The 72,089-nt window shown below is 43.1% G+C and overlaps 1 protein-coding gene across 1 annotated transcript; it reads left to right on the forward strand.

The window, feature by feature from the left end:
• Positions 1-11,783: 11,783 nt before the first annotated feature.
• TSKU (tsukushi, small leucine rich proteoglycan) lies at positions 11,784-36,657 on the forward strand. Its single transcript, XM_043995676.1, has 2 exons — positions 11,784-11,917; positions 34,616-36,657. The coding sequence occupies exon 2, from the start codon at positions 34,624-34,626 to the stop codon at positions 35,683-35,685; it is 1,062 nt and encodes a 353-aa protein (XP_043851611.1). The 5' UTR covers positions 11,784-11,917; positions 34,616-34,623; the 3' UTR covers positions 35,686-36,657.
• The last annotated feature ends 35,432 nt before the right edge of the window (positions 36,658-72,089 follow it).

Consider the following 72,089-nt stretch of genomic DNA (forward strand, 5'->3'; position numbering starts at 1 on the left):
AACAAGAACACTATGAACTGATGCAAAGTGAAATAAACAAAACTAAGAACACAACATAGATAATAACTACAACAATTTCCCTTTTGAATGCTGTGATTTAATGATCGAACTTAAATCCAGAGGAAGAATTAGAAAACTGGACCTCCCATCTTCTACTACAGAGATAGAGGACTATGCATGTAGAATATTACCCATATCAAGAGGGGTTGAGGTGATAGTTGTCTTTGTTTAAACCTTTCTTTTTTTCATTTTTAATGTTTGTTACAAGGGAGCCTTGGCTGGGTAGTAGTGGGAGGGAGGAGAAATTCAGAAATAAATGTTTTTATAAGTAAACAAAAATTTTAAAAATAAAAATGAAATGAAATCATTTTTTTCTTGCCTTCCCAGCAATTTGGGACTTCTTACCACGAATACAAAGAATACTTTGGATGATGAAGTTTGAGAACCAAAGTTCTAGAAAGGAAATAGGTAAGAAAAAAACACTGGAGAATAGTGATAAGTGCCCCAGAAATCACAATCAGACAATCTGGTTTCAACAGGAGCTTTGGTCTCCTCATCTAGAAAATGAAAATCATTTAAGAACCTTTGTACCTACCAGAATTGTGACATAGGTCAGATAAGATAATGCAGGTAACACAGTTGGCAAATATTAAAGCTAAACATTGGTGTCAGCTATGTATTGTGGTTTTGGTCTCATGACCTAGGTCACAGCCCTGGCACACCTAAGAAAATAGAGCCAGGCTGAAAGGGTGCTGTGGAAGACACCGCCACGCTGGACCTCATGACACAGAATCATCATTGCCCAGCTCTCAGGTATAGATACTTCTCAACTCTGAATCCCAGGGTTAAAGCACAGCTCAGCCAGTTGTCAACTTGTTTTCTAACCGCCAATCTCTTACCTCCTTGTAGGAAGGAAGGAAACAAGCATTTATTGAGCCACTTACTATGTGTCAGGTATTAGGCTAAGTACTTGACAAAAAATTATTTAATTTAATTTTCTCTTTCTTTTATTTTTGGTGGGGCAATGAGGGTTAGTTAAGTGACTTGCCCAGGGTCACACAGCTAGTAAGTATCAAGTGTCTGAGACCAGATTTGAACTCAGGTCCTCCTGGTGCTTTATCTACTGTGCCACTTAGCTGTCCCTATTTCATTTAATTTTCAATTTAAAAAAAAATTTTTTTTTAGTGAGGCAATTGGGGTTAAGTGACTTGCCCAGGGTCACATAGCTAGTAAGTGTTAAGTGTCTGAGGCCAGATTTGAACTCAGGTACTCCTGACTCCAGGGCCGGTGCTCTACCTAGCTGCTTCCTTGTACTCTAGTTGGAAGGTACCCCACTAGCCATCTGGTCCAACTCATACTGAAAAGGATTCCCTGCTATAACATACTTGACAAGTGATCATCTAGTTTCTGCTTAAAAAACCCTCAGTGAGAAGGAACCCTCTACCTCCTGAGGTATCCCATTTCATTTATGGGCCACTCTAATCGTTACCACATGTTTCCTGACATCGAGCTGACATTGTCCATTTCCTGGTTCTGCTCTCTGGGGCTCCATGGAACAAGCTCAATCCATCTTCCACAAGACAGCCCTTCAGGCATGCTTCGAAAGTTCCAACAGATTGAGAGCCAAAAGAGACTTTTAATTTGAGGACATCTAGTCCAACCCTCCCATTTTCCAGATGAGGAAACTGAGGCCCAAAGAGAATGACATGACTTGCCCAAAGTCACACAGTCAATATGACAGAATTAGGATTCTAGGTCTTCCAACTTCAAATCCAGTGTCTTATCCACTGTTCCACAGCTGCTGACAGATGTAGATGCTTCTTTGAAAGAATGGATGGATGGATGAGTGAATGAATGGAAAAAGCATTTATTAAGTGCTTACTATGTGCAGAGTGCTATGATGTAAATGGAATTTGTAGTACTGCTCTCCAGGAACTCACATTCCGGTGGGGAAGATAACACATAATTGATGTAAATCAATCTCAAGGGAAGAAAAGGATCTATCAACCTCCTCAGCCAACACCTATGGAAAGTTTCAGCTGCAAATCCAGTGAAAAGGTCCCATGATCCTTAGGGTGCAGCAACAAAGGAGGTAGCAATGCCTCTTCTTTAAGGTCATTTCCAACTGATCAAATGATATCTGAATGATAGCCAATGTTGAACTAAATGACAATGCCAAAGACTTTGGTGGCAAGAACATTCTTTTCTGAGTTATTAGTAGCTATAGAGCCTGCAGGAGCAATTGCAAGGCTACATCTTCACAGGGATTGCTTCGCAGAATGATGGTTGAAGGCACTGGGCTGGCAGCAGGACTGGGTTGGGGGGTGGTGGACTGCCACTCCCAGAGCTCCTGTGCTTATCTGACTATTGCTGGCAATTGCCCAGCAGTTGTTGCTGGTGGTGGTGAGGAAGTTGGACTGCCTCTCCACAATTTCTCCCCTCAGTGATAGTGCTAATGTCGTGATGAACATTCATCCACCTTTGGTGTCCACCTGTCACCCAATTCTCACCTGTGGGTCCAAGAAGCTGTAGCATGCACAGAAGCCAAACACCAATAAAACCATCTCAGCAGATGGGCTAAAACCAGGTTGAAGGTAACCAACAGGCCTCAAACCATCAGTGAGTTGGGGGTGTCTACCCCAAGCATGTGAAGACTTCCCCTGGCAGAATGGGCAGATGAAGACAATTTGTTCCAACAACCGTGAAGGCAGCAGAAGCATGTGCTGTGGAATGCTTAGAGCTTAGTCAGGCATGGAAGACATCAAGGTTGTCCACTTCGTCTTGGGCCATCTCCAGTCCTTCTGCCTTTTGTCTTGTCATTGCACAACTTTGTGCAATTTTGCTTCACTTAAATCCACAATGTCATTAGTCATCTTTGAAAATGCAGGATGAACGTTGAAACAATGTTGTGATGTTGTGCTAATTTATGTGATGCTTTAAGATTGGCAAAACATTTTACATACATTGTTTAATCTGATCCTTACAACAACCCTTTGAAGCAGGCACAAGAATTTTTCCATTTTACAAATGAGGAAACTGAGAGATTAAATTATTTGCCCATGATTATACAGGTTGTAGGCATTGAGGGCAAAATTTAAATCTACTTGTTCCTTGCTCTAAGACCAATATTATATCCACAATGCCAGGCTATCTCTCGGCTAACAATAATTATAGTAAATCTTGTATCCTCAGTACCTTTCTTTCAATGGTGTGACTATAAAAATGTGGTCTGCCAGAGGGGATCATTTGTGAATGCCTCCTTGTATTCTCATCAGGGAAAGTAGGCAAATGGATCATTAGTTATTGATTTTCTATCACCTTTTATCTGTAATAACGTTTGAGATTTTTTTCCTCAACATTTTGTTGCCTCCTGTCTTACAGATATAAGGGAAATCAATCCCTCTGTGCCCTCAAAAATTTCATTCCCTCCAGCACATATCTCTTCTATGCATACTTAGTCTAAACCAGCTGCTTTTCCCATCTTTGTTTAATGCCATCTCTGCTTCCTCATATAACTCATCAAAGCTGTGATATAGTAGCTCCACTGTCAATGATGGGGGAAAAAGTGTTTGTTATAGAAATTTTGACAGATTTCCATTTTTCATCTTTTTTTTTTGTCTTGCTCCAGTTTTCTCCTAAAAAGGTCTCATGAAGATCTGGCTTAATTTGGTCTCATAAAATTCTCTTTACATTTGTTGTCCCCTAGATTGCTTTTATTCCTGCAGTAGTGTCCATAAGTTTTCACCATCCTTCTCTGTAACATTTTGTAAATTAGTTTAAATTTTAAACCACTACTGACTTTGACTGCCACGGCTCACCACCTCATCAGGATATCATATATTTGTTGATTTAGGAGGTTTGTAGACTCCTCTTTTTTCCCTCTCTGAAACTGATTTACATTAGTTAAACCTCTTTAAGAAATGGTGATAGCCTTTGTCAGTATCTAGTTTGTTAGTTTTTTCTTTAAAAAAAAAATCCAATTCCCATTTTTCAGAGTCAGCAATTTGCTTAAATAGGTCAGGTCAAAGTTAACTCAAATGCATATCATATCTTCTTAATCAACAGCTTCCCCTCTTATCTTAGTTGAATTGATTTTTGTTAGTGCAAAAGCTTTTTAATTCCATGTAATCAAAATTATCTTCTTTTGTGACTGCGTCTAGATTCCTAACCTGGTTCTCTCTTTTTTTTTTTTGCCAGTTTCTTTTAAGTTTTATTTACTTTTAAATTTTTTTTATTTTATCCTAATTACATGTAAAAATACTTTTTGAGTTCCAAATTTTTCTCCCACCCTCCCTTCCTGCCCCACCCCCTCCTGAGGCCAGCAAGCAATTTTATATAGGTTATATGTTACAATCATGTTAAACATATTTCCATATTAGTCATGTCATAAGGGAATCCAAAAAAAGGGGAAAATGCAAGAAAGAATAAACAAGAACAAGAACAAAAAAGCAACAACAAAAGTGAAAATAGTATGCTTCAATCTGCATTCAGACTCCATAGTTCTTTTTCTGAATGTGGAGAGCATTTTCCGCCATAAGTCTTTTGGCATTGTCTTGGACCATCATATTGCTGAGAAGAGTTAAGTCTATCACGGTTCATCATCACACAATATTGTTGATACTGTGTACAGTGTTCTCCTGGTTCTACTTATTTCACTCAGCATCAGTTCATGTAAGTCTTTCCAGGTTTTTCTGAAATCCTCTTGCTCATCATTTCTTACAGCACAGTAGTATTCCATCACAATCACACACCACAACCTGTCTAGCCACTCCCCAATTGATGGGCATCCCCTCAATTTCCAATTCTTTGCTACCACAAGAAGAGCAGCTATGAATATTTTCGTACATGTGGGTATGATCTCTTTGGGATATAGACCTAGTATTAGTATAACCTGGTTCAAATCTAATTTTTTCTAATGTATTCAGGTTGGACATCCACTTTGAGCTTATTGTGCTGTGTGGTGTAAGCTGCTATTTTAAATCTAATATCTGCCAAATTGCTTTTCAATTTTCCCATCAGTTCCTATAAGATAGGGAGTTCTTCTCCAGGTTATATTAAATTAACTCTTTTCTGATTCTTTCTTATCTAATCTACTCTACTGATCTACTTTATTTTTTTAACTATTCCCAAATTGTTTCAATAATTTCTGCTTTATAGGATAATTTGAGGTGCTATTCTTCCTCCAATCCTGCTTCCCACCCCCACCATTATTTCCCTTGAGGTTCTATACTTGTTATTCTTCCAAATCAATTTTGTTACTATTTTGTCTAGCTCTATAAAATTTCTCCTTGGTAATTTGGTTGGCATAGCACCAAATCTGTATATTAACTTAGTTAGAATTATCATTTTAATTATATTTGTACAGCCAGAAAACAAACATTGAATATCCCTCCAATTGTCAGAATTGTTCTTTATTTCTTTAAAGCATATTTATTATATTTAGATAATTCTTATAATTTGTTATTAATTTTTCTCTTTACTGTAATAAGTCAGTGGTCTGACTGTACATAGACAACTGATTTGGAAGTGACTCCACTATCAGTAGCCAAAGATTCCCTTTCTGTTAGAATATAATCAGTTTTCTAGGGGTTTTGTGATTTTATTTAGTATTTGCCATGTGCTGTGCCTTCTGACTCTTCTTAAGGCATGTATTCACACACAGTTATGAAACTTCTGTATAATTTACAACCTTGTGGACTTTCTCATTTCTTACTTCTGAACCATGTTTTCCAAATTTCCCCCATCTTCCCCTATTCCCATCTTTGCAATGTAGTCATTTAGTATCAAAATATATGTTTGTTTAATTTGGAGGGTCTCATCAAATTCTTCAAAGAATTTCTCTATCTCCTCTTCCTCTACGAAAGATCCTATCATATAAGCTACAATTATCTTCATGGTGGTCTTTTTGCAAATGCTTATTATGAACAACACAAAACAAAGTAACCAAGTGTCTCATTAAATGGAGTGTCTTTTTTTGTCTTTAGGCATGATAAAAAACCAATTCTCCTTTATTTGCTTTTATTTGCCTTTATTTGTAAGCTGCCTCATTTGCCTTTCCAAATGGAACTTGTAAGTCATTCTTCACTTTAGTTTCAACTTCGTAATTTTTTTGTTACCTTTCATTTTTTATATCCCAGTTGTTTCCCAATCAACTTCCTCCTCCACTGACCCTTCCCTTTTAACTAAGAAAAACTGATAAGCAAAGTGGCCTGAAAAAAAAATCAATCACATCTAAAACTAGAATAAATGGATGAAAGTTGCAGAGGTGGGTTTCTGCTTGATGTAAAGAAAAACTTCCTAATAACTTCCAAAAAGTGAAATGAACTGCCACATGAGATAGTGACTTTCTTGTCAGTGCAGGTCTTCAAGCAGATGCTTGGTTGGCCATTTGTCAGAGATGTCATTGAGAGATTTCCTGTTCTGGTATGGTTTGAATTGTGTGCCCTCTGAATTTCCTTACATCTCAGATATTTCATGGTCCTATGAAAGCAAAAAGAATTACGACAAGAGATGAACCCCCTACTCCTGCGTTGTTTTGCCTTTTTTCCACCTTGTTCCTTAATGCAAAACCAACCTTTTTCATTTGCTGGAAAACACAGATCTTTACAATCACAAACTGATTTATACAAATGCGCTTTTATTTGATCATATTTAACCCACCAGGGGCACTACTAGCCCCTAGTCTGATTGTGCTCCACAACAACAATCTGGCTCTCTATGGTCCCGTGTTCTGTCAGGTGGTTCTGTGCCCCAACAAGCAGCAGGGGAATTGTTAAGCCCTCAATTATTCTCAGAGAGCCTTGAGAATCTCCATACCCCAGCTCTATCTCTCTTGTGAATATCAGTGTTCATTTCCTTAGTCTACGGGTTGTAGTCTATGTGGATTTATCAAATTAAGCTCTTGGCTTGAGCCCATACACTCCAGGAAAACGCTAACATTCTCCCCTTCATACTGTGTTTCAATAGATTCAAACCCCATGAGAATGGCATAATTGAGTCAAACACAGAAGAATGGTTTAACTGTGTTCAGTCTTAACTCATTATCAAAGAAATAAAATGAAAGATATAAAATCAGATATATATTAAAAAGAATTCCCCTATGGATTCTTTTTGACCTAGGTCAGCTCTAACATATAACTATAACTATAGTTCTAATCCAGGTCAAACTATAGTTATAACCCAGTCTGAAGTGTAGTCCAAACCCAGGAGTTCCTGACTACAGTTCATTGTGGCTCATTCCTATCAGAAGAAAGTCAATATCCACATTGCTGGATTAGCAATATCCCCATGTATCCCCATATCCCCATGTACTTTTCCATTCTGGGTATCCTGAAGAGTCAAGGTCCAATAGCATGTAACTTCAATTTCATTTTTGTCTTTGTTGAATAGGAACTCCTTCATGACTGGGACCATTTTCAATTTTATCTGTGTATTCTTTGTATCTTGTGCCCAGCAGAGAGCTTGGCATATAGTAGGCATTTAATAAATGCTTGTTGGGGCACCTAGGTGGTGCAGTGGATAGAACACTGGCCCTGGAGTCAGGAGGACCTGAGTTCAAGTCCGGGCTCAGACTCTTAACACTTACTAGCTGTGTGACCCTGGACAAGTCACTTAAACCCAATCGCCTCACAAAATAAATAAATAAATGCTTGTTGACTAGACAAGTGAATGAATAAATGAAAGCTCTACTAAGACCTGGGGAACTTGGGAATTGGGATTCACTCGAGATAATGCTCCTTTTCCACTTGAAGTTCTATTGTAGGAAGCAACTGGGACTTCTCTGTAAGGCTGGTTCATCATATGGGCAACATGAGGCTGTTGGATACTTTCTTCTTGTTCAACACTAGTAGAATAGTGGAGTCAGAGGCAAGTTAGGTACAGGGAGAAAATGCTACGGATACAGTCTTCCTTCTCCCACTTAAACTACATTCCTGGAATGGTTGCCTGTGGCTGGCATGTCATATCATTCCCAGCCCCAAGTTAGTCTGTAGGCATGGTCTCTGCTTTCTGTTCAGGGCCTACCCGGGCTTGGATTCAGGAAGGCCCAAATTCAAATCCTGCCTTGGACATCTACTAGGTGCAAGACCTTAAACAAGTCACTTAATTTCTGTCAGTCTGTTTCCTCATCTGTAAAATAAGAGTATTCAATGATCCAAGACCATTCTGAAGGACTTAAGAAAAATGCAATCCATCTACAGAGAAAGGACTGATGGTATCTGAATACAGATTGAAGCATAATTTTTTTGTTCCTTTTTCTAAAGTTTTTTGTCTGTTTTCTTTCATAACCTAACTACTGTGGAAATGTTTTGTATAACTACACATATATAACTTATGTTGAATTACTTGAGCTCTTAAGGGGGTGGGGAGGGAGGAAGAGAATGTGGAATACAAAATTTTTAAATCGATGTTAAAATATATTTTTACATGTAATTTGGGAAAAATGCTAAATCAATTTTGTTTTGGTTTGGTTTTTTGTTTTTTTAGTGAGGCAGTTGGGGTTAAGTGACTTGCCCAGGGTCACACAGCTAGTAAGTGTTAAGTGTCTGAGGCCGGATTTGAACTCAGGTCCTCCTGACTCCAGGGCCGGTGCTCTATCCACTGTGCCACCTAGCTGCCCCTAAATCAATTTTTTTGAAAAATAAGTTTAAAAAAAATGAGAATATTGGGGGCAGCTAGGTGGCGAAGTGGATAGAGCACCGGCCCTGGAGTCAGGAGGACCTGAGTTCAAATCCGGCCTCAGACACTTAACACTTACTAGCTGTGTGACCCTGGGCAAGTCACTTAACCCCAATTGCCTCACACACAAAAAAATGAGAATATTGTACTCAGTGGCCTCTAAGATCCCTTCCATCTCTAAATCTATGATGCTATAAAATATGGGCCAACAATGGTTCTTCAGATAAGGAAGGGAACAAGTATTTATATAGTGCTTACTATGTCCCAGGCACTATGCTAAGGGCTAAGGCAAAATAAAAAATTGTTAAGTGACTTGCCCAGGGTCACATAGCTATTAAGTGTCTGAGGCCAGATTTGAACTCAGAAAGATGAGTCTTCATGCCTAGCACTATATCCACTTTGTTGTCCCTGTAAATGTTAGCTATTTTTAATACTGGAATATTCCTATTCCTTTGGGCTCTATTTTTTCCCCCTATACATGTGTCTCTAGGCCTTCATCAGCATTAGCCTCATTATCAATATCATGACCACTATTGAACACCTAGGATCATAGATTTCAAAGCTGGAAGAAAATTGGCTAGCTCCAAACCCTTCATTTTACAGAGGAGAGAATTGATGCTCAGAAAGGAAAAGGAATTTGCAAAGGGCCACACAAGTAGTATCTAAGCATCTACCTTGTGTAGGACCCCGTGTTGTCACTCAAGACAGCAAGAAAAGGCCTGGGGGGGGGCAGCTAGATGGCGAAGTGGTTAAAGCACCGGCCCTGGATTCAGGAGTACCTGAGTTCAAATCCGGCCTCAGACACTTGACACTTACTAGCTGTGTGACCCTGGGCAAGTCACTTAACCCCCATTGCCTAAAAAAAGAAAAGAAAAGGCCTAGGGTACAATTTCAAAAACAGAAGAAAGACGAATGATATTTAAATGAAAAAATAGAAAGGAGATGAGATATGAGAGGGGAAAGAGGAAGATGAAAAAGAGGGAGACAGAGAAATAGGAAGGGATAAACTGAAATTGAGAGAAAGTGAGGGAGATGACTAGAGATGGAGACAGAGAGCAAGTGATAATGAAAGAGGGAGGAGGAAGGAGAGAGAATAAAAGAAAACAAATCCAGAAAAAAAAAGAGGAAAGATGATAGGGAGAAATAAAGGGAGTGCCCAAGAGAAAGAAATGAGACAGAGAGGAAGAGCTCATTTCTAATCAAACAAAATAGGTTCCCCTTGCCCTTTCCCACAGACTCACAAAGAAGGAGGAGGAGGAGGAGGAGCAGCAGCAGCAGCAGCAGCAACAGCAGCAGGAGCAGTAATAGTAGCAGTAGTGATGGTGGTGGCGTTGGTAGTAGTAGTAGTAGTTGTTGTCGTCCAAGACTCAGATTCTCCTGAGCTTAGTGAATGCTTCTCAGTTCCAAGCCCCTCATCAGGGCTGGCTAAGGAAACTACCTTCTTTGTTTTCTGTGGAGCGAATTCATTTTTTTTTCTGCTCTGAGTAGTGATTGTATATTTTTCTAGTCTCTTCATGTCCTTCCCCAACGTGCATTCTCTCTCTCTCTCTCTCTCTCTCTCTCTCTCTCTCTCTCTCTCTCTCTCTCACACACACACACACACACACACACACACACACACACACCAGACTGACAAAGATATAAAACAAACAAACAACAACAAAAACCCCTTAACATTTTAAGAGTGAGACTAGAGAAAGACCAAAGACCTGTAGGGCAGGCTCTCATATACATCCTCTAAACGCTAGACACTCTAAAAGGGTGTCTCAATCCAACGAGGACGCAACTTTTTTTTTTTAATTAGTGAGGCAATTGGGGTTAAGTGACTTGCCCAGGGTCACACAGCTAGTAAATGTTGTGTCTGAAGCCGGATTTGAACTCAAGTACTCCTGACCCCAGGGCCGGTGTTCTATCCACTGCGCTACCTAGCTACCCCGGACGCAACTTCTTTAGCCCTAAATCTTTCTCGATTTTTTAAAAAGAGTATTTCTGTCTTTCTTTTTTTACACCTCGAACAGTTCCCTAAATGCTCCCCCGCCCCGCCCCCTTGCTCCTCTGATTGCCTACCAGCATTCCAGCTCCAAAAGAGTGGAGGGGTTTGGGAGTCGAGAGACCCGGGATGAGTCTTGCTTCCTACACTTCCTAGTTAAAGGTGCATGGGGAAAGTCCCTACATGTAAGTTTCCCGTTTTCTGTGGGGGAGATGATTCTTGCCCTACCTGGAGTACGAGGTAGCTGTCAAGAAAGCTTGCCGGGAAGAACGGGGATCTCCACAAGGCTGTTCTAAGGAACATAGTCAGGCTGTAAACTCGGGTATTCAGGTTTTCATTGATACTAGCAAGCACTCTTTCTAGGAGGGTCGGGGGCTCCTTTAGACGTGGAGTAAAAAAAAAAAAAAAAGTTTAGACATCTTAAACATTGTATTTCCGATTCCAAAAATTGTATTTCTGCCTAGAAGGGTGTGTGTGTGTCCGTGTCCATGTTTGTGTGTGTCTGTATCTATGTCTGTGTCTGTGTGTGTATGAGGCTTGAGGGTGGAGATCTGAAGTAAGTGAAATGAAACTGGAGCCCACCCAATACTTTCTCTTTCTCTCTCTCTCTCTCTCTCTCTCTCTCTCTCTCTCTCTCTCTCTCTCTCTCTCTCTCTCAGCAAATTGCCTTCAACCGCCAGATGTTTCCAAAGCTCGTAACCATCTGTTGAGATTTCTCCACTAGCCCAGGATGGGGTGGGGGGAGCAGGACTCGAGGGGAGAGGGGGAGGCAGGGTGCAGAGGGCGGGACGACAGAGGAAAGCTTGGATAAAAGGGAGGAGATAGATGGTCTTAGGACCAAACGGGCTGGACCGGAGGGGAGAAGGAGCTGAGCACTTTTGAGACGCTCCCTAGGGTGGTAGAAGCCGGGCTGCCGGGCGGAAAGAGGCGGGACCGGGGCGGGCCTGGAGGGGAGGCGGAGCGAGCCCCAGCTCTGGCCCTTTCGCGACGCTCCCTGGAGCTCCTGGGCAGCTGTTCCGCGGTGCCTGCGGGAAGGAGGGAGGTGGCAGCAGCAGCCGCCGCCGAAGGAGAAGAAGGAGGAGGACACAGGCACGCACTGAGGAGATGAGAGCCCCGCGCTCGGGCTAGGCGGCGGCCGTAGGATGAGCAGGGGCAGGCTGGAGAAGGGGCCGGCGGCCCAGGCGAAGGACTGAGCATCGCGGAGAGGGCGAGCGCCGCAGCAGCCGGCAGACTAGACGGGAGCGCTGAAAGGTGTGTGCGCGGCGGGGCCGGGGCAGCAGCAGAAGGACGAGGGAGGTCTTGCATTCATTCTCCCGGTGCATCCGATTGGCATTGGTGGGGCAACTGCTGCCTCCTGGGCGTGCAGGCGCCCGGCACCGAAGCCCTCCCTCTCTTCTTCCCTTCCTCCTTCCTTCCTTCCCTCCCTCCCTGTCGGGGCCCCAGCTCCCAGCCTTTCCCTCCTCGCCCTCCCCCCAGGAGCCCGCCCGCTGCTGGCTCTCCCCCTGGCTCATTCAAAGCTCCAAGCTCCCTCCTAAGGCTCGCTTTGCCTGCAAAGTGGTTTCTTCTTTGTAGCCCCGGCCGGGAGGCTGAAAACCCGGGCTCCGCTCCCGTCCCCTCTCCTATTGCAGCCTCCTCTCTCGGCCGCGAGGATGGTCAACCTTGCACTGCCTGCGGTCAGGGCTGCGGGCGAGAAAGCGCTCAAGGCATTCCGCCTGCTTCTAGAAATGGGAGCTACTAGTATCCCTATATTTTACAGAGAGGGAAACTGAGGCTCGGAGAGCAGGAAGGCGATTTTACCCGCAAGTCACCCGGGCTGATCAGTAGCAGACCGAGCAGGGTCAAGACTGGGTCTGCCTACGTTCTCTGTCCAGATCCAGGCTCTGTCCACCGCACCACGCGGCCTCCCGAACTTTTCTTCAACTTCGAGCCCACCCCCCCTCCCGATTTCCAGCCCCTAGACTGGGTTCGAGAGGGTGTGTGGGATTATCCGGGAGGCTTGGGGGCCAGGACTTGAGGTCTTTCTGGGCCAACCTCAACTTTCCCGTTTCCCCCAGGCTAGTGGCTGCACCTTTTGGCTGGGGGGCTCCGGGAGTGGCGTCTTGGCTTCTAGTTTGGATTTAGCCGGGAAAGCGGGGTGGGGATGGGGTTGGGGTGGGGATGGGGGGACTACGGGAGGAAGAGAAATGTGGATTCCGAGGCTCACATAAGCTTTGGAAGACAAAGGCCAGTGAGGGGTTGATTTGAAAAGAGGTGGTCTCGGCTTCACCTTACTGCTGCTGGTCGAAGAGGGAGGGGAAGGTGTGTGTGTGTGTGTGTGTATGTGTGTGTGTGTGTGTGTGTGTGCGTGCGTGCGTGCCTGTCTGTCTGTCTGTCTGTCTGTCTGTCTATCTGTAGAGGTACCGGGATTTGGAAGCAGGGGGCCTGGGTTCCGATCTGTGTTCTCTTACTAACTAACTAGCTGTGTGACCTTGGCCAAGTCATTTATGCCTTTCTGGGCCTTAGTTTCCTCCTCTATAAAAGGGGAAGGGAGGGGGGCAGGGATAGATTTGTAGTTTCTCAGATTCATCGCCACTCCAAACCCTATGAATCTCTGTGTGTGCTTTGTGTATGTTTGGGGTACATTTTCACCCTTCCCACCAGCCTCCCTTTCCCAGGATGGGAAGGGGTGTTGTGAGTCCACAAATGCATCCCTCTCCACTCCACATTCAGAAGTTGAAATCCCTAGAACGAAACTCTATACCCTTTGGGGAGGAGGGGTAGGAATCAACCCCCTTCCCACGAGAGAGAGAAACTAAGTCCCCCGTGAAAGATCTAGGGGAGCCCCTGTAAGGGAAGGGGTCCTCGATTTACTAGAATTGAGGTCTTGGCTGTGAGAGGCAGAAGATCCTCCGGAAAATAGGAGACCAGAGCCCTCTGCCAGGGCACTTACATCCTGGCTAGCTCGTCTCCTCCCTGAATGTCTTTGCACTTTGGGGGGGGGGGGGAGTGCGGGGGGGGGGGATGGCAGAAGGACCGACCGCCTTGCCACGGCTGCAAGTCCAGCAGCCCCAGCGGCTAGGAAGGCTCTGGTCCCCGCCCCGACAACCCCACACTTCGGAGTTGGCTCCGCCTTCCCCCATTTGGTCGGGCGCTCCCTCCCTCTCCCAGTCTGGAGAAGGGGGCTGTAGACTATGAGGGTCTTCAACAGCACCACCCCCAACCACCTCGTTAGCCTGGGATGGGTCTATTTCTAAACGGGGAGGGGGGTGGAGAAGGGGGCATGACCGAGGGAAGCTGAGATGAGGGGACCCTACTTTGCAAATGGTGCAGAAGTTTCTCCCTCCTCCATTCTGTCTGGATCAGCCCAGGCATGCCAGCCAGACGAAAGACTAAAACCTTAAGAAAGGGGGAAGTAGGGGGTGGGGAGTGATTGGCTCTGGGTTGTTTCATGGTCAGAGCTGGGAACCAGCCCTGCACACAGATAAGTGGGGACAGAGAGTGGGCAGTTTCCCAGCCAGCAATAGGATGGATGAATAATGTCCGTCCCCAACCCCGAAAACTCCTCTGACCCAGAAGTTTGCTGGAGCCAAAGGGTCCCCACCCGTTTTCTGAATTCCTGATGCTCAGAATTGATTGTATTTCTTCCTCCCCAGCTTCTCTCTGCTCCCTCCCCCCCCCACCCCCAGCTCAATCGCGATGTGCTACAGAGATTCCTAAGTGCCCATTCCTAATTTAAGGAGAGGGGGCGGGTGGAGAACCAGAATCTGTAGGCTCCTTAGAATGTCAGTGGGAACAGACCAGAACAATGAATGGTAGAGCCTAGAAGGGACCTTAGTGCTACACTGAAGGAACATTCCATCTTAAATCGAGGACGGAAGTTCAAGCCCCACTTCTGCCACTTAGTAGCTGAGAAACTTTGAACCGGCACCTTCTCTCTCTGGGCCTCAGTTTCCTCATCTGTAAAATGAGGAGCTTAGATGATTTGGCCTCTTCTACAATATGAACCTAAGAACACAAAAGCTAGAAGGCCACAGCTGGAAGAGATGTAGAGCAGGGATTCTTAACCTGGGTCCATAGACCCCTATAGGTTTCAGGGGGTCTGTGAAATTTAACATATCCTTCAATACTGATTTTTTTTTAATTATTCTGAGAAGAGATCGACTTCCAAAGGGGCTCATGAAACAAAAAAAGGACAAGAGCCCCTGCCTTGAAGACTGCTGCTCCTACCCCTAGATGCCCCCTCCCATTTTACAAAGAAGGAAACTGAGGCCCACAAATAGGAAAAACAGAAAGGAAATTAGACTGGGAGGCAGGACTCATGTAAGGATCGAGTCATCCTTACTGGATGGGAAAGTGCTTTATAACTACAGAACACTATGAAGGTGAACTGTCATTATCAATTCTGCCATTAACTTGTATGTTGTTGTTGTTATTTAGTCATTTCAGTACTATCCAACACTTCCTAACATCATTTGGGGTTTTCTTCACATGATACTAGTTTGTCATTTCCTTCTCCAGCTTATTTTAGGAAACTGAGGCAGACTGGGTAAGTGACTTGCCCAGGGTCAGACAACTAATAAAGTCTGAGACCAGATTTGAACTCAGGTCTTCCTGACCATAGGCCTAGTGCCCTATCTACTGTCCCACCTTAACTGCCTCATTAACTTGTATAACCTTGGGAAAGTCAGTTCCACTCAATGGGCCTCAGTTTACCATGAGGGAACTAGATTATGCTGATATTTGAGAACCTGTCCCTAGGCAGAGCTGGCTGGCTAATTGACAAGGTACATATAAAAAAGTCCTGCTTTGTCCCCTCCAGCACTTAAAAAACACAAATCCCTTCCATTGCCTAACTCTCAGAGCACGTAGTCTATAAAATTCATAATATTTTAATACTTGGGATATGTCTGTGATCTCAGGGATGTGGGTGTGCCCTCTACCAGTGTAGATTACAACTCATTCATGTAAACCTCAGATTTATAGTATTACATAATAGCTGGCATTTATACAGTGTTCAAAGATTAACAGAGAGAGCACTAGACTTGGAATTAGTAGAATCCTGGGCTCAATCCTAGGCTGTGACATCAGCCATGTGACCCCAAGTAAATTATGTAACTTCAGTTTCCTCTTCTAGAAATTAGGGATCATACTCCCTATAGTCTCCAACTCACAGGGTTTTTGTGGAGCTAAAATGAAATGATGTCGATAAAATGCTTTGTAAATCAAGGAAGGGAAGTACTGTTGTTGTTTTACAGATGAAGAAACTGAGGCTTGTTGACATGAAAATGACTTGCCTGAAATCACCAGTCTTCCAGCCAGGCCAGTGCTCTTTTCGACATGCTGCCTCTCTCAAACCTTTGCTGTATTCTCCATTGCATTCATTCAATCTGACAAACATTTGTTAGGCTCCTACCGTGTGCTAGGCAGCAACAGAAACTCTGAGTTTAGAAAAACATAGTTCCTACCCTCATGGAACTTAGTAGAGGATGAGACAGACAGAAATAGCATCTAAAGATAAGAGCATTAGAGAACAATAAACCAAGTGCCCCCCGCAAATCCCAATCAAGGGAGGAAGGATGCCTTCCTGGAGGAGGATAGGCAGGACAGACCAAAGAGGGAATGATTTGTGAGCTCATCTCTTCGGTCAGATTGTTCTAGGAAAGGCGCAGAGTTCATCTTCTGACTTCATCTCTTTATCTTCCCCAGTACCAAGCATATGGCCTTGCCCAGAGTAAGCTCTTAGAGCATCCCTGTTGTTAACTTCAAGAACCTCCCCCTCCCCTAGAATGGAGAATTCTAGAGAGAAGAAGCAACTGCTCCTTACCCAACTTGGGGTAGCTGGGATTGCTAGTGGTAGATAACGATGATTACTGTCGTGAAGGGAGTGATTCCCAGGTGTGACCTGATGGGAGGGTGAATCTCACAGTAGGAAGAAGGGGTGTGTGTGTGGGGGGGGGGTCAGCCACCTCTAGTCCAGGTAGAAATGGCGGATGGAATTTGTCATTTTGGGGGCATATTTTTTTAAAGGAAAAGTCAGATCACCTTTACTAAGAATCTCTTTGTTGAGGGAAGTGAAGGAAGAAAATGTGGTATAATAGGAAAAGTGCCGAATTGGGACTCAAAGGGCCTGAATTCAAATTCGGCTAGTGACTTAATACCTAAGTGATCTTGGGCCAGTCAATTTAGCTTGTTTCTCAAAGAGTGGGGTGGACAGATCAGAGGTGTCAACCACAGGGCCCACTCCAACCCTATATCTACATCCATCATCCTAAGGTTCTTCTGACCAGAATCCTCCAGCCACTATTAGAGACCACAAGTAGACTGAGGTGTGTCGTATTTATGGTCCCATGGGTGGGAAACCAAGAGGCCTATTTCTTTTCTGGTTAAGGAACATAGAAACGTTAGATTGATAGAGCTAGAAGGGACTTTAGAACACGTGATGATGATGACGATAATAATGATAACTAGCAGTTATACAGTGCATTAAGGTTTGCAAAAATGCCTTACAAATATTATCTTATTTGATCCTCATAATAACCCTGGGACGTAAGTTCTGTTAATAAACTCCATTATACGGATGAGGAAAGTGAGGCCAAGAAAGGTTAAGTAATATGCCTGGGGTTTAGACAATTAGTGTCTGAGGTAAGTTTTGAACTCAAGCCTTCCTGATTCCAAGTTTGACACTAACTGAATATATCTGTTGTATAGATACCTTTATATCACAATACCTAGCTGTTTGAGGGGAGAAGAAGGACCTTAGAACATAGAATGTCGGGGCCAGCTAGGTGGCCCAGTGGATAAAGCACCGGCCCAGGATTCAGTAGGACCTGAGTTCAAATCGGGTCTCAGACATTTTACACTTAGTGGCTGTGTGACCCTGGGCAAGTCACTTAACCCTCATTGCTCCACCCAAAACAAAACAAAACAAACAAACAAACAAAAAACATAGAATGTCAGAGCTAGGAGGGACCTTAGAAGAGAGACCATCAGTTTACTTGTCTGAAGAATGGGGGTCACACACTAAGTCACAGGGTGCTGTGAGGAAAGCAGCCTGTAACCTGCTCTTAAACTGCTCTATAATTATAAACTTTAAATAGAACTGGAAAAAAATTTCCATGAGAAAGTTGGACTTTTACCTCTAACAGCCTCCGTTTCCCTGTCTGTTGCTAAATAGCGGAGGTAATTACATCTGCTTTGCCCACTCTCTTGATGTTGGTTGTGAGGTAGCTGAAGGAAATAGAGACTGGGAGTGAATCTTTAGCATAGGGAAGTCTGGGGTAAGAAAGCCCCGTCAGGCAATCCAAGTCAGCATCCTCTCTGCAAGTTAGAGTCCTGGAACCTTACCTGGAGGATTGAGGGGTAGGAGTGGGGAGCATTTAGAAAAGTGAAAGAGCTGCCCAACTGTAAAGAAAGGAGTGACTTTCCCGGGCGTCTCCCTGAAGTTGGGGACCAGAGTATGTTGGAATGAGTCTTTAGAATGTAGGGAGTTATTCCTTCCAAGTGTTCAGCTCTTCCCACGGTGATGGCTTCCAGAGCTTACCAAGCAGGACTGGAGGGAGGGCGGAGGGACAGATGCAGAATCAGGGATTCCATTGGCGTCAGAGTTCACAGGCTCATGAGCCCTAGCGCCCAGCCTGTGAAATACCCTACCCCTCCCTCCTCCTACCCTTGGGAACCTCCTGTGAGAATCATCAGGCTGAGCGAGGAAGGGCAGGGAGTTCCTTCTGGTTCTCTCTCAGACCCTGAAATTCATCAAGCTGACCAAGTCAGTCTCCCACTAGAGGATTTCTTGTTAGAGGGTTGGGCTGTCTGGTAATTCCCTGGGTGGGAGAGGAGGCAGCAAGGAGGGGGGACATGGGCCTGTAGGAGCCAGGATCCCCAAGGAGGAGAACAAATTATAACTAACAGCAGCTCACATAGCTCTTACCACTTGATGGTTACAGCCAACCTCACAGCCATTATTATCTCATTTGACCCTGGCTATTGCCTTCTGAGATAGTTGGGGGCAGTGTTATCCTTCCCATTTCACAGAAGAGGAAACTGGGATCTAGGGGCTGAAGCGAGTTTGCCCAAATTCATATCCATACTAAATAACAGAACAGAACATCTCTTCTCTAAGACCTTGTTCTCAGACCGGGAAGGGAGCTCCCAGGTCATCCTGTCCAACCCCTCCCTGAAGCTCAGACACCCTGTATAAATGCTGGTGCTATGGAAAGAGTTCCAGATCCAAAGGACCTGGGTTCAAATGCTGGCTTGTCCACTTATCATCTATGTGACCTCTGGCAACTCATTTAATTATTTTGGGCCTCTCCATTTCCTTGTCTGTTCAGTGAGAAGGTCTGGACTATACAGCTTCCAAGGACGCTTCCAGATCTAAATTTCTCATACTACATTCCCTGACAAGGAGTCACCCAGTTTGAAAACTGCCTGTGACAGGAAGCTCACTCCCTTCCAAGGCAGCCAATTCAATTATTCAGTTACCCTTTTGTTTGTTTGTTTGTTTGTTTTGCGGGACAATGAGGGTGCCCAGGGTCACACAGCTAGTAAGTGTCAAGTGTCTGAGGCTGGACTTGAATTCAGGCCCTCCTGAATCCAGGGCCAGTGCTTTATCCACTGTGCTACCTAGCTGCACCCCCCCCCCAAATTCAATTATTGAACAACTCTAATTTCAGGAAGTTGTAGGTTGGTCAGTGGATAGAGCCCTGGGCCTGGAGTCAGGAAGACCTAAATTCAAATCCAGCTTCAGACACTTGCTAGATATTCCACCCCAAGCAAGTCACTTAACCTCAGTCTGCCTCAGTTCCCTCAATTGTAAAATGGAGATGATAATAGTAACAATCTGACTCCCGGGGTTACTGTGAGGATTCAATGAGATGATATTTGCAAAGCATTTAGTACAATGCCTGCCACATGGGAGGCACTCTATACATGTCTATTCCCTTCCCCATTCCTTTTAACCTTCTTCTCATCGATCCTGATTCTTTCTATCTTCTCAAGGCTCAGCCGAAGTGAGAGACATTGTGGAATAGGGGAAGGGCACTGGTCTCAGAGACAGAAAGTCTCAAGGTCAAACTCTTCCAGTTTACTAGCTCGATGAGGAAGTTAGCAATGATCCCTAAGGCCCCAGGCAGCTCTAATGGTCTGTGAGTCTGGATCTGTTTGTGGGACTCATCTCCGTGTCACGGGTGACTAAGTCCCTAGCACTTACCTTCCGAGTCATCCAAAAATTGTGGTCTTCTTTGGGAGAAGAAATCACCCCACTGTTGAGTTCCCTATCTGATGAAATTGCAGATGCTTTTTTTGTCCATCTATAACCTAACCCTTCTACCCCAAGATAGCGCTTTCCACCCTTAAAGGCAGCGGTCCTTCCCCCCACCCCCTCCCCACCAAGCTTATCCCTTCTCTGGGCCAAATATCCAAAGTCCCATCAACCAACCGATGCTCGGAGGGCGTGATTCCCAAACATTTAGACCCGTTCATTCCCAATGGACCTGGTGCCATGAGTCAGTCTTAGGTGGACGTCACATTAGTCTTGACAATGTATTCTCCATGAAATTGAGTTAATGTCCATCACCCTCCATGTGTTGTCCATACACTCTAAAACAGGGTGGGAGACATGTATGTGCCTAGGAACGTGCCACGCACAGTAGAAAAGGCCTGACCTAGAAGAACACCAGGGGTGAAGTCTAGACACTAACTTATCTAGTTATATGAGCCAGGCCTTATCTCTCGCTATCAGCCCCGGCATCCTCATCTGTAAAATAGGACAATAATCAGAGGCCCATTTTCCTTCTTTAAAAAAAAAAATTATTGTTTACAGGCCCATAGGATCATTGACTCGGAACTGAAAGGGGCCTCTAAGTCATTTGTAGGCAACTAGGAATAGAATGCTGACCTTGGAGTCGGGAAGCCCTAGATTTGAATCCTGCCACAGACACCTATTAACTGTGTGACCCTGGGCAAGTCACACTCTCTTTGAGCCTCAGTTTTCTTATCTGCAAAATGGAGATAATAACAATAGCTCTCTCCTGGGCTTGTTGTGAGGCTCAGAAGAGAAAGTTCTATATAAATGCTACTTACTTGGATTATATCTAGGCCTACCCCAATGGGTCCATTTTCTATAGGACTTTCAAGCTTACAAGTTACTTTCCCTACACCCATTCTGTGAGGTGGGTGAAGCAGAAAATCATAGTAGATAGAGGATAACTTTCAGTCAAGAATACCTAGATTCAGTTCTCACCTTAGACTCTTGGAGCTGGATAACCCTGGGCAAACTGTTCCCTCTCCCTGGGTCTTAATTTTTTTTTTTTTTTGGCAAGGCAGTGAAGGTTAAGTGACTTGCCCAGGGTCACACAGTTAGTAAGTGTCAAGTGTCTGCTGGGTCTTAATTTCCTAATCTGAAAAGTGGGTATAATAATACCACCTCGCTGCATTGTGACGATGAAATGTGATAGTGGACTTAGAGCAGTCTGGTGGCCTTCAAGAGCTCAAAGGTCAAATCTCCTGCTTTTCTCCAGCTTCCACAGCTGGTAACAAAGGAGATAAGTGTACAGGAAGGCAGTTTCAACCATATCAGCTGCTCCTGGTGGATGCTTTTCTCCTTAGCCATGATGATGGGTGGGTAGGCAACTTGTGCAAACACACAGGGTAGTCGGTCAAATACTTACTGAGCACAGCCCCACCGGGCACTGTGGGGACAGGGAACCCAAGTGCTTTCAAGGACCTCACTGAATAATTGGGAGGATGGGACTAATGCATGAAAAGCTTACTAACAGCATAGGCAGCTTGTGATCAAGTCCTCAAGATTAGCAAAGGTTGGAGGGAGGGGGCAGAGAGGCCCTGGTGTGGAGAAGGAAAGGGAAGTGAAGCCCTTGGAGAGAAGGTGAAAGACAGCCAATAGGAACCCAGGGTGGTTTGGGGGGGGTGGAGTCCAAATTCTCCCAAGGGAGAAGATGGAGATGATTGTCTGGGTGGAGAAGGCATAGCATGGGATAAATTGGAGACTCAGTGAAGGGGTCCCAGATTTGAGGCCAGCAGCAGAGCCATTGCCTATCCTATTCTTTATGACCAGCATAAATTTGGGCGTCATGTTTTCTGAGCCTTAGTTTCCCCCTCTGTAAAATGAGAGGGTCAGATGATATAGTCTGAGTGCAGGCAGGGAGGGCAGTTAGGAAGTCACTGGGATAGCCCAGGTGAAATATGATGCAGGCATTTCTTCAGGGAACAGTCCTTTGTACATACCTATACAGATACATACTCGTTTGTTTTCTCTCACTAGATTGTGAGCTCCTTGTGGGCAGGGGCTGGTCCATATCTGACTTTTATCCCTGATACCGTGGACTGACTGTGCATGGCACATAGTAGGTATTTCATAAACAAACTCCTATTGATTTGAGTTCAATTGCAGGGTTTAGAAAAGACCTCAGAGGCCATCTAAGTTTAGCCAGAATCCCCTCTACAACTTCCTGGAAAAGTGGACATTCAGTCTCTGCTTAAACTTCAGTGACAGAAAATCTACTACCTAGCAAGGCTTCCCATTCCATTGGAAAGCATTCCCCTCTACTGAGCAGAAACTGCCTCTCTCTAGTCCTGGTTTTCTTGGAAACCACACAGAACAAATCTTCCTGCTCTTCTCCAGGACAGTCCTTCAGATATTTGCAGATAACTATCCCATCTCTCCTTTCCACTCGTACCCTTGCCCAAGGCTTCTCATCTCCAAACCAAACATTCCCTAGCCTTTCTGACCTTAAGGAATTCCCGGCTCATTCTCCAGACTCCCTTGTTTGTCTCCCAGATTATGAGTAGGGTCATGTCTAGAGGGAATTGGGGATGTCTCCCTATCCAGATGGACAGAATCTGGGACCTCAGTATCCACCTGCTCATTATCAACAATAACAACAAGAACACAACACCTACTCTGGGCCAGATACTGCACTAAATGTTATACAAATATTATCTCATTTAATTCTTACAGTAACCCTGCCAGGTAGGTGTATGTTATTCTCATTTTATAGACCAAGATAAAGTGACTTGCCTAAGGTCACCCAGCTACTAAGTATCTCAGGCTGGATTTGAACTCAGGTCTTCCTGACTCTAAGCCCAGTGATCTATCAAAGGGACTGCCTCCAATCATATCCTCTTTACCTTTCTTGCCAGGCTGACCGTCTCTTGCTTCACCTTAAGGCTCACAGCAGAAATCTGGACAGGACCTGAATACCATCCATGCAACATTTCTCAAAGTCCAGATGCAATAATACCTTTAAGGGAACTCTTTAATCAGCAAATGTTTAGTAAATTTCTACTATGCTTGGGCAGAAGGCTCTGTGCAATTTCATCTTTTTTTATTTCATGATTGTCATCTTGAAAGGGACCTGAGAACATAGAATGCTAGACCTCAGGACATAGAACATAGAATCTTGGAACCTAGGGGAACTTTGGCTCACCAAAGACTGGAGTAAAATTCTTCTTAGAAGAAAATCAGGCTCCGTTGAATGCCCTGGGCTAAATGTTTTGTTGACTAAATGGGGCTGGGGAGGAGGAAGAGGCAGCTCTGGGATACTACTTATAATCAAGCACTGGAATTTGAGCCCTAGAAAAGAGTGACTGGAAAAGTTGACATTCCTTGACACCCCCAGTTCTGCTACTGAGACTGATCCTATACTAATTTGGGGATAGGATAAAAAGCGGGATCTGTGCTTAGAAGGGGAGATTCCAGGCAGCATCTGAGTCTCAAACAGACCCAGAGATTACCTCTATAATGTAGCATTTTGCTTTAAGAGTTGTAAAGCACTTTTTAAATATCTCATTTTGTCTTTACAACAGCCTTCCCTTAGGTGGTAGGTGCGATTTTCATCCCCATTTGATAGATATGGAAATTGAGGCAGATAGATTAAGTGACTTGCCTAGGGTCACTCAGCTAGGAAGTGTCCAAGGCAGGATTTGAATGCAGATCCTCTTCCTGACTCCAGGCCCAGTGTTCTATAGCAACAACAACAATATAATAATAGATAACTTTTTATTGTTGCTCAATCATGTCCAATTATTCATGACCCCATTTGGGATTTTCTTGGGAAAGATACTGGAGTGGTTTTCCATTTCCTTCTCCAGATCATTTGACAGATGAGGAAACTGAGGCAAACAGGGTGAAGTGACTTGCTCAGGATCACACTGCTAGGAAGTTTTTTGAAGCGGGAGTCTTCCTGACTCCAGGCCCAGTGTTCTATCCGCTGTGCAGTTGCACTAAACTTATTGAAGGAAGGAACCCATGAACATTTTTTTCTGCTTCTGGAAAATTCCATTAAAGCCTGTGTGGTTTAAGAGAAAGATCTGATTCCAATTGTGTTGCTCGCCCTGATACATTCGCTTATCCCTGGCAGGTGTGTCCCTTGACAAGGAAAGGAACCACTCAGAACTTCAGTTTCCTAGCCTGCCTAAGAGTTGGAAAGGACCTCAAATTCAAAATCAAATCCAACCCAAGCTTACTTAAGAACCCTCCCTGCAAGTACATGGTTGTCCAGCCTTTACTTAATAATCCCCAGCAAGGGAGAACCCACTGCCTCCAAAGGCAGGCCAACTGTGAGGACAATTGTTCTATGGAGACTGTCTGCCTCTTCCAGCTTCCAGCTTTTGTGCCTAGTTTTTACTAGTAGATAGCATGTTGCCACTGGAGACAAGAAACTGGTTCAGATATTGCCACAGGTGACAGCTGTGTGGCCACAGGCACATTATTTAAGCTCTCTAAGCTTTGATGTCACTATCTGTAAAACTGGTGTTTGGGGTACCCTGGACTTGTGGGATTCCTTTAGTGTTTGTCAAGAGACACTTCATTTATTCATCCCCTTTCCCTTCCTCTTTGTTGTTGTTCAGTTGTGACTAACTCTTTCTGACCCCATTTGGGGTTTTCTTGGCAAAGATACTAGAGTGGTGTTCCATTTCCTTCTCCAGCTCATTTTTACCAATGAGGAAACTGAGGCCAATAGGGTTAAGTGACTTGCCCAGGGTCACACTGCTAGTAAGTGTCGGAGGCCAAATTTGAACTCAAGAAGAGGAATCTTCCTGTCTTCAGGCTCGGCGTTCTATCTACTGCACCACCTAGCTGTCCCCCACTTCCACCCCTCCTCTTTGCTCAGAGCAGATATGGAAGACCACTTATCTGGATAGAAGTTACTTTTCCAGAGATTCACATTGGAAACCCAAGTCTTGTGAAAGAAAAGCTTTATACTGAGACTCAGTAGAGGCAGAAGGAAAGAGAGTGGCAAGGATTAGCTAGATCCTTGCTGGTGCCAGCTCTGATCATAGACTATCAAAACTGAAGAAGACAGCAGAGGCAGGCCATCCCATCCAATGGGGGACCTGAGGTTTCAGCCCCCTCCACACTATTCCTACCAAGTGGCCATCCACCCTCTTCTTAAATATGTCCAGTACCCAGGAGCTCCTTCCCTCCTGGGTCAGCCAACTTCACTGTTGGATGGCTCTGACCGTGAGACAATTCTTTTTTTTTTTTTGTTTTAAATGAGGTAATTTGGGTTAAGTGACTTGCCCAGGGTCACTCAGCTAGTAATTAAGTGTCTGAGGCCAGATTTGAACTCAGGTCCTCCTGAATCCAGGGCGGGTGCTCTATCCACTGCGCCACCTAGCTGCCCCTCGTGAGACAATTCTGAAGAATTCTGGGATTCAGAACTGGGGGGAATATTAGGAGTCATTTTGTCCAATCCCCTCACATTTTACAGACTGGCCTCTATGAGTCCCAGAGAGAACTGACTTGCTCAGTTTTTCCTGTATATCGAGCTAAAGTTTAGCCAGCTTCTTCTCTACAATCTGTCCCAGTCATGTCTACTGATCACCAAATCAGTCTCCTCTCTCTCTCCTCTGTGACAGCTCTTTAGGTATTTGACGGCAGGAAAAATGTCTTCCCTCCTCGTTCCCAAATCTTCTCTCTCCCGGTCAAACGTCACCAGTTTCTTTAACCAGTCCTAGCAAAGCTGGGACCGGGGCCTGATTCCAAAACCGGTGCTGCTTACTCTGTACTATGTGGCCTCTATGCCCTCACTATCCTGCTCACCTCCCTATGGATTCTCTCTAGTGTTTCCTGGAAAAGACATCTAAGATTTAGAGCAGGATGGGCTTTTTGAGGTCATGTTCCACGTGGGGAAACTAAGGCTCAGTGACTTGTTCAAGGGTCTTAAAATGTGGCCCCAGAGCCAAGCTCTGGCCTCCAGATGGGGTCTGACCAGGGCAGAGGACAGTGGTGGCTATTGCTTCCTGGCCTCTGGACGCTGCCCTGTGAAGGCAGGCTAAGATGGAGTTTTGGCTCTCAGAGCTCAGGGTCAGCTCAGAAAATGAGGCACCCGTTTGTACACTTTCCTTGGGAGAAGCCCAAGGAACTGCGCAGAGGAACAGACGCACATAGAGCGGCGTCCAAGAGGAGCTTGGGGCTGGATCCCTGTGGTCTGCCCTTAATTACTTCCACCTGGCCCCGTGGCAGACACGGCCAGCCTCTCTCCTCTTCCTGAAGTTGCTGTTATCTCTTGGCGATTTCTTCTCTATCCCCTTCCTTGTTCTCCTGCTTTCCCCTCCTCCTTTAAGAAAAAAAAAAAAAGGCAAAAAGCCATCCTTGGAGCCAGGATCACTGAGAGAGAGAGAGAGAGAGAGAGAGAGAGAGAGAGAGAGAGAGAGAGAGAGAGAGAGAGAGAGAGAGAGAGAGAGAGAGAGAGAGAGAGAGCCTGCACCAGCCTGGGAGCTATTGGTGATAGCTGCCCCACCACCTGCCCCATACCCCTCCCCATGAAATCAAGTTAGGTCACGGGAAAAGATTTTTGCTCTGGCCCTCATCTGTTCAGCTATTACCTCTCTCTGGAAGTCCTGCAGCAAAGTCTGAGTGACTGAATGCCGGTTGGATATCTTGAAGAGAGGATTGTCCAGCAGGTAGGGGTTGGACTGGATGTGTGGGAAGGGCTGGCAAACTTCACCACCAAAGGGGGTCACAGGATGATAACTCTAGAGCTAGAGAGGACCTTGAGGGTCTAATCCACCCCACCCCACCCCATTCCTCAGATCAGAGGCAAAGAGAGATGTGACTTGCCCAAGGTCACGCAGCTAGTGGGATTCAATCAGAACTGAGAGTGTCAGTCTTATCCCAGGAGCACAAATTCAGGGCGAGAGCTTGCCCTAAGAGATTAGTTTATAGGTGGGGAAATTGAAGTTTAGAGAAATCTAGTGACTTGTTCAAAGTCACGTAGCGAGTAAGGGGCAGAGAGGGGACTTAAAACTGAGTCTTTCTCCCTCCAGCTCTCTTACCCACACACCATTCTGCCTCTAATATTACACCATTAGATCGGGAAGGGACTTTAGAGTATTGAAAGTCAGAAGGAGCTAGAGAACCTTGAATGTGGGAGATGGAAAGACTTTGGAGCAATGGTTCTCAAGTGTTTTGGCCTGAGGACCCCCTCAAAGAGCTTTGATATACATAGTTACTATTATTATAATTACTATACTATACATGTATACCATATACTGTACCATACTCATTATACCATACTAATCTATATTAGATATCCATATTAAAATCCATGTTAGATATCCATATTTACTACTACTATAATCTATATTAGATATGCCCTGGGTTTATATATAATTCCTGGGTAGCTAATTTTACAGGAAACAGAGGCAAACAGGGCTGAGCAATTTGCCTGGGACCACACAGCTTTTAAGTGTCTGAGGCCAGATTTGAACTCATGAAGATGAGTCTTCCTGACTCCAGGCCCGGCACTCTCTATCCCCTGTACCACACCTAGTGCTCCTGCCTGGAGTAATAGGACTTGTTAATGGCAAAGGCAGGATTTGAACCCAGTTCATATAACTTCAGCCCAGCACTCCCTGGATCCCACTACCATCAAAATATCTCAGTTCAATTCTTTGTTAGGGAGAAGAAAGAGTAGGGCTACTCACAGCCAATTAAACATGAGGTTCACATAATGAGCATGGAGTCGATGCAAAAATGTGAATTTGGCAAACATTTATTGAGCGGGGCTGTAGGTGTCTGTTTGCCAGGGGAATGAAGACAAAAGAGAAAGTAAATTCCTTGTCTTCAGAAAACTCCTGGACTAGTAAGGTAGATATGCCATGGCTTTATACATAACTCTTGGGTAGCTGGGTGATGCAATGCATGGAGCTCCCAGCCTGGAGTCAGGAAAATCTTAGTTCAAATGTGGCCTCAGACACTTCCTAGCTATGTGACCCCGGGCAAGTCACTTATCCCTGTTTGCCTCAGTTTCCTCATCTGTAAAATGAACTAGAGAAGAAAATGGCAACCACTCCAGTGTCTTTGCCAAGAAAACCTTAGATGGGGTCACGAAGGGTCAGACATAACTGAACAGCAACAGCATATACATAACTCCAGCACAAGGTATTACACTAGCTCCCATTTCTATAGAACTTTGCAATTTAGAAAGCATTTTTCCTTTCAGCACTTATGTGAGGTAGGTGGTATAAATAGTAGAATCCCTATTTTATAAATGTGAGGCCCAGGGAGGGGAAGTGACTTGTCCCAGGTCACTTATGACAAGAAATGGGACTCAGTTGTCCACACTAGGTCACAAGTCAGGTTGTCTGTGTTTGGGGAAAAGGGCCTCAGGTGCCTCAAGCCTCCTATATGTGACCTTTGTGGTCAGCCATGAAAGCCCCCAGAGTGGGAAAACGATTGTGGAAGTGTGATTGGAAGAGGGAGACTCCCACCCCCTCAGGCCTTTTCGTTTACAGGCAAATTTTCAGGAAACACTTTCCCTCCCCTGACCTCCCCCTTACAATTTCATCACCCTGTCCTTCCAAGCCCATCTGGAAATTCTCCTTCCTGAGTTCAGGCCAAGAGCCTCTCTTTCACTTTCTATTCCTTCCTGAAGGCCGAGGATAGCCCCGTCAGTCTCCTTTGAGCTTATTCCCCTGACCAATTTTCGTGCATGGCTCTCTTGCCCCCATTGTGTCCCCCAAGAGCCATCTGTCTTCCTTCTTTCTAAACTGGTGGTGGACTCACTGTGTTAGGTAAACGAAACCTCAGCCTTACTTCATTCATGCTAACAGCTCTCTGAGGTGTGACTCAATGCTGAACGGAGGTGAAGAAAGGAGAGGGCCACAAAGTGTCAGAGGAGGAGAGGGAACTTAGAATGTCAGAGCTGGAAAACATACTGACTGATCAACCTATATTTATTAAGTGTTACTATGTGCCAGGCACTGTGCCAAGTGCTGGGAACACAAAGAAAAATAGCCCCTGCCTTCAGGAAGCTTACATTCTAACGAAGAAGACATGTTCATAGAGAGGTGTATACAAGATTCATAGAGTAGATACAAGGTGACTTTAGAGGGGAAGACACTAACCTGATAGGCAGTTAGATGGTGCAGTGGGCCAGGAATCAGGGAAATCTGAGTTCAAATCCAGCCTTGGATACTTACTGGCTGTATGAGCCTGGACAAGTCACTTCACCTGTTTACCTCTGTTTCCTCAACTGTAAAATGGGGATAAAAAATAGCACCTACCTCCTAGGGTTGTTGTGAGGATTAATGAGGTAATATCGTTGCTGTTCGAGTCATTTCAGTAATGTCCAACTCTTCGTGACCCCATTTGGGGTTTTCTTGGCAGAGATACTGGAGGGGTTTGTCATCTCCTGCTCCAGCTCATTTGACAGATGAGGAAACTGAGGCAAACAGAGTTCAGTGAATTGCTGAGGATCACCCAGCTAGTAAGAGTCTGAGGCCAGATTTGAACTCAGGAAGAGGAGTCTTCCTGACTCTAAACTCAGTGCTCTATCCACTTCACCAACTACCTACTCCTGCAATGATATTAGTAAACTGCTTAAGAAAGTAACTGGCACTTAGTAAGTGCCACACAAATGTTAGTTATTATTATTACTATTTGTTTTTGGTTTTTGGTTTTTTTTTTTTTTTAGTGAGGCAATTGGGGTTAAGTGACTTACCCAGGGTCACACAGCTAGTAAGTGTTAAGTGTCTGAGGTCACATTTGAACTCAGGTACTCCTGACTCCACTGCGCCACCTAGCTGCCCCATATTATTATTACTATTATTATCTAGAGGGAAAGTCCTCTTGAAGAAGGTGGCACTTAAGTCCTATAGAGCATAGAATGTGAGGAATGGAAAAGGACCCATGAGGTCACCTAGTTAAACCCTTCCATTTTACAGAAAGAGAAATGGAGGCCCAGAAATGAGAAATATCTAAAAGAAGCACTAGCCTCGCCCACCTCAGGAAACGCCAGAGACACTTTAAGGTCAGAGAGCTTTTTTTGCAGACCAAGGTCAGGTGCAAGGTAGTCTAGACAAAGAAAGCCCATGGAAATAGAAGGTAATGGGCTTGATTTTGATGACAAGCTTGGTGTTTGGTCATATTTTTCCCAAGGCTAAGCCTCATTCTTGTCTCTTCCATGTGTACTAGGGTTTGTGTCATTTTTTTTTTTTTTTCCCCTTTTTAAAATCCTGAATGGCTGACATTTTCATTCCTGCCCTTGTCAGGACTTAATGATAATGGTCCAAGTCCCTGGTTCTAAAAGGAGATTTAATGCATCACTTATTTACTCAGTATCCATTAATGTTACTGCCCCAGACCTCTGACCCAGGCAAGGTCAATTCACAATCCTTGAAAGCATTTCCTTCTCATCCTCCCCCAGATTTGCACTGAGTTAGTGGTAGAGCTCAGCCTAGAGTCCAGTTCTCTTTACTGCCAGCCTAAAGAGCTTTATTTTTTTATTTTAAAAATGTTTTGGGGGCAGCTAGGTGGCACAATGGATAGAGCACTAGCCTTGGATTCAGGAGGACCTGAGTTCAAATCCGGCCTCAGACACTTGACACTTACTTAGCTGTGTGACCCTGGGCAAGTCACTTAACCCTCATTGCCCTGCCCCCCAAAAAAGTTTCATTTTTTTAATCCATAGACATCTCTTTTTTTCTCCCTCCCATCCCCTATCCCATTAAAAAAGAAAATAAAAACTAATTTCTCATAAGAAAGATGTATAGTCAAACAAAATGAACCCCCATATTGGCCAAAAAACTCCACGTCTCATTCTGCACCCTGAATCACGTACCTTCCTGTCAAGAGGCAGAGTCAGTCCTCTGGAATCATGGATCACATTGATCAGAGGTGTTCCAGCTTTCAAAGCTGTTTGTCTATATAGCTTGGCTGTTAACATGTATAAATCGTCCTCCTGGTTTTGCTCATTTCTCCTGCACTATGTTAATTACCCAGCCCACCCCTCCCCCTTACTCAAAACGTTACTGTTTTCATACAAGTCACCCAGGAAGCATCCAAAATTAATGAAATGTTCCCCTTAACTCCTAGAGGCTTCCACTCAGTCCTTGTCACTCATTTTTAGCACGTAGAAACATGCCAGGTCCTTGGAACAGAGAATGTTAGAATGCCACTCTTCTACATCCTAAAGATCAGGTGATCTTGAATGCTTTATAGCCCAACTTCTTTATTTTACTGAGATCTAGAGAGGAGGGGAAATGACTTGCCCAGGGTCACATAGCAAGTCAGTGGTCAACCCAGGTTTCTTAGGGTCTTGGATTTAGAGCTAGAAAAGACCTTGGAAATTATTTATGTGAGGGAACTGAGGCTTATGAATTGGGAAGTGAATTGCCTGAGAGTTGTGGTACATCCAGAACCAAGACTCGGGTCTCTTAAATCACAGATCTGGGTCCTTCATATCACTGTATGCTAACCCTCCCAATTTGAATTCAAGACTTCTAAATCAAATCCCCTTTTTACTATACCATGCAGACTTTAGTAAGTTTTTGGAATCAGGAAGACCTGGATTTGAATCCTGCTTCAAATACTCACTACCTGTGTGATCCTAGGCAGGTCTGTTAGCCTTTCTGGGCCTCAGTTTTCTCATCTGCAAAATGAGGGGATTGGACTCCATGACCTCTAAGGGCCCGTCCAGCCCCATACCTGTGGCCCAGTGAACAAGACAACCAAAACTTCTTAAGGATCCACTATAGTTTTGCACACTGGGGAAGTACAAGATATATAGAGAAAAACCACTATCCTTTCTCACAAGGAGTTAGAGCCTAGAAAAGTCCTTTCCCCTCACTGGTCCTCTTTAACGAAAGGATTAGTTGCATTGAACCTTCTCTAGGGTCCTTCCGAGATTCAATTCTAATTGACTTGTGACCTTATACAAGTCATTTCTCTTCTGGGTCTCAAATTTTCTCCCAGAGGACAGAATGAAGGCCAAAGGGTGAAAGGCAGATTTAGCCTTGAACAACACGCAACCAGAGCTGTCCCATAGCAGAATGAGAAGCCTTGGGAGGTTGTAGTTTCCTTCTCATTGGAGGCCTTCAAGCAAAAGCCAGATGACCACTTCTCTGGTATGATGCATGGGGGGATTTTTTTTTTTTTTTAGATTTTTCCCCCTATTTCACCCAGGCAGGAAGTACAGTGGCCTCTCATGGGCCCAATAATACCATTGATAGGTGTGGGGACTGTGACCTGCTATATTTCCAGCCTGAGCCAGTTCACCCCTCCTTAAGCAATCGTGCCAGGACAACTAGTGGGAACACCCAATCAAATCAGCCGGAACCACTGAGTTCAAGGCAGACTTATTAGTAACAGGGATTATAGGTGTCTACCTTTCACTCCTGGCTCTGAGGAGATTTTGGTTCAAGGACGGGTTGGACTAAATAGCTGCCTTCTAGCCCTGAGAATGGGTGGTTTTTCTGTAAAGTAAGAGAATTGGACAAGGTCGGTAAAGGTGGAGATGGAAGGGACAGTAGAAGCCGTTTATACTAGCCCCCTCCTCCAGCTAAAATCACATTCCCAAAATCTCACAGCTAGTGAAGAGATGGGATTTCTACCCAGGTCTCCCAAATGGCGGTCTCATTTCAGTCTCTAATATTTCTTCCATTTCTTTCCAATGGTCTCCTCCAACTCTTATTCCCTTTTTTGCCCTAGCAGTGGCTAAGTCAGGCTAGAGTAGGGCCTTGTTGCGTAACCCAAGATCTGACAAAAGTGGCTGTTTCATATTTAATGCCCACAGAGTTGTATAATCACCTTGGGTAACTGAAGAATAATCTCTGGGGCTGTCTCTCTTCTTTCTTTCTTAAACCTTTGGAACAGGTCTGTGTAAGAAGAGCCGAGCCTGGCAGAGGAGCTCGGACCATTTGGATGTAATTAATAGTATGCACAGTAAATAGGCTGGGACATAATAGAGGGTTTAGGGTAACTTTTTTTTTACCCCCTTTGTTTCCTGAAATTCTGAACATCCCGGCCCTCCCAACTAGGGCTAGGCACAAAAGGCACCTGAACATGTTTTAATCTGAAAATTGGCCTATCTGAAAGAAACAGGAGGCCGGCAGGGGGGAAAGGGTGGAGGATGGGATGAGTTTGGGTGACTGGATACAAGCCAGCTATGTTTGTCCTCACCCTGTATCAGAGCCCTGGGCAGATAGAGTTGCTGCCCCTTTAAATGTTTCATAGGAGCAAGGCCAGGGAGAAGGGGGTAAGTTCAGGAGGGGAAAGCTGTCTGGCTGAACCAGGCAGAGTGTCTGGAGAGGTGTGATAGCTCAGAGCCTTCCTCAAATAGGCTTACCTTGGAATCCCCTGACTAGTCTTGGGGACAAAGTGCAAGGGGTGACACAGGCTCTGGGCTCCCACTTAGCTGCAAGTTACTTCTTTCTTGGGTAAGTTGACATTGTGAAACTCCATTGGAAAGCTGTGTCTCGTTCTAGGCATCGTGGGTTAGAATAGATTATTGACAACACTCAAGAGGGGGGCCTTGGTGTCATGGATAGGGAACAAGATTTGGAGGCAAGGAGACCCAGGGTTTGTGACCTGGGCTGAGTCACTTTCTGTCTTTGGGCCTCAGTTTCCTTTTCTATAAAATGAGACTAGATAATATATATCTAAGGTCTTTTTGCAGCTCCGAAGCCTATGAGCTTGTGCAAAGAAGGATAATCTACTAGGATCAGTAGAAGGAAATGAGGATGTTCAGCCTAGGGAAGAAAAGACATGGGGGAAAGGGTCTTCAAAAGCCTGAAGGGCTGTCCTAGGAAAGAGGAAATTGACTTTACTTGCTAGATTCCAGAGGAGGGAGCCAGATTGGGGCAATGCATAGCAATGAATTCTTGTCTAGACATTTCCAGTCAAAGACTAGATGACCATTTCTTAGATATGCTATCGATTTTTAAACAGGGGCTGGATCACATGCCTTTTGAGGTCCCTTCTAACTCTTCAATTTTGTGATGCTATGACCAGGCAGATTTCATCTCTATATAAGGAAGGCAATCCTAACAATCAGGGCTGGCCTATGATGAAATGGGTTGTTTTAGTAAGGAAAGAGTTACCATCACTGTAGGTCATCAGGTAGAACCTAAATGGCTATTTGTTGGACATCATAGAAGGAAAGGCTTCAGGGGTTGGGGGACTAGACTGGAAGAACCTGAGGTTCCTCCTGGTGACAGCTTGGAAGTCAGAAGACCTGAGTTCTAGTCTCACTTTGTGCTATTGACTTATGTTGTCACCTTGGACAAATCTGTCTCCTGTAAAATGACGGAATTGGTTTAGGGGGCCACTGGGGTCCCTTCCAGTTCCTCATTGATGGTCTTTCTCTGCCCTTTCCTCACCTTGGGAGAGGCAGGGGAGAACAGGGAGGAAAGGGATCAGGTGGGAGGAAGAACAATCACTAGCCCTTGGTCCTGGCTCTGTCATTTCCCTCTGTGGGTCTTCGTTTCCTCGTCTGTAAAATCAGGGGGTTACATTCAATGATTTCTCAGGGGCCCTTCCATTATAACATTCCATGGTGTAAAGTTCCGTCTAAGCGCTGACAGTTCTCTGTTCTAACAGCTCTGACGTTCTGTGTCTCAGGCTCCTTCCCAGCTCCGACAGCCCATGGTTTGATGAAATCACCCTTTGTTTTGGCTGTTGGCATCTCTCAGACCCTGACGCAGACCCTGCCCTTTTTTGTCTTCTAGGCTGCACAATGCTGTGGTCCCTCTGGCTCCCACTCCTGTTCCTGGCCCCTTGTGCCAGGGCCGTTCGCCCATGTTTCCCAGGCTGCCATTGTGAAGTGGAAACCTTCGGCTTGTTTGACAGCTTCAGCTTGACCCGGGTAGACTGCAGTGGCCTGGGCTCCCACATCGTCCCGGTCCCCATCCCCCTGGACACAACGTACCTGGACCTGTCCTCTAACCAGCTGGAGACGGTCAATGAGTCCATGCTCACAGGACCAGGTTACACCACTCTGGTGGGCCTTGACCTCAGCTACAACCGCATCACCAAGATTTCTTCTACAACCTTCTCCCGGCTCCGATACCTGGAGTCCCTGGACCTGAGCCACAACTCCTTGGCAACCCTGCCAGAGGAGAGCTTTGCCAGCTCGCCCCTGAGCGAGGTGGATCTGAGCAGCAACAAACTCACAGAGATCTCCATGGACGCCTTTACTTCTCGGGGGCAGGGGAAGCCCCTTAATGTGGATCTCTCCCATAACCTCCTTACCAGGGTGATTCAGCCCCACCTGGACCGGGGCATCCCCAACATCCAGAGCCTCAACCTCTCCTGGAACCAGCTGCAGGAGGTGCCCAACCTGCAGGGTCTCCCTCTGCGCTACCTCAACCTGGACGGCAACCTCCTGGGCAGGGTGCGGGCAGGGGCCTTTGCCGGCTTGAAGGACCTCATTCACCTGTCCCTCAGCCGGCTCCGGCGCTCTACAGAACTCGCCCCGTTTGCCTTCCGGGACTTGCCGAGTCTCCAGGTTCTAGACTTGTCAGGCAACCCCAGCCTTCAGTCAGCCAAGGCCGAGGTCTTCTCCAGCTTGAACTCTCTTCAGGAGCTGAATCTGTCGGGCACGGGGCTAGCGGTCCTGCCCGACCGGCTTCTGAAATACCTCCCATCTGTCAAGAGCGTCACCCTAGGGAAGGACACCTGGTGCGTCAAGGTGGTCAAAGAAGGCCAGTACCGACGAGAGATCGGCCGGACCAGAAAGGAAGTCTTGTACTGCCATGACACGCACGGTGCCGTGGCTAAAGCCCCCTACGTCTTATGATAAACATTACAGATGTCGCTGAGAGACACGGAAGTAGGGAGGCCCCTGGAGGGTCTGAGGAAGGGTAGGACCCACATGGAGGTAGAGAGGGAGCAAGAAAAGCTACACCTCCATTACAGACAGATACTGAGGCCTACCTTCATGCCATGTTTTTGGTAAACCTGTCAATTTAATTTATATTTATATGTGCCAATACCAGGTCCAACTCCTGAGTGTGTGTGTGTGTGTGTGTGTTTGTGTGTGTGTGTGTTGCCTTTCCACCTGTCCTGATATCTCTCTGCCTGGGGGCTCCCCCCACCCCACCCCCGCTGTGGGGCCACTCTTGGTCTCACCCTAAACAAAAGCTCCTCAGGAGTGGGGCTTCTGTCCTCCTAGTCTCCTGCGTAGCACCTGGGACCAGTTAGAGAATATTGGGAACCAGCCATCAGGGCTGAGGTGTGATGGGAAACATTCCTGACTCCAACATGCCCCTGACTTGGACATCCCCCTTCTGGACTCTGAGCAAAGAGATGGAGGTCTTCGGGATGGGTCTGGGGAGACATCAGAGTTTAGGTGGAAGTTCAGGACAAAGAAAAGATGGAACTTCTCCAAGGCAAACAAATGCCCGGGGGCATCCAACTCAGATACCCCCTGCCCTACTCCAGCATTGCCCATCTCACGTCTCCAACATTCCCATTGTTCTTGACTTAGATGTCCCCTGACTCGGACATCTTTCGTCCCCCACGCCACCCACAGCCACGTAATGTAGCCCGTGGCTCGTTTGGTGCCAAAGTGGGCCCCCGAGCCCATCTCTGCCTATATACCCTTGGTGTTTTTCCCAAAGTGCCTTCCCCCAATGCCTTGACTCAACCTGTGCTCAGGCATCTTTCTCTTAGGGGGGCTTGTTTTGTTTCATTTTGTGTTTGTTTGTTTTTTTTTTAAATAATGGACAAGCTAAAAGAATAAATCAATAAAGAAGGTAGTCATACCAAATAAATGTTTCCTCATCTGAAAAACTACTGGGACATGAGGGGCTATGTACATGTGTTGTGTCCTGTTGATTTATTGGGGTTCCTCCCGTGCTTTTGTCCACCCCCTCCAGTTACATATTTGTACTGATTTATTCTTTCCTGGAGACCTTTTCTTTAAAAGCCGGTCAGTGGATGACTAAGTGCACTGATGGAGAAAAAGATAAAGCCCTAATATCTCAGCACCCTGAGGGTTTGACTAGGCTCCGCAGTCAGGAGTCGATAGTATGTGCTGAAAATGAATCAGGTCTTAAGGCACACTGAGAGAGAGGTATGACTTCCAGTGTGAGGGAGATGATAATCCCACCATGCTGCACCCTGGGTAGACCACATCTGGAGGAGGAGCCTGCGGTATGAGGAGGCTAGAGCTCAGGTGGAGGTGGGGGTCCAGAACAGAAACAACTTCCCTTGTGCCCAGTCTGTTCAGTTCTAGGTGCCACATCTTAGAAGGGCGTGGAGAAACTGGAGAGGACCCCATTGATTTAGTCTGGAAAAGGAAAAAGAAGACTTGAGGGGAATGTGTCTTTGAACTATTTGGAGGGTTGCCCCATGGGAAATGCCCCAGGTGGAAGCAGGGTCAAGGCCAATTTAGGTCTGATGTCAAGAGAAACTTCCTAACAATTTGAGTTCTCCCAGAGTGCAGCCGACTGTACAAGAAGCAGGGGTGGCCTCCAGCAAAGGCTGACCAGGTAGGCTACGGAGAAGAATCTTTCAAGTATAGGTTAGACTACAGAACCACTAAAGCCCCCACCCTCCCCCCTTCCCATTCCGAACTTCTGCAGCTAGATCTGTGTGACCCTGAACCGGTCACTTTCCTCATCTAGGTCACAGTTTCCTTAAGTGTAAGATGAAGAGAATGGCCTAGACCAGAGGTTATTAACTTGAAGTCCATAAATTTTTTACATATACATACACTTATATACATATATATGTATGTATGTATGTATATATACACACATTTAGAGATATACTTGTATACACATATATATGTGTATTTTATATATATATATATATATATGTATATACATACATACATACATAGTTGTTGTATGGTCATTTCAGTTGTGTCTGACTCTTTGTGACTCCATCTAGGGTTTTTTTGGCAAAGATACCAGAGTGGTTTGCCATTTCCTTCTCCAGCTCACTTGACAGCTGAGGTAAACAGGGTGAAGTGATTTGCTCAGGGCGAATTTGAACTCAGGTCCTACCGACTCCAGTTCAGGCACCCTATCCACTGAGCCACCTAGCTGCCACACATATACATCTGTTCCTATATACTTTATTTCTTTTATCATGCTGTTTATTTTGTTAATTCATTTAAAAACATCATTCTGAGGAAAGGTCCATAGACTTAGTCAGACTAACCAAGGGGTCGACCAGACAAACAAAAGGTAAAGAACCCCTGGAATAAAGAGCCTCTAGTATATGAGCCCTTGCAGCCCATATACTATGATGCAAAGCAGAAGTGGGGACATTCCTTTAAACGTCAGTCAGTTAACAACCTGGGATCAACTTGTTGTAGCAAAAACATCACTGATGCAGGAGCTCAGATCCACTCAGAGGAGCATTAAACTTTCAATATGAATGTCTGTACTCTTGGAAATCAGCAAACACTACAAATCAGAGTTTGATTTATCATCTTGTTGATTGTCTAGACTTAAGAAAGTAATGGGGAAAATGTTAATGCAAATCAAAATTAAAAGTGTGTTGTGTACATTTTTGGAGAGCCGATTGTTAAACACTCACCAGCACATCCCTTCCATAGGTCACAGCATGGGGTGAGGCTAGTAGATTTCCATAATCAGTTCAAGAAGAGAGATGCAGCCAAGAGTTTGGAGACTGGGATGTTTCTCCCAGCTCTGATACTAACTCACTGTATCACTTTAGACACGTCAGGTCCTCTCCCAATGAAGGAATTGGGCTAGATGATGTATCTCTAAGCCCTTTTTAGCCTCGGATGATTTCTTAACTTCTTGACCCATCCTAATCTTCTGGAGGTTTTCCAGCTACTCAGTGCCCCTCCTCAAAGGTGGCACACACAAATGAGCACTCCCAATGGAATTTCACCAGGGCAACAGGTCTGTTGTTGCCTCTGCTCTGGACGCCGTGAATAGTCATGAAGACTACAGTCCCATGACATTGAGCTATCACACACTGCGTCATACTGAGCTTGTGGTCAAAGGGTCTCCAGATAATTTTCCCAGGAACATCTCCATCTTTTTGTTGTAGCTGGGGCCCAATGGAGGCCTCCATGTTTAATGAGGTTATTGACCCAAGACCCCAAGTAAAGCTGCCTAAGCTCTGCCCAGACCTGTCTGATGAGAAGAGATGAGCTTCAGCTGTGGTCTCTTCCCCAGTTTCAGGCCAGGACTTGTCTCTTAGGGCTCAGGGAGGAATTCAAGGCACAGTTTAAGCCAGGTATTTGCCTTGGTCTGGAATAATAGCAACTATTAATTGGAAAGCAGCATGGTACATGGTTTGGGCTTGGGCTAGAGGACCCAAACTCCTCCCAGTCACACTCCAGATGGAAGAGCAACATTGGAGAAGGTGGAAGCCAATCAGAAGAGAGAAACCAAGGTAGTGAAGACACTTGAGTTCCTTTAATTAAAGAAACAGGGAATGTTAGCCTAGAGAAGATTTGGAGAGAGAAATCCAATGCTAGTGGAAAGGGGACCATACTTATTCTCTTTGGCCCCAGAGGGTTGAGCCAGGAGGAATGGGGAGAAGTTGTAAAGGGGCTGATCTAGGCCAGATGTCAAGAAAAGATTCTTCATGATTGGAGATATCCCCAAGATATCCCTAGAGATCTTCAGACTTCTAGAAGCCAGATGCCCCCTTGTCAGCCATGTTGAAACAGGATTCCTCTGTGACTTGGGTTAAACTAAATGACCCCTGAGGCCCATTTGAAATTTTAAAATTTTAAATTCTGTGACCTGTGTTCAAATCCTGGATCTGACACCTTAGTATGTTGCCTGTGTGGCCTCAAACAAGTCATGTGACTTCTTTAAGGAGGATTCTCTGTAAAATGAGAGGGCAGGCCTAAATGACATCTTCAGCACCATTCAGTTCAAAATCCCAGCTTATACTCACTTGGCCTTTGCTGTTCATTATTTTGGGAAGGAGAGTGTTTAGTCTGAAGAAAAGAAGACACAGGAGTGGAAATCTTTGAAGGGTTGTCATATAGAAGAAAGAAAAGACTTGCTCTGGCTGGCTCCAAATGGCAGACCTTGAAGCAATGGTAAGTGACTGGATCAAGCCCTCAGTCATTTGCTTCTTAGGTATGGGGACCCTGGGCAAGTCACTTAACCTCTGGCTACCTCACTTTCCTTATCTGCAAAATGGGGATAATAATAACACCTACCTTCCAGGGTGATTGTGAGGAAAAAATGAGGTAACATTTTTTGTTTGGTTGGTTTTTTTGTGGGGCAGTGGGGGTTAAGTGACTTGCCCAGGGTCACACAGCTAGTAAGTGGCAAGTATCTGAGGCTGGATTTGAACTCAGGTCCTCCTGAATCCAGAGCTGGCGCTTTATCCACTATGCCACCTAGCTGTCCCCAAGGTAACATTTTTAAAGCACTTTGCAAACCTTAGAACATAAATCGTGCTGTCAGAGCTGGAAGGGCTTTAGAACACAGAATATCACATCAGAGGTGTGAGGAGCCTTAGACTATAGACTGTTAGAATACAGAGTCTCTTCACAGAGAAAGGCCACACTTTTAATGATGGGATTTGAAATGAGTGGGCAGAAGGCAGAGAAGGAATGTTTTTAGGGCAGGTGAGCATTCCTATCTATCATTAAAACCACACCTGGCAAAAATTATCATTAGGGGCCAGGTATAATCCTTCTCCTTGTCTTCAGGTCAGGCTAAGGACAATCTAATAGCCAAGAGGGAAGAGGCCTGGCCTTGGAGTCGGGAAACCTGGCATGTGGCCCTTGCTTGGACACGAATGGACTGTATTCCCTTGAGCAAAGTGCCCAGAAGCCATAGGTCATAAGTTAAGCACTAGGAAGAACCTCAGAGGCCACCTAGTCCAACTGCTTCAATTTATAGAAGAGGAAACTGAGGCTATGATTGCCCCAAGGTCACCAGGGAAATAACAGAATAAAAGGTAGGATTCAAACTCAGGCCCCTTATCTCCAAATCCAGTGTTGTCTCTCACTATATATACCATCCTACCACTCCAGCTCATTCATAAAATAATTAAACTTTTGATTTTTCCATAGGGCTTTCAGGTTGACAAAGTGCTTTCCTCACGGAGACCCTGCCAGGTAAATAGTGAGGCTATTATCCCCATTTTACAGAAGAGGAAATTGAGAGTAAAAGAAATTAGATGAGTTGCCCACACTCCATAGCTACTAAGTGTTGGAGCCAAGCCTTGCCCAGGTCATTTCACTAGGGGGAAAAGAAAGCTTTTTTTCAACCCACCATATTGTCTCATCTGGTTGGCCTACAATGTGGTTCTGTGCCTCAGTTTCCACATCTAAAAAATAAGAATAAACAAATCCGCTCTACAACCCTTCCATGACTATTGGGAAGACCTAATTATCCTCTGAGAGTCCCTCATCTCTCACTGGCTGTCGATATAGCTTGTGGGCGAGTCTCCCTGCCTTAACTCTCAGTCCCCTCCATGCCATCCTCCACTCGACCATCAAATTGATCTTCCTAAAGGGTAGGTCTGGCCATGTCACTCCCCTCTTCAAAGATTTATAGGCCTGGCAAATCATCATGTCATCATTATCTTCATCATCACCAACATTTATATAGAGCTTACCATGTGCTGGACACTTCACTAAGTACAATTATTATCTCATTTGATCTTTGCAATAACCCTGGAAGTTAGGTGGGATTATGATTCCCATTTTATAGATGAGGAAACAGGCAAACAGAGACTAAGTGACTTTTTTTTTTGGTGAGGCAATTGGGGTTAAGTGGCTTGCCCAGTGTCACACAGCTAGTAAGTGTCAAGTGTCTGAGGCTGGATTTGAACTCAGGTCCTCCTGAATCCAGGGCTGGTGCTTTATCCTCTGTGACACCAGCTGCCCCTCTAAGTGGCTTTCTTAGGGTCATACAGCTAGTAAGTGTCTGAAGTAGAATTTGAACTCAGGTCTTCCTGACTCCAGGCCTGGCATTTTATGCCCTGCACGACCTAGCTGCCTTTAAGTGCTTGTAAGTGTTTAATAGAGTTCCTGATTGACTGAGAGAAGACCTGAATTCCAATCCTTGTTCTGTTACTTCCTACCTTTATGACTTTGGGGAAGTGACTTTCCCTCTCTTGGTCTCACTTTCCTTCTCTGTATGATAATTTCTGGATAATCTCCAAGACTCCTTCTAGCTCTAAATTCTAGGATTCCATGAGCCCATCTCAAAGGCAAACATCAAAGCACCCTACCATCTGTATAATCTAACATCTTAGCCTTGGTGCTTTACCAGACTGTGGGACCTAGGAGCTGTCCAGTTCAACAAAACCTCCAGGCACCCTTCTACGACCTAGGGCTACAAAGTAAAATAATAATAATAATAATAATAATAATAATAATAATAATAATAATAATAATAATAATAATAATAATAATAATGAAGCAGTCCCTGCCTTCAAGGCACTTACATTCTTTCTTTTAGGGATACAAAATATGCATAGGCACTTACTGACATGTACATAAATGTAAGGCAACTCAAAGAGGGGGAAAGTAGGAACTAATCCCCAAAGGGAGTAAGGAGAAGGAGGCCCCCACAATAGCCTGGAAGAAAAGTAAGAATTCGAAGAGGTGAACTCGATAATGAAGAGTTTTACAGGCACAGGGGGCCAGCTTACACAGACAGAAGAGAAAGAGAGATGAGATGTCAGCCTCTAGCAACAGCTGGAGTATGCAGTACATGAAGGAAATTAATAGGAAATATTACTAAAGGTAGGTTAGAGTCAGATCATAGAGGCTTTCAGATGCCAGGATGAGGAGATTACATTTTAATTTCGAGTCAATAGGGAGCCCCTGAGGGATTTTGAGCAGGGAAGTACCTTTGGAAGAATATTTTAGCTGGTGTGTGAAAAATAGGGAAGCAAAAAAAAAAGAAAGAAAGAAAGAAAGAAAAGAAAAGAAAAGAAAAAGGGAAATAGGGAAGCTAGGTTCCCAGTGACTAGAGCAGGCCAGCCTGAGGTCAGGAAGGCTCATCTTCTTGAGTTCAAATCTGAACTCAGACACTTACTAGCTGTGTGACCCTGGGTAAGTGACTTAACCCTGTTTGCCTCAGTTTCCTCTTCTATTAAATGAGAAGAAAATAGCAAACCACTCCAATATCTTTGCCAAGAAAATCCCAAATGGGGTCATGAAGAGTCAGAGTCTGGCATGACTGAACAACTTGTGGAAAATGGATGGGGAGAGGAGAAAGACAACAATTCAATTCAACACAGCTCAGCAAACATTTACTAAGCACTTAATGTTCCATGTGCTGCAACAAGAACCGAGGATACAAAAACAAACATGAGTCTCTGAATTCAAGAAGCTTATTGGGGAGACCAATTAGGAAACTGATAACAATCAAGCCCTGCATGGGACATCTGTTGTTTAGAGAATGGGGTATGGAAGAGACTTATGGGCCTGGATTAGAGTCCTAGAATCAGAGAAGTGAGACTCTTAGAAACATTGAGAAACACATACATAGCATGCGAAAATGAAAAATCAGAGAATATTAGACTCATAAAATCATCAGATCTTAAAATCATAGAACCTTGGAGGATTGGACTCTAGAATCACAGACCTTCAGAATTCTGTAATCATAGAATCTTAGTATCTTGGACTTTTAGTGGGGTGAGCGATTCTCAATCAGTCCTTTCTTGTAGATGAAGGAGCATCTATAGGAGAAGTTGGCCTATGTATGGCAAAGTGAGGTGAATGAAACTGGAAGAAAGAAGGGGAAAGGGCAGCATCAATTCAATTCAATTCAGCATATATTTGTCAAAAGGCTACTGTAGGGGCAGCTAGGTGGCACAGTGGTTAAAGCACCCGCCCTGGATTCAGGAGGACCTGAGTTCAAATCCAGCCTCAGACACTTGAAACTTATTAGCTGTGTGAACCTGAGCAAGTCACTTAACCCTCATTGCCCTAAAAAAAAAGGCTACTGTAAATAAAGCAAGCCTGCAGGCCTGGTACTCTATCCACTGATTCACCTAGTTGTCCTTTCCAAGGCAAAGTTACTTTTATTTTGGTCCATATTCTCTCTCCAGCTCTAGCTTCCCCACCTGTGCCCCAGCAATTACTCCCAAAGTTAGGATGCCAGGCCAGAGTGCACGCCCAAGAAATTCTATCATATTTCCTTCAACCTCATATTCTCACCTTCCCATGGCTCAGCCCTTTACACCCCATGAGAAGTTGAGAAGTTGTGGTCTGTCACTTCTGGCTACTCAGTCAGCAAGCATATATGAAGAGACTGCTTTGTACAGGGCACTGTGTTATTCCTTAGGGATACAAGGAAAGGCCAAAAAAATAGTCCCTGCCTTCAAGGAGCTCACAGTCTAATGGAGGAGATAAGAAGCAAACAACTATGTACATACCAACTTTATGCAGGACAAATAAGAAATAATTAACTGAAGGAGGGCAGAAGAATTATGAAGGGTTGGGACAGACTTTCTGTAGAGGGTAAGATCTTAGGCCTGAAAGGAAGCCAGGAGGAGGGAGAGGGTCTTGTTCATAGAACAGCAAAGGAGGCCCGTATCACCGGATTGCAGAGCCCATGGGGGTGAGTAGGGCATAAAAAGGCTGGAAAGATAGAAGGGGCCAAGTTAGGAAGGACTTTTGAATGCCAAAAAGAGAATTTCATATTTGATCCGGGAAATTATAGGAAGCCAAAGGGGGAAGGGAGATGAGATGGTCAGATCTTTAGGAAGGCCAACTTGACAACTGAGTGGAGGATGGAATGGAGTGGGGAGACCCACCAATACACTATTGTACCCCGAGTGTGAGATAATTAGGACCAGCACCAAATGCGCAGTGTCAAAGGAGGTGTCACAAAGGCAAGATAGGACTCGTTAACAGATTGGATGGGGAGGGGGCCACAGAGGATGAGAGAGAGTAAGGATTCAAGGATGACACTCAGGTTTTGAGCCTGGAGAATGGTGGTACCCTAGATAGTAATAGGGAAATTTGGAAGGGTTGAAGGTTTTTGGGGAAAGATAATGAGTTTAGTTTTGGACATGTTGAGTTTGAGATTCATGGAACATCCTGTTCTAGTCATCCAATAAGCAGCTGGAGGAGATTCAAGGCTAGAGGTTAGGAGAAAGGTTAGGGCTGCATAAGCAGATTTGAGAATTATCAGCTTAGAGATGATTGGATCCATGGGAGCCAAGTGAAATCATGTAGAAGAGAGGAGGACCCAGGACAGGGCTCTGGAGGACACCATACTTAGTGTGATGTGGATGAGGGGCCAGCAAAGGATACTGAAGAATCAGGTCAGACAGGTAAGGGAACCAGGACGGAGTAGGGACACAGAAATCTGGAGAAGAGAGTATCAAGAGAAATTCTTCTCTGACCAGTTTTTCCATCTCTTCAGTAGACTCCATCTTCTTTTGAAGGCCAATCCCATTCCTAAATCTTATTCCCAGTAAGAATGCAGTGTGTAGGAGATGGAAGGGATCTTAGAACACAGAATATCAGAGCTGAGAAGGGCTTTAGAGAGCACATTGTGTATCCTTGTATTTTATGTATGGGTAAACTGAGGCCCCATAAAGGGAGAGTGATTTTTCCAACATCATAAAGCAGAATAATTATCTGGGCAAAAACTTAAATCTAGGGTTCCTGATCCTCAGTCCATACTCATTCTTCTGCATTTCTTTGTCATAAACATCTTTGTTTATGATGCTTTCTTTATGAGAGATGATAAAAGTCTCTCCTGTACCCAGTGCTCATGATAGTCCTGAGCAAATAAGATGTGGTGAATAACCATGTGCTACGTGAGATAAAGTGAGTAAATAGGATGATGTAAAAGTCACCATGCAAACAAACTGGCCCCTTTAACTCATGTTTATACTTGAAAGAAATGACTTCTTCCAGGCTTATTTTTCTTTAGATCAACATAAAGTATGCAGGAGTATAATGACTTCCGCCACTCCCTGGATGTGATATTCAATATAATATATGATATTCAATATAATATGGCCTATGTGTCGACATGCACTCGTGTGTACAAAACATAGGCAATCCACCAGGTTAGCTTCTGTTTGCAACTGAAGCATTTATTTCATGAGCGAATCATGCTTCTGAACTCAGGAAATCAGATCTTAGAAACACAGCCTTAAATCACAAAGTCTTGGAAACACAGAATCCTAAATGCATAGAACTGAAGAACTTACCATCACAGAGCCATAAAACGCTATTCTTGGAAAGATTTCTAAAGAACACCCCCTCAGCCCCCCTCATTTTACAGAAAGGGAATCCGAGGCCAAGGGAGTTGAAATGACCTGACCAAGGTTTCAGGTGCACGAGTTGTTTAGAGGATATTGACTGATTGGGCCGACTTTGATGGAGGTATGAGAGAAAGATAACTAGTGCCTCTGACCCTTTCAATGTCCTTGCTCATTCCCTCCTTCCCTCCACTCTCAAAAGAAATAATTTATGGTCTTGCTAAGACTAAGTACTTCCTCCTGTAGCCTCAAATCCCTCTCTTCTCTTACATAAACTTACTCCATCAATTATCTCTTCTCTCACACACATTTTCAATCTGTCTGTCTCTATCTCTGTCTGTCTGTCTGTTTCTGTGTGTGTGTGTGTCTCTGTCTCTCTCTGTCTCTCTTTCTGTTTCTCCTTGCTTTGTGTTTCTCTCTTCTATCTCTGTCTCTATCTCTCTGTCTCTTTCCATCTCTCTCTCTTTGTCTCTCTGTCTCTCCTGTCTCCCTGTCTATCTGCATTTCTCCATCTCTCTCCCTTTCTCTCTGTCTCTCTCCATCTCTCTGTATCTCTCTCTGTTTTTCTCTCTTGCTCTGTGTCTGTATGTGTGTCTGTTTGTCTCTCCTGAATGCTCTGATTCAACCTATAAATGTGGTCAACTCCTAGCAAGAGTAGTTAATACTCAACACCTCCACCCAGTGGTGTACTGGTAAATATTTAACAACTGACTTGCCAGAAGGGGGAAAATGTACACATGACACATTATTAAGTTTAATTTGCATTAGTAACATTTTCTCCATCACTTTTTAAAGTCTAGACAATAAACAAAACAATAAATCCAACTCTGGTTTGTAGGATTTGCTAATTTCCAAGGCATCAATGTACATTCTGATAATTTAACAACTGGAGCTTTTGAGACCATTCTAGTTGGTTCTGTCACACTTAACTTTTCCTCACCCAGTCATTCAGTCAGTCAACAAGCATTTATTAAGTGCCTATTAAATTGGAAGCACTGGGGCAGCTAGGTGGTGCAGTGGATAGAGCACCAGCCCTGGAGTCAGGAGGACCTGAGTTCAAATCCGGCCTCAGACACTTAACACTCACTAGCTGTGTGACCTTGGACAAGTCACTTAACCCCAATTGACACACACACACCCCAAAAAAAAGAAAAAGAAAAATTGTAAGCACTGTGTGAAACATACACATATAAAAAAGGTAAAAAATAGTCCCTATTCTCAAGGAGTTCTGTCCTCACCTCTTTACTGAAATTGATCTCTCCAAGGTCAACAGTGATCAAATGTATGTCCAAATTTAATTGCCTTTTTCCTATCATTACCCTATACTTTTCTGACATTGTTCCACCAACTCCTTGTTATCATGTCCTCTCTTGCCTGCTGTGTCACTCTATTTTCTTGGCTTTCCTCCTGTCTCTCTGACTGCTCCTTCTTTTCTGATTCTTAATCTTTCCTGCCCTCCCCCCTAAACATGGAAGTTCCCCCAAAGGTTCTGTCCTTGGATCTTTACAATCCCTCCCTTGGTGTCTACATCCATTATCACAGATTCAATGGTCAGCCTTATACAGATGACTCCCTCTACTGGGGAGGAGGGCATACCTGCATCTCAGATTCAACTTGTCTAAAATTGAATTTATCACCTGACCCCCCCCCCCAAACCTGCCCTCCCCTCAATTTCTTTTGGGGGGGAGCGGGGCAATGAGGGTTAAGTGACTTGCCCAGGGTCACACAGCTAGTAAGTGTCAAGTGTCTGAGGCCGGATTTGAACTCAGGAACTACTGAATCCAGGGCAGGTGCTTTATCCACTGTGCCACCTAGCTGCCCCCTCCCCTCAATTTCTAACAATAGCACTACCATCTCCCCAGCCTAGCAACTTGTCATTCTGGAGTCATTTCTAATTCTTCTCTTTCCTTCACCTCCCCCACACTACACACACACACACACACACACACACACACACACACACACACACACATATTATTTGTTCTGCTTCTGAAATTTCTCTCACCTCCATCTCTTCCTCTTCAGCCCCACCTGACTACCCTGGTTCATGGACTCAATTGCATCTCTTTAGAGTATTGCAACTGTCTCCAAATGTTCTTACTACCTTCACTTTATCCCCTTTCCAATCCATATTACTCTTCTACTCAAAAGACTTCTTTGGCTCCCCATTACCTGCTGAAGGAAAGGATTGTTTTACAAGTACAGCACAAATATGGAGTCTGCCAGAGGGTAGGGGCTTAACAAATGCCTATTGAATTTAATAAAATCCTGATCATGATATTCAAGACCCCGCATAATCTTGTTTCAACCTGCTTTGGAATTTGTGTCACATTAGGCCCCTGCACATACTGTATACCAGGGGTTCTTAACCCATTGTTTCATGAGGTCACTGTACTTAGGGAAAAATACAGCTTTATTTTCATTAACCTCTAATTCAAATTTAACATTTCATTCAATTATTTTAAAACATTTTTTCTAAATCTGACATATAAAAAAGAGTAAGAGCATCTGTTCCATATATTAGCTAAGCTGTATAGTTCTCCATCCCTCTTCCAGATCCATTTGCCCTCTCCCAAGAGTTTTTGCTCATGCTATTCTCCCAAACACACAAAAATGCGTGGAATTAACTTTTTCCCCACCTCCTTTTTTCCTGGTCCAACACAATCAACAAGTATTTTTTTATTTTACTTACTTATTGATTGATTGATGGATGGATGGATGGATGGATGGATGGATGGATGGATGGATGGATGGATGGATTTATTGCAAGACAACAAGGGTTAAGTGACTTGCCCAGGGCCGGTGCTTTATCCACTGCACCACCTAGCTGCCCCAACAAGCAATTCTTTTTTGTTTTGGTTTGGTTTTTTTGTTTTGTTTTGTTTTATATTTGGCGGGACTTGCCCAGGGTCACACAGCTAGTAAGTGTCAAGTGTCTGAGGCTGGATTTGAACTCAGGTCCTCCTGAATCCAAGACCAGTGCTCTATCTAGTGCGCCCCCTCAACAAACAATTCTTAAGTACCTACTATGCCCTAGATGTACTAGGCACTGAAAACATGGAAGCAAAATTGAGACAATCCCTGCCCTCAGGGAACTTACAATCTACTAACCCAGAATCCACTTCCTCCATGAAGCCTTCCCTAGCTTTTCCCCACCAATTGAAAGTGATTTTTCCTACTAAAATTTCTCATGGTATCATGTCTAAACCTTTCTTTACAGTTATCTCAGGAAGCAGTGGTGGACAGACTGCCAGACCTGGAGTCAGGAAATATCTGTCTCCTGTATTTACTAGGTGTATGAGCAAGTCATTTCCCTTCCCTGGGCCTCAATGTACTAATTTTAAAAATGAAAAAAATTGGACTGAATCATATCTAAAGTCCCTGCCAGTTCTGGGTCCTCAGAGACACAAAGAACATGACTTTGGCCAAGGACCTGGCTGCCTATTGCTGCTTCCAGTGCTGCCACCTTGTGGTTATGTGTGGATTCCCCATCCATCCATCCATCACCCTGCCCATCAAGCCGCTGAATTTTAGAGCTGAGAGGGAGCTTAGAGATCAAATTTTCTATAACGATTAAAAATGTCTTTGACTCCCTTAGTAGTGGAGATATTGACTTCACCAGCATATATTGACCCACACTCACACACACACACACACACACACACACACATCCATCAGTGCTGAAGGGACCTTAGAATTTAGAATATAGAATATCAGAACTGGGAAGGATGCTAAAACATAGAATGTCAGAGTTATAAGGGCCAATAGAATATAAACTATAAGAGCTAGAAGGGACCTTAGAACACACACACACCCCTTTAAACTAGAGATTTTTGGCACAGTGGATAAAGCACCAGCCCTGGATTCAGGAGGACCTGAGTTCAAATCCGACTTCAGACACTTGATACTTACTAGCTGTGTGACCCTGGGCAAGTGACTTTACTCTCATTGCCCTTCCCCCCCCCCCCCAAAGATATTAAACTAGCAATTTTAAGCTAGCAATTTTTATAATGGTATTTTTATAATGGCTAGCATTTATATAGGGTTTTAAGGTTTATAGAATGCTTTACATGTTATCTCATTCGATCCTCACAACAACCCTATGAAATAGGCGCCGTTATTTTCCTATTTTGCAGATAATAAAACTAGGGTTTATTTGTCCAGGGTCCCACTCTTTTTTTAACTGTGAGAACCTATGTTCTAAACTCTTTTCCAGCTCTAAAATTCTGTATTACTGCCTCAAATTTATAAGTGGGAAAACTGAGTACCAGAGAAGTGACTTTCCCATTATCATAAAACTAATAAGTAATAAATATGAAACATTCTAATTGTGGACCCTTGGTTACCAATGATCTCTTAATTATCAAACGTGATGGTCTTTTTTCAATCATCTTGATCACTCTGCTACATCCAACACTATTGATTAACCGTTCTACCTGAATTATCTGTCTTTCATGGGTTTTCTTGACAATTGTTCCTCCTGATTCTCCTCCCACCTGCCTGACCATTCCTCAATCTTCTTTGTGGGATCAACATCCATGACCCTCCAAATGTGAGTACAGCCCTAGGCTCTGTTCTGAGTTCTCTCTTTCTCTGTCTCTATGTCTCTCTGTCACACTATCTTTCTCATACACACCCATACACTCACATATGTACATACATATCAGATCCCATTGGTTCAATTATAATCTCAATGAAAACAACAATGAACATGTCATTGGCACCTCGGACTCAACCAGTCCAAAACAGAACTCATCTCCTTTCTTCTCAAACCCTCTCCTGAATTTCCTTATTCCACGGAGGGCACCATGATCCTTTTGGTCATCCAGACTGCCAAATTTGGAGCCATCTTCAACTCCTCCCTCTTCCTCACCCCCACATCTGTTTTGCTTTTTGGGGTTTGTTTGGGGGGGGCAATGGGGGTTAAGTGACTTGCCCAGGGTCACACACCTAGTAAGTATCAAGTGTCTGAGGCCGGATTTGAACTCAGGTCCTCCTGAATCCAGGGCTGGTGCTTTATCCACTGCACCACCTAGTTGCCACCTCACCCCCACATCTAATCCATCAAATCCTTGATTCTGCCTCCACATCTCCCAACTACCCCCTTCTGTCCACTCATGAGACCACCACACAAATTCATGCGTGCATCAATCCTCATTTGGACTCTTAACTCTAGCCTCCTACTTGGTTTCCCTCATTCAAGTCTCTCCTCTTTCCAATCTACTCAGTTGTCAAACTGACGTTCCTCAAGCAATATCTGACCATGTCACCTACTCCCTCTTGTTTCCAGGATAAAATAAAATACAAACTCCTTTGTTTAGCACTAAAGGTTCATAAATCGGTTCCATCCTGGCTTTCCAGGCTTACTGCATATCATCCTCTGCCCCCTTCACACACTTTACATTACTGCCAATCTGGCCTACTTGCATTCCACCTCCTGTCTCCATTCCCATGCACAGACTCTCTGCCATGCCTACAATGCCCTCTCTCCTTGCCCCTCTCTCTCAGAATCCCTAGCTTCCTTCTAGGTTTGTCTTAAGTATCATATCTGATGTTAGACCTGTCCTACATAGCGAAGTTGATAAGGTGCTAGGCCTGCAGTCAGGGAGACTTACCTTCATGAGTTCAGATACGGTGTGACCCTGGGCAAGTCATTTAACCCTGTTTATCGCAGTTTCTTCATCTGTAAAATGAGCTGGAGAAGGAAATGGTAAGCCACTCCAGTTGCTTTTCTTTGCCAAGAAAACCCCAAATGAGATCACAAAGAGTTGTTTATAACTGAAATGACTTAACAACAACAAGGATTCTCCCAGTTGAGATGTATCAGATTTATTTTGTATTTCCTCTATATTTAGTCATCTGTGTGCATGATGTTTTTGCAGCTCCTTGAGAACAGGAACTATTTCTTTTCTCTCTCTCTCTCTCTCTCTCTCTCTCTCTTTCTTTCTTTCTTTTCAGTCTTTAGGTTCCCAGAACTCAACACAGTGCCTGACACATTTGCTTGTTGAGTGAATGAACATATAGGGGGGAAATGCATGTATGTACACAGAAAAAATTAGGCAGTGAGAAAAAAATTCACAAAATACCATATTAGAAAGGTATTTACCAGAAAACCTGTATTTAAATGGTGGCTCTGCCATTTATGATCTATGTGACTTTGGAGTCACATTTTTCTGAATCTCAGTTCCCTCATATAAAATGAGTGACTAGATGATGTCTAAGATAATTTCCAGCTTTGAATCCAAGAATCAGCAACTATTCAGTCACCCGTTTTGGCCTTTACTCAATAAAAGGTGCATGGGAGATGTCAAATGTTACATTCTACTACCTGAATTCAAATTCAAATACTTACTAGCTGTGTTACTCTGGGTACGTTAGCTAAGCTCTGTCTAAGGAAACTTTAGTTTCCTCAACTCCAAAATGGGTGTAATAATAGCATCTGCTTCCCAGGGTTGTTATAAGAATGAAATAAGATAATATTTGTAAACTACTTAGCCATAGAACCTGGCACATAACATAGTAGGTGCTTATTTAATGCTTATTCCCTTCCCATATCTGGGAGGATCAAGGAAAGCTTCACATGAACAGATCATTAAAGGAAGAGGATTTACAAAGGCAGAGATGATGAGGGAGTATATTTTAAGCATGGACTCAGGGACTGGGGATGGCATAGAATGTATGAATATATCAAGTGAGGAGACTGTGTCAAGTTTGGGGATTAAGAAGTCTATTTTGGTTGGAACTTAGAAGGGAATAACATGAAATAAAATTTAAAAGGAAGATGTGGAACCCCCAGGGGAGGAAGATATTAAATGCCAGAGGAAGAATTTGTATTTTATGCTAGAGCATTGGTCTGTGGACTTTTTTTACATAAAATGTGAGCGAGAGAGAGAGAGAGAGAGAGAGAGAGAGAGAGAGAGAAGAAGGAAGGGAGAGAGGGAGGGAGGTGATAGATGGTAGAGAAATAGATAATAAATAGATGGGAAATTGATAGATGAGAGATTGATAGGTAGATAGATGATAGACGATAGAGAGATAGATAGACTGTATTTCCATAGAATTGGTTCACTTTGTGCCTTTCTAATAGATGGGGAAAGATTCACATAAGATGCATAACAATACATGGCAGAGTATGATAAAGGGCAATGGGGGTTCCTAGCAGAGAAAGACCACTCTGGATTGGCTGGATCAGGGGAAATCTTCCTGGAGGAAGTGGCTTTGGATTCCTTCTTGAAACCCTATATATTTTATTTTATACATTTATAAACATTATTTTGGGAAGGGGTCCACTGTCTTCACCAGACTTCCAGGCCAGGACACAAGATTACTCTGGAGGCAATCAGTGGCTGTTGGAGCTAATCCAAGCTACTTCAGCTACTGAAGCAGGGGAGTGTCATAATGCTCTTTTCATTTGGAGGCTTGGTGAAGGACCAATTGTAGAGGGGGAAGTGGAAACAAGAAAACTTATTAGGAGGTTATTAAAATAGTCCAACTGAGAAATTATAGAAACCTGCACTAGGTATGGCAGTCTTGTGGGTAGACTAAAGACAATGGAGAGACATCTTTGAATTAGAATTGATAAGGTTTAGCAGCAGGTTGGATGGAATGGGCCAAAGTGAGGGGGAGAGAAGGGTAAAGGGTGATACTAAGGTTTCTGTCCTGGGAAACTGGGAAGATGAGTCCATCCATAGAAATAAGAAAGTGGAAAGAATTCTGTGATCCCATCCAACTCTGTTTATAAATTCTGTCATGAGTTTGTGAAAGATTTTTTGGTATTGTAATGATTGGAATGACGCCACCTGCTGGATACTTACTGTAGAAGAGTTCTGCCCATGAAGCAAAGGTCTTTGAGGGCAAGACCAGGCTTCAGGAAGTGACGCGGACTAGTGGGAGGAGGAAGGAAGAGACTGGCGCTCGGTCTCGCGCTCTTCCTTTTGGACTCTGGCGGAGAGTGGAGCTAGAAATGTGCTCTCCCTTTAATAGATAGGAATCTAGGCCTTTCTTTCTCTTTACCAAATTCTTATTCTCCTTAATAAATGCTTAAAAGCCTAACTCTTGCTAAAGCTTATAATTTATTGGCGACCACTCATTAAATAGTTTAGACAGTTTAGCTAGAATTTTAGCCCTTAACAGATGGCTGACCACGAAGAGGAAAGCTGAACCTCACTTCTGATCTTCCGGTTGGGTAAGAAATTTCCCCCACCCTTTAAACTGCTAAGTACTGGCGCACTGGCTGTGTTTTCCCTTTAAATTTTTTCGAATGGACCTTTTAAACTCCCTAATTACCCTATTTTTGATTTTAGTCTGTTTAACCAGACAAATGGGAGATAAGATCATGTTAATGCTTTGTTTTTGTGGATTTTCTATTTTTCTTTTTATTTTTGTTAAAAGAGCCAGCAACTTACTCACACAAGGAAATATCTCTCCCTCTCCCAACCATGCTTTTTCAGAGAAACCTGAAGAGATTCCTGCAGCTTTTCCCAGTTCCAACACTAATTGTTGCTCTAATTTTGCATGCCTAGAGGCAATGACCCACCCTCTTGAAGCTTTTAATCCCCTAGCACTTGGAGGCAAAGTGGGGGAAGAGGAATCCAGGCCTGAGTTCAAAATCAAGTCTGATTCAAATTGCTCTGGTCCCTCCCCTCCTCTCCAGACCCCACCCTCTACTCCTCCTATGGCCAAGCCCATTGCTTCCCCTGCCTGGGAAGTCCAGAGATCTGATGCGCATGCTCAACTTTTTCTACCTGCATTTGCAGCTTCAGGCTCAGCCCTTCCCCGGCCTGGCTGTGCTTTTGAGACAATCTTAGAAAACTCTTTAAATTCCAGATATGCTTGTTTTGTTCATAATTTTGCTAACCTGCTTTTGTCTTTAATTAGTAATCTTATAAAGCATTTGTATGGTGAAAAGCCCGACAGACAATATAGAGGGGTTAAAGAAGAAAAACTTAAGCTGAATAAGAATGACAATCAACATAGTTCAAGACTCTGCTTCTTTTGCCATGGAAGGGTATATATTTTACAGAAATGTAGAAGTAAGCAGCAAGGTATTGATATGAGTATTGGGGATTTTAGATATCGGAATCAAGAGTGTTCTGAATTCACTCAGATTATTAATGTCAGTTCAGAGGTTACATAGGATTTCTATGCTATTACATATACATTTTGGAATTAATGGTATAGGTTTATTTTCATAGAGATTTTAATGCTTTTGAGATTGTGTCTTATACTTAGTTTCTAAAACAAGGAGAATATTTGTAAAAGCTTTTTATAGTCATGCGATCAAGTTTATATTTTGTAATACTCATTAATATTAAGTTCATGCTCATTTAGATTTCCTTAGTTTGAATTTCACTGTCTTTTATTGTTCCATGTGTATTTTCTTCTATACATTTATCTAATTTTAAAAAATTGCAAGATGGTTTTGATTTCATAATACAGTGTTAATTCTAGGAGTATTGTGCTCCCATATTCTGAGTTGTTTGTTTTTGTTATTTTTTCTCAACTGATTATTTGATCAAACTCTTTAAAGCATTTCCCTGGCAAATTGTTTGCCATGGCAAGTGTAAATTGATTCTAGAAGTATTATTTTTGATAAGCATATTCCAAAAAAAAAAAAAGAGGGGAACATTTGTAAAAGTTTTCTTTTTTCAGAAAAAAGTTTTCTTTGATATTCTGTTGTGCTTTAACTTGTATTTAAATATGTTCTGATTTTTCACAAAAGTAATTGTATACTAAGTGCAAAAAAAGGGGTATTATTTGAAATTGTTGCATAATTATATATTGTGTTCTGAGTCAAGATGTATTCACATTTTTTGCAATCATTTATTATCCTCAATTTTTAAATCCATATGAGACTTGGATTATGGGAACTTATCATTTAAGACATTAATTGCCTTTATTCTGAGTTATCAGATGCCAGTTGGCCAAGATGCCATCCAATCACAAGAGGAATACATGCAAAGAGCAGACATTGAACTGTTACATGAGGGGAGACATGCACGAAGTTAAGGTATGGCCGAGGGAACGGCTTTTGACAAATGTTGAGGTTGGATTCTCTTGGTTTAATATTTATTTTATTTTTCCCCACAATATTGTACAGATGGCTGGAAGTATTCATCCCACCCATCTCACTTCTACACCTGGCTTCTATGCTCCCTCCTATATGCCTGATGCCATGGACATCTTAATCCCATGGATCTGATTAAGTCTGACTCAGTTTCCTCCAATATGTTCAGTGGCATGGACGTATATTCCATCCACCTATTTTAAGCCTGGCATACTGTATGGGCAGTACATATTGCTCAAGTGTGGGAATGCTCATATCCCATCATTTCTCTGTTCTTTTATGGTAACCCCCATAATTATCTCAGGTGTCATGATAAATACAGTGTTGAATTTGGCCTTGACACCTGTTACCAATTATATTAGATTTTTTAATTTCTCATAATGGCATGAGGATAATTAGGCAGATGATGCAAAAAGTGATGAAACAAAGATAAAAAATTATTTTTAATAATTAATATCGCAGCAATTGTCTTCTCAATTACCCTCCATAAGGGGGGGACTATAGTAATATTATAATTTTAAAGAATGGTTCAATTTTTGTTTTATTATATGTTTCATGTGTAACAACTAAGATTCTGAGTTCCCTTAGACATGTTTTTGAAAACTTTCATTGTTTGATTTGATTATTGACAAAGCTATTTTAAAGTTGTGTTAAGCTCAATTTTGTAGGAAATTTTCCTGGCTGATTACCAGCATCCATACCTCAACTCCTGAAAAGACTTCCATTCCACGACTACACCTAGAGGACATCTGAGAAAAGACTTTCAGAGACTTTAAATGAACAGTTTTGATTTGTTTTTGTTGTTTTTTTTTCTCTTTCTGTTATAATATACACCATCTGTAACATGTATTCTCTGCAGAGGCCCTCCCTTTGCAAGACCAATGTCAAAGCGTCGGTTCATGAGGACAAAAAAAAAAAAATCGCCCCTCTGGACAAAACTTTCCTCTCTTCCTTTTCTATATTGTTGTTCACATATTATTAGTTAGCAATAGTTATTATATTGTTTTTACTGTTGCGTCAAGGAAACATTTTGTTTCTTGAGGAACAACAGGGGGGACTGTAATGATTGGAATGACGCCACCTGCTGGATACTTACTGTAGAAGAGTTCTGCCCATGAAGCAAAGGTCTTTGAGGGCAAGACCAGGCTTCAGGAAGTGACGTGGACTAGTGGGAGGAGGAAGGAAGAGACTGGCGCTCGGTCTCGCGCTCTTCCTTTTGGACTCTGGCGGAGAGTGGAGCTAGAAATGTGCTCTCCCTTTAATAGATAGGAATCTAGGCCTTTCTTTCTCTTTACCAAATTCTTATTCTCCTTAATAAATGCTTAAAAGCCTAACTCTTGCTAAAGCTTATAATTTATTGGCGACCACTCATTAAATAGTTTAGACAGTTTAGCTAGAATTTTAGCCCTTAACAGTATGCATTTCTTTCAATTCAGGTAAAAATATTTTGTTCATTTTTATCATGATCACTACTTCCCTGCCTCATTACATCCCTTGCTGTTCTCTAACTAGAATGCCATTACAGGCCTCCCTCAGATTTTGGACAACTCTGATCTGAAGGACAACTAGCCTTTATTTGGACTTATGTAATTAATCTCATTGCTTCTGATCCAAGAAGTTTTTAATTTTTTAAAGGAGAAAAAATAATTTACAAAGTTTACAAAGCCTAACATGCCCATTTCTTCTGTTGTTTACAATGGGATTTTCAGTATACAAAGAGCTTTTGCACCCATTATTTCAGGAATTGACTGGGTATTTACTTTGTATATTTATTCTATATTTACTCATTTGTATCTTTCCTTTATATTTAGTTATATATTTGGCATATATATGTGCATATGCATGTTTATTATATATTTATATGTGTACACATTATCTTCTCCAATAGAATGTAAGCTTCTCGAGGGCACGGACTAGTTTATCTTTGTTTTTTAACCCTAGTAACTAGTACAGTGCCTGCATATGTAGATGCTCAGAAGACATTATTATACCCAGAGAGGGAAAACGAGAGTCAAACATGAGTAGTTATATAGCCAAGGCCACAAAGTCATACAGTTTCAGAGACAGGATTATAAGGCAAATCAATTTCCCTTTTTATAGCCTTGGTTTCTGTAAAAATCAAGATAAGTACCTGGCCCACTTCACAGAAAGAAGGAGAAGGGAATAAGCATTTATATAGCACCTTGTTGTTGTTGTCATCATTCAGTCATGTCCCCGGGGTTTTCTTGGTAAAGATAATGGAGCCATTTCGTTCTCTGGTGTGTTCCCATTTTACAGATGAGGAACTGAAGCAAATAGGGGTTAAGTGACTTGTCCATGGTCATACACCTAATAAGTGTCTGATGCCAGATTTGAACTCAGATTTACCTGACTCCAGGCCCAGTGCTCTATCATATCACCTAACTGCCCCTTTATTTCACACCTAATACGTGCCAAAGATTGTTCGGTGCTTTGTGTAAATATCATCTTATTTGATCATATTTATCTCTGCTTGAGTAGATACTATGATTATCCCCATTTTGCAGATGAGGAAACTGAGGCAAAGAAAGGTGAAGTGACTTCCCAGAGGTCACACAGCTAGTAAAAGTATGAGGCCAGATTTGAATCCAGGTCTTCCTGATTCCAGTCCCATTGCTGCATACCAGCTACTATACCACCAGCTGCCTCTGATGAAGCAGAATGAGAATCAAAGGAGATAGAAGATTAATAGTGCTTTGACCATGTATTAAACTCTTGATGGGTATTTGTTTGTTTGTAATCAACAGCCTGATACCTTTCCTCTTTGATCTCTCAGGTTTAGCTGAACTCCAATAAGCTCCAGTGACTCTAAGTATACCAAATTTGTGCAAAAGAGACCAATGCTAGAGGAAGACAGTCACTTTCTGTGGATGAAAATCATTATCACCATTTGTAAAACAATATTACTATTTTACTCTTCTGCTCACAAGCCCTCAGTGGCTCCCTACTGCCTTCAGGGGAAAGTCCAGGCTTTTCAACCTGACATCCAAGGTCTTTCAGAGTCTGATGCAACCCTTGGTTTCCCTCCTTATTACATGCCACTGCTCCTTAGAAGATCAACTCTCCATCCAAACGGAAAGACACAAGCAGGCTTCATACCTTCCAGCTCCTCACTTTACAACAATCACTTACTACTCCTAAGGGCTATCTCTGATGCTTTATGTGGTGCAAAGGAAGGGGAACTGTAATTCAGATTAAGATAACACTTTCTAAGTTCCCTTTTCTCTTTTTTTTTTTTTTGTGGGGCAATGGGGGTTAAGTGACTTGCCCAGGGTCACACAGCTAGTAAGTGTTAAGTGTCTGAGGCTGGATTTGAACTCAGGTACTCCTGAATCCAGGGCCAACGCTTTAACCACTGCGCCATCTAGCTGCCCCCCTAAGTTCCCTTTTAAAGGTAATTATAAGCTGAAAAAGTTTATAAATTATATGTTTCAGTACAGAAGAGAATAGGATTTTGTCTGCCGAAGAGCAATAAAGACCAACGGATAAGTTAACAGAGCGGTCGATACATGTGGGTCAGGTATTCCTGAGTGGACATTCAATGACATCAAAACCTGCAGTCCAGAGTTGAGTTACATTGAACTCGTGGGTTTTCCCCCCTCACATGCTTCCTTGTCAGGTTCCCATCAATGTGTGCCTACTCTTCCCTACAGCTGTCGAGTACATTGATGGAAGAATGTGACCCAGGTTTATCTGTGGATTATGATGTAATTTATTATTCATGCACTTATTTTCGTATATGAGTGTCTAAGCCATTATTATTTTTTTCTTTATTGTCATACAAATGGTTATGTTTAAGAGCTAAAAGTGTTGTTATTGTGGGCAGCTGGTCTTATAAATAGAAATGCATTGGTAGGAGCCTCAGAACTAGAGTGCTGAGTAATTAAATGTGTTTCCTCTCAAAAAGGTTGTCGCTAGGACTCTGAGAGAATTTGAATGTAATCATATAGTGGTGGTATATCTCTGGAAACCTAGACATGCCAAGGGTAAAGTCAGGTTGAAGTGAGTGAGCCAACAACCCAGAAAATGAGTTGCTGTCTACACACTCCATGTAAGGGATGATGTTGCGCTGATCCTCCACATAAGCCTTACATTGTATGGGGTGGTTGTTTCACTAACATATTATTATGTACTTATATCTGTTGTATTACTGTACCCAGTATGAGTATTTTAGCTAATATGGACAGGGTGGATTTTGAATCCCTTAAATTCTGGTGCCTAGTAATTCACCAGTAGCTCATTAACGTTCATTTTGTATTTTTACTTTTAAGGAAACCTAGACATTGTCTTATCTGTGACATGAGTCCAGACAAGCTCATCTGAGATTATTATGGAATATATGTCTATAAGATGAGGTATGCCTTTTGGCCTAGAAACCCCAAGTGTATCAAGTCCTAGTGATTGATACTTTGGGGAACCCCATACCTCTTTTTTGTGGGGCAATGAGGGTTAAGTGACTTTCCCAAGGTCACACAGCTAGTGTCAAGTGGCTAGAACCATATTTGAACTCAGGTCCTCCTGAATCCAGGGCTGGTGCTTTATCCACTGCACTACCTGGCTGCCCCCACCATACCTCTTTTATGGGCTTTTCTGAGTTCAGACTTGCACTGGAATTCCCTAGGTGTTATAGAAGCTGTACAAATATTGTGTGGCAGGAACATGGGATTTGCATGTACCCTGTGGAAATGTTTTGCTGAGCTTCTAGTTGAACACTCTATGTGTTTCAGGGATATCTGGAGAAATTTGGGGCACCCAATGTTGTTACAAAGAGCCAGAGGAATTGTATAGCATTAAACCTGATCTGTGAAGATTATTTCCAAAATTGAGGATTGGGGTGGATAGGGACTAGGCGAAGACAGAGAAGAGTGACCCAGTTCTTCCATAGACATAATGCTAGCTTTTTGTCTCACTTGGTACCTGATTGAGCCCAGAACAGAGGGGCCCCTTAGTGGAAGAAGGAAAGGGCCTTTTTCTCTAGTGCTAGTGGGTTAATACTGCTGTAAAAGCACCAAGCCAAATGGGTTTGGCTTTTCAGCTGGAGGGTAAGAGGATGACTTAGTCATCCCCAGGTCTTTCATGGCTATGGGGAGAGTCCCATGTATTCTAGAAGCTTTGCAGGGACCTATCTTTCCTTTTGATGTGGGAAGTTGCATTTCCTTTCCTGCTTTCTTCTGTTCATTGTCTCTGCATTTGGGAAGGGTTTTTCAAGCACCAGAAAGGCCCTTTATAAATATCAGGCAAGCAGTCACCTCTGATAAGCTTAAATGGGCTCCATTTGTTAGTTCTACATAACTCTATCTTTGCAGGTGATTGTGTTCTCTGCCTCTCTCTGTTCAGGACACCTGTGTCACCTGGACTTTATTGAGACTCTTTCACATAATGTATTGGGGAAGACACTTGAAATACCAATCATTGAGCCTCCTAAGAACTTCAGAGATCTTTTCTGGATTGAGAATATGACAACCAAACTAAAAATGCACCCAGGTGCATTGACTGAGGTGAACATATAATAAGGGAAGAGTGTAGAAAAGAGCGAGTATCCTCGAAGGGCCAGTCATTGAGGCATGCATGATATCACCTGCCTGGCTCCAGTCAAAATAACCATGTAGAGACTTGGGAGCAGCTTGTTTCCATGCATGCATGCATGACTGAAGCACCGGTACAGTAAAATGATGATACATCTCCGAATTGAGGGCTGCTGAGCCAGAATTGAGGGTTCATACAAAAGGGGAGACCTGCCCAACCTTTGGTTTCTTTTCTATCTTTTGAAGCTACAAGCAAGGCAGAACTATGTTGAGCTGATCCTCCGAGTAGGGTGGGGCCAGGGCATCAGCCCAGTCTCCCATAACCTTGGTGGCTGCCAGGCAGTGGCTGCCTCTGTCTCTTTTCATTTATTTTTCCTGATCTTAGATGAATCAATGTGAAGCATCTATTACTGATGATACACTTCATACCATACTTAATAGGGATTTCACAAAAGGGAAAAAGGACTTACTGGGCCAGGAGTTAAGAAGCTCTTTGTCACTTGTATTCTCATTGTCTTTGTATTTAAATTTGACCCTGCTCTCTCCCATAAAGGACCTTGTGGTGATAAAAGGAGAATGGTAACCTACACACACACACACACACACACACATCACCCCAATTGGAGAACGTGTCTTGTACCAACTCTGCTTGCTATACATAATTAGTAAAGAAATATTTTTGTTGCTAAAAAAGAAGCTAATTGATATCTCCTGGCTAACTGTTAATGCTAAGGCACTAGTAGGTGCTTACTAGAAACCTTGCCCCTGAGTTACCCCCAGAACCCTGAGTATATAGTCAACCACCTCTCTGGGGACCCCAACCAAAGAGTACAAATGTAATACCCAAGAAAGGGTGCTACATAAAGAAATATAACAAGACCTTTATGAAATAATATGAAGTAAAAAAAGGAGGAGAGTCAGAAGAATGGAGAATGACTAAGACCACATAAGAGGAAAATGGAAGAAAATGAATGGAAGAACAAAGAATTCTGATGGAGACTTCAAGGGAGTGACTGAAAAGTGGTTGTGAGATTTATGTGTTGAAATCCATTTAATTAAATTTACCTAGTAGCAAAGTAAGCTTAATTGGTTGTATTGATGTTCAACATTAAATTTATGAGTCATTTTTTGAAAATAAGATCATAGCTAAAATTATTACGTGCCCCTCAGGGAATACTTTTTTTTTATGCTACACCTAAATCACACAGCAGAAATGTTTCAGAGCCAGTACAGTGAATTGGAAATACCCTGGCTCTGAAAGCAGAGGTGCTGGGGTTGAGTCCAATCTGTATAAACCAGAACAAGTCTTTGCCCTCTCTGGGCTTCATTTCCCTTACCTGTAACAGGAGGGGGTTGAAAAGTGGAATGGCCAAGTGGAAATAGTGATGGACTCAGAGTTAGAAGACTTGTGTTCGCATCTTGGCTAATAGCTAATAATAAGAGTTAGCATTTATATTAGGGGCAGTTAGATGGTGCAGTGGATAGAGCAGTGGGCTTAGAATCAGAAAAACTCATCTTCCTGAGACACTTTCTAGCTGTGTGACCCTGGGCAAGTCACCTAACCCTGTTTGCCTCAGTTCTTCATCTATAAAATGACCTGGAGGAGGAAAGGGCAAACCATTCCAGTATCTCTGCTGAGAAAAGCCTAAATGGGTTCACACAGATGAGAGTCAGACATCACTGAAACAACTCAGCAACAACATTTCTATAGCACCATATGTGTCAGGCACTATGCTAAGCACTTTACAATATTATCTCACTTGATTCTCACGACTCTGGCAGGGAAGTGCTATTATTCTCCCCATTTTACAGATAAAGAAACTGAGGCAAACAAAGATTAAGTGATTCACCCAAGGTCACACTGCTAATAAGTGTCTGAGGCCAGATTCAAACTCAGGTCTTGATTCCAGGTACAGGGCTCTATCCCCAGGCTACCTGTCTGCCTCAGAGTTGATGATGACGATGAAGATGATAAAGAAAAAGAACATGAACTTAAACAACAAATGAAATGGACTTTTTCATAGATATGTATATGCACATAAATATACATATGGAGGGAAACTAAACATTTATGTAGTTCCTACTGGGTGCTGGGCACTGAGGTAAGCACTTTACAAATATTATTTCATTTGATCCTCACAACCACCCTAGGAGGTAGATGCTGTTATTATCCCCATTTTACAATTAGGAAACTGAAATGAACAGAGATTAAGTGACTTGCCCAGGGTCACACAGATAGTGTCTGAGGCTGGATTTGAACTCAGATCTTCCAGATTCCCAGCCCATTCTCTATCCATTGTACTACTTAACTGCCTCAGGGTTTCGATGTGATGATGATGATTGATTGATTGATCCAAAATGGATATTTCCATACATATGTATATGTAATGCATATACATATGTATATGTAATGCATATACATACACATATAGGAACAGAAAAACAGGATGTTAAATGAACCTACAGGCAGGTCTTTATTATGTACAGCTTATTTTTCTTTTCAAATAAGTAATAAATTCTCCATGGAATTTCAAGGCTGCTTTGCTTATCTCTGACATTTCTGTGGCCTTTCCTCTTGGTTGTGCTGTGTTTTTGATGGTACCAGGTAGTTTCCTCATACAAACGCTCATCTTTTCAGAAGCTCTCCCAGTGCCGCAACCTGGCTGGGAACATTGGAACACAAGAAGCTCTGAAGACTCAAAGTCGAGTGTGACCCAAAGATCAATGAAGAGACACCTGGTGCTCACAAGGAAACTGCAATAAATTTCCAAAGGTGACCTAAACCCAGGAGTGTGACTAGCGATTTCAGCACCTGGGATAACGGCTAACCCTACAAAGAACACCAGAAATTGTTCAAGCAGCACAAAGAATTGTGCCCTTAAATCAACTTAGTTCATTGTGTGCAAATTCAAGAAACTGCAAAGGCAATTTCCTCCTGTAACGATTGGAATAACGCCACCTGCTGGATACTTACTGTAGAAGAGTTCTGCCCATGAAGGGAAGGTCTTTGAGGGCAAGACCAGGAGTCAGGAAGTGACGCGGGCTAGTGGGAGGAGGAAGGAAGAGACTGGCGCTCAGTCTCGCGCCTCTTTCCTTTGGACTCTGGCGGAGAGCGGAGCTAGAAATGTGCTCTCCCTTTAATAGATAGGAATCTAGGCCTTTTCTTCTCTCTTTATCAAATTCTTATTCTCCTTAATAAACGCTTAAAAGTCTAACTCTTGCTAAAGCTTATAATTTATTGGCGACCACTCATTAAATATTTTAGACAGACTAGCTAGAATTTTAGCCCTTAACAGATGGCTGACCACGAAGAGGAAAGCTAACCCTCAGTCTTCTTCTGATCTTCTAGTTGGGTAAGAAATTTCCCCTCCCTCTCCCTTTAACTGCTAAGTACTGGTGTACTGGCTGTGTTTTCCTTTAAATTTTTTCAAATGGACCTTTTAAACTCCCTAATTACCCTATTTTTGATTTTAGTCTGTTTAACCAGACAAATGGGAGATAAGATCATGTTAATGCTTTGTTTTTGTGGATTTTCTATTTTTCTTTTTATTTTTGTTAAAAGAGCCAGCAACTTACTCACACAAGGAAATATCTCTCCCTCTCCCAACCATGCTTTTTCAGAGAAACCTGAAGAGATTCCCGCAGCTTTTCCCAGTTCTAACAGTAATTGTTGCTTTAATTTTGCATGCCTGGAGGCAATGACCCACCCTCTAGAAGCTTTTAATCCCCTAGCACCTGGAGGCAAAGTGGGGGAAGAGGAATCCAGGCCTGAGTTCAAAATCAAGTCTGATTCAAATTGCTCTGGTCCCTCCCCTCCTCTCCAGACCCCACCCTCTACTCCTCCTATGGCCAAGCCCATAGCTTCCCCTGCCTGGGAAGTCCAGAGATCTGATGCGCATGCTCACCTTTTTCTAACTACATTTGCAGCTTCAGGCTCAGCCCTTCCCCGGCCTGGCTGTGCTTCTGAGACAACCTTAGAAAACCCTTTAAATTCCAGATATACTCGTTTTGTTCATAATTTTGCTAACCTGCTTTTGTCTTTAATTAGTAATCTTATAAAGCATTTGTATGGTGAAAAGACTGACAGACAATATAGAGGGGTTAAAGAAGAAAAACTTAAGCTGAATGAGAATGACAATCATCACCATAGTTCAAGACTCCGCTTCTTTTGCCATGGAAGTATATATATTTTACAGAAATGTAGAAGTAAACAGCAAGGTATTGATATGAGTATTGGGGATTTTAGATATCGGAATCAAAAGTGTTCTGAATTCACTCAGAGTAATAGTATCAGTTCAGAGGTTACATAGGATTTCTGTGCTATTATATATACATTTTGAAATTAATGGTATGGGTTTATTTTCATAGAGATTTTCATGCTTTTGAGATTGTGTCTTATACTTAGTTTCTAAAACAAGGAGAATATTTGTAAAAGCTTTTTATAGTCATGTGATCAAGTTTATATTTTATAATACTCTTATTGATATTAAGTTCATATTCATTTAGATTTCCTTAGTTTGAATTTCACTGTATTTTATTGTTCCATGTGTATTTTCTTCTATTCATTTGTCTATCTAATTTTGAAACATTGCAAGATGGTTTTGATTTTATTATACAATATTAATTCTAGGAGTATTGTGCTCCCATATTCTGAGTTGTTTGTTTTTGTTATTTTTTCTCAACTAATTATTTGATCAAACTCTTTAAAGCATTTCCCTGGCAAATTGTTTGCCATGGCAAGTGTAAATTGATTCTAGAAGTATTATTTTTGATAAGCATATTCCAAAAAAAAAAAAAAAGAGGGGAACATTTGTAAAAGTTTTCTTTGAGATTGTGTTGTGCTTTAACTTGTATTTAAATATGTTCAGATTTTTCAAAAAAGTAATTGTATACTAAGTTAAAAAAAAGGGGTATTATTTGAAATTGTTGCATAATTATATATTGTGTTCTGAGTCAAGATGTATTCACATTTTTTGCAATCATTTATTATCCTCAATTTTTAAATCCATATGAGACTTGGATTATGGGAACTTATCATTTAAGACACTAATTACCTTTATTCTGAGTTATCAGATGCCAGTTGGCCAAGGTGCCATCCAATCACAAGAGGAATACATGCAAGAGCAGACACTGAATTGTCACATGAGGGGAGACATGCATGAAGTCAAGGTATGGCCGAGAGAACGGCTTTTGACAAATGTTGAGGTTGGATTCTCTTGGTTTAATATTTTATTTTATTTTTCCCCACAATATTGTACAGATGGCTGGAAGTATTCATCCCACCCATCTCACTTCTACACCTGGCTTCTATGCTCCCTCCTATATGCCTGATGCCATGGACATCTTAATCCCATGGATCTGATTAAGTCTGACTCAGTTTCCTCCAATATGTTCGGTGGCATGGACGTATATTCCATCCACCTATTTTAAGCCTGGCATACTGTATGGGCAGTATATATTGCTCAAGTGTGGGAATGCTCATATCCCATCATTTCTCTGTTCTTTTATGGTAACCCCCATAATTATCTCAGGTGTCATGATAAATACAGTGTTGAATTTGGCCTTGACACCTGTTACCAATTATATTAGATTTTCTAATTTCTCATAATGACATGAGGATAATTAGGCAGATGATGCAAAAAGTGATGAAACAAAGATAAAAATTATTTTTAAAAATTAATATCGCAGCAATTGTCTTCTCAATTACCCTCCATAAAGGGGGACTATAATAATAATATAATTTTAAAGAATGGTTCAATTTTTGTTTTATTATATGTTTCATGTGTAACAACTAAGATTCTGAATTCCCTTAGACATGTTTTTGAGAACTTTCATTGTTTGATTTGATTATTGACAAAGCTATTTTAAAGTTGTGTTAAGCTCAATTTTGTAGGAAATTTTTCTGGCTGATTACCAGCATCCACACATCAACCCCTGAAAAGACTTCCATTCCACGACTACACCTAGAGGACATCTAAGAAAAGACTTTCAGGGACTTTAAATGAACAGTTTTGATTTGTTGTTTTTGTTTTTTTTTTCTCTTTCTGTTATAATATACACCATCTGTAACATGTATTCTCTGCAGAGGCCCTCCCTTTGCAAGACTAATGTCAAAGCGTCGGTTCATGAGGACAAAAAAAAAATCGCCCCTCTGGACAAAACTTTCCTCTCTTCCTTTTCTATATTGTTGTTCACATATTATTAGTTAGCAATAGTTATTATATTCTTTTTACTGTTCCGTCAAGGAAACATTTTGTTTCTTGAGGAACAACAGGGGGGACTGTAACGATTGGAATAACGCCACCTGCTGGATACTTACTGTAGAAGAGTTCTGCCCATGAAGGGAAGGTCTTTGAGGGCAAGACCAGGAGTCAGGAAGTGACGCGGGCTAGTGGGAGGAGGAAGGAAGAGACTGGCGCTCAGTCTCGCGCCTCTTTCCTTTGGACTCTGGCGGAGAGCGGAGCTAGAAATGTGCTCTCCCTTTAATAGATAGGAATCTAGGCCTTTTCTTCTCTCTTTATCAAATTCTTATTCTCCTTAATAAACGCTTAAAAGTCTAACTCTTGCTAAAGCTTATAATTTATTGGCGACCACTCATTAAATATTTTAGACAGACTAGCTAGAATTTTAGCCCTTAACACTCCCAGAATTTCCATTGTAAGGAGGACACCCAGGCCAACCACAGCTTCCTTTCTCTCCAGGCCCCACTCCTGACCCTCCACACTTTCTCTTCCATGCCACAGAAACCTCCTCTCTCTGGAAGTTCTTTCATGGGAATTACACTCTTCCCCCTTCAACCTCTTCTTCCAGGCTGGCTCATCTCAAAACTTCCATTTCCCAGAAGGTACCCAGGCCAGGAGTGTCTTTATTCCTCTCCAGGCTCCACTCTGGACTCTCCACCATGACTCCAGGGGATACATCCTATCCCCTCCCTGGCTTGTTCAGCTCCCTTTTATGTATTAGCTTGCCCCATTAGAATGTAAGTTCCTTGAGGGCAGGGGCTGTCTTTCTGCTTATATTTGTGTTCTCAGTGCTTGGCACATAGTAAGCTCCTAATAAATGCTCACTGACTTGTTGAGTGTGAGGGAGAATGCATCACTATAACACGGGAATCTTAACTAGTTTGCATCAACCCCTTTGGCAGTCTGGTGAACTCCTCTCAAAATGTTTTTAAATGCTTAAAATAAATACATAAGATTACAAGAAAAGCAATTATAGTGAAATGCATTTAGCAACATATTTTTTAAAAGCAAGTTCATGATTCCCAGGTTATGAACCCCTGCTGTAGTAGCCTAAGGAAATAACCTTTCAGAACTGGCAGGGCCCTGGGGTACATATGGCCTGCTTCAAGGCATCTGGAGTCCTATGGCCTGTTTATCTGCCAGAGAGGCTTCCCAGCAACCTCCTCCATCACTGAGTGCATCCTGGAAGGTAGCATCTGGATTATTACTCTCCCTCACTGATGGAATGTGTCTCTGCTTCCCTCAGAGGGAGGGCCCTAGAGAGGAGTTTGGAAAAGAGGAAAGGAAGGAGAATGGGAAATGGACCGGGTGGGTCAGATTGGGGATTTCCTTAGGGGACAGAGGAAGAGAGAGAGGAAGTGGACAAAGTACAGTCCGCTCTCCCCACATCCCTACAACAACCTGAATCTCCTCTTCCCTGACCCCTCAGTCAACATCTGAGCTTGTGTCCCTCCCACATCCTTCTATTTTTCTGAAGAACTGAAAGGCTAACTTTTTTGTGCTCTCTAAATTTCCTTTAGCAGGACAAAATCGGAGGTACCCTATACTGGTTGCAGCCCTTCCCTATTAGATTGTGAGATATTTGGGAACAAGCACTGTTTTTTGCCTCATATATATACCTAGTGCTTAGCGCGAAGTAGAACCTCAATAAACCCTTGTTGACTCAGCTTCCTAAGAGGACAAGATGCTATCTGGCAGAAGTGTCAAACACTGCCCCTGGCTACAAAGAAGGCAGCCCACACCCATTAAACTGTTGCTCCTATCTGATTTGAATATGTTGGTGTATTAATATTTTTTAAAAAGAAATATATAAATGTGTGTGGTTTTCTAAGTCAATATGCAGTCTACAAAGATCCTTAGATATGGCTTAGTAGTCCCCCTCTCTTCTATTTGAGTTTGACACAACTGGTCTAAACAGTCAAGAAAACAGTAAATCAACCCCAATGTATAGGTTTGCTGTCGGTGGTGGAAATGCTCACACAACATTTCACAGTAGGTTGTCTGTCTCCAGCCCTTATGAGCTAGCTCCACAATACCACTAAGGTGACTTTTCCAATAGCAAGGGAACTGTTCTGTTAAGCAATTGACTGTTCTCAAAGCAAGGGCAAGGGATGGAAAGGGAGTGAAGGCTGAGAGACAGAGTGATTGAAGAGTCGTTGCAGTGCAGATGGCAAGGAGACTGGGTCAGCCCTGGTTTCCTGGGGGATGGCCAGATGGTCCAGAGATCACTCGGGTAATGCATCATCACAAAAGCAAGTGGGCAGTCTTAGTCTAGGGGCATAAAGACCCAAAGGAAGGCTAGATCCCAGGCTGAAGATGTAGAGATCACAGACAGCAGTTCTGTCGGTTGAGAAGGTGTAGTTGGGAAGGTGGAGGGAATAACCGCCTTCATGAGGTGATTAACCCAAGGATGTACATCATTATTGTTATTATCTAATTTAGGAATAGAATTATAAAAACAAAGGACCTAATACCTGAGGCAGAGTCCTTTCTTTTTTTTTTTTTTAATTTTTGCAGGGCAATGATGGTTCAGTGACTTGCCCAGGGTCACACAGCTAGTAAGTGTCAAGTGTCTGAAACTGAATTTGAACTCAGGTCCTCCTGAATCCAGGGCTGGTGCTTTATCCACTGTGCCACCTTGCTGCCCTGCAGAGTCCTTTCTACAACACCTTTGAAAAGTCATCTAGCCTCCTCATGAACATTTTTACCGACAAGAAGATCACTACCTTCAATGCTTAAATCTGAAAAATGTACCTAAACCCTTCCCCGTGTATCTGGCCTTCAAATATTCAAAGATATCCATCATATTCTCCCTATACCTTCTTTTCATTCTGCTAAACATTCCTAATTCCTTCAGTCTATGCATTGTGCCCTCACCTCCAAAGCTCTCACAATCCTGAGTGCTATCCTCTGAACTTGCTCCTGAAATCTCTGCTTTATAAAACATGACATCGACGCCTTTGAATTCTGGTATCTTATTTTCCTCTAAATTTCCTAGTCTTAAGTTTGTTGTCTCAGCCAAACTAAAGGGGGAACAGGGAATGTGTTCATGCAAAGACCAAGAGAGGTCGAGGTTTGGAGGTAGGGATGTGCTGGTAAATATTTAACAACTGGCTCCCTGGAAATATATATTTTCAAGTTTAACCTGAAGCTAGGTGGTAGCATAAGGGCAGATACATGGTGCAGTGCATAGAGTACTGACCCTGGAGTCAGGAAGACTCATCTTCTTGAGTTCAAATCTGGCCTCAGACACTTACTAGCTGTGTGACCCTGGGCAAGTCACTGAGCCCTGTTTCCCTCAGTTTCTTCATCTGTAAAATGAGCTGGAGAAGGAAATGGTAAACCCAAATGGAGTCACAAAGAATTGGATATGACTGAAAAGACTAAACAACAATAGATGGTGCCATACTGCACAGAGCACTGGGCTTGGAGTCAAGAAAATCTGAGCTCAAAAATGGCCTCAGACACATTAGCTGTGTGACCCTGGACAAGTCAGTCACTCGGCTTCTGTCTTCCTCAGTTTCCTCAACTATAAAATAAGGATAATAACAGCACCTCCCTCCCAGGGTTGTTGTGAGCTTCAAGTAAGATTTTGGTAAAGTGCTTAGCACATTTCCTGGCACAGAGTAGGTACTATTTAAAAGAGTATTCCCTTCCCTTGATATTCATAAAGGGGAAATAAGTTGCCTACCCATGGTCACATACCTAGAAAGTAACAGAAGTAACAGAGCTAGAGCTAACCCCTTAGGTTCCAAATCCACAGCTGTTTCTCCTACATTACCCAGTCTCATCATCTCTAAAAGGAAGGGGGTAGACTAGATGATACCCAAGGTCCTTTTCAGATCCAATATTCTGTGATTCAAAGGAGCATAGGTTTGAATCTGGAAAGGACCTTAATGAGGAAACTGAAGCCCAGAAAGGGTGACATAGCAAAAGTCACACAAGCCTTCAGTGGCAGCACCAGGATTTGAACTCAGGGTTTCTGATTCCAAAACCAGTGCTCATTCCATAATACTTATGTTGCTATGGAAAATGTGGGGTTAGCTGTGAATCCTGCTCTCTCTTCTCTCCTACCAGGGCAGAGGGAACAAAGGAACCTTTCCTCCTGGTTAGGGAACCAAAAGGAAAAGTAAAACAAAGGTTAAGATGACTT

This window comes from Dromiciops gliroides, chromosome 3 (assembly GCF_019393635.1).
Source record: "Dromiciops gliroides isolate mDroGli1 chromosome 3, mDroGli1.pri, whole genome shotgun sequence".
In the NCBI taxonomy this organism is placed as follows: Eukaryota; Metazoa; Chordata; class Mammalia; order Microbiotheria; family Microbiotheriidae; genus Dromiciops; species Dromiciops gliroides.

Bases quoted from the DNA above. Each gene is read 5' to 3' on its own strand.
- TSKU (XM_043995676.1), top strand. From the start codon at position 34,624: ATGCTGTGGTCCCTCTGGCTCCCACTCCTGTTCCTGGCCCCTTGTGCC.